The following is a 71520-nucleotide window of genomic DNA, read 5'->3' on the forward strand; positions in this document are numbered from 1 at the left end:
TCCTGGACATGGTGCTGTTTAGGGTCTTCTCTCTACCTCAAGAAGTTCATAACATTCAAGGTATGCTCCCGATGTTTCAACCTTTGACCCAGGTCTCAATGAGGGCAGTTCTAAGGCTTCTTGGCTGTCTGCATCTTGCTAGTGGACCACCCAAGGTGGCACATGCATGCTTTGCAGTGTGATCTGAAGTCTCAGTGGGCTCAGCACCAAGGGAACGTCTCAGATTCCATTCAGCTGTTGGAGGAGACTGCAACAGGTTGCATACACTTCTCCCTATCTCACCTGGAGATGATGTAATGACAGATGCATCTCTGCTCGGTTGGGAAGGTCATCTGGGTCGAGGTGTAAATCAGAGGACTCAGGTCTCCAGCAGAAACCTGCCTTCACATCACGCGGTGGAGCTGCAGGAAATTTGGTTGGCTTTAAAAGCCTTCCTCCCATCCATCTAAGGAGAATGGGTGCATGTTCTCATGGACAATACAATTACCATGTGGTACTGCAACAAGCAGGGCTGAGTTTGGTTGGGGGTCCTGTACCAGGAGTCTCTGCACCTCTGGAGCTGGCCAAGTTACAACTGGCAGGGTCAGACGAGCTTAGCAAGTGTTACCTAGTGGATCACGATTGATGGCTGCAATCCTAGTTGGCACAGGGTGTCTTCCAGCATTTGGAGGAACTCAGACTCATTCTCTTTGCCACCCATAAGAACACCCAGTGACGACACTTTTGCGTGTTGGAGTTCCCAAGGCAGTTCTCACTTGGAGATGGCTTTTCTTCAGGATTGGAGCTTAGGACTCCTGTACGCCTTTCCGCTTCTACCTCTCCTGCACAAAGTTCTGAAGAAGATCAGCAACTTCCATGCCCAAGTCATTCTAGTGGCTCCAGATTGGGCCAGGAGAGTGTGGTACCCAAAACGTCTGGGCATGATCATCTGTACTCCGATTCGGCTGCCTCTTCGGAACAGCACAGTAAAGTTCTGTATCTAAGCCTGCACCCCTTAAACCTCCAAGCGTAGAATTGAGAGGCAGAAATTGACACTTTCGATTTTCCCCCCGGAAGTACTAAATGTCATTTTGGAGGCAGGTGTCCTTCTACTAAAACCATCTATGTGAGACTCTATGAGAAATTTGTTGTTTCGTGTTCTCTCTGATATATTCAACACTCACAAGCCCAGTTGTCTGATGTCCTACTTTTCCTCTTAAAACTATCCCAGCTGGGACTTGCTGTGGCAACAGTTAAAGATTATTTGTCCGCCTTATCAGCTTTTTGATGGTTGACTAATTAGCCATCTCTGTTTAAATCACTGGTTGTCCTATGTTGTCTGAAAGGGGTGACCCATATGTTTCTACCAAAACCCCTTGAGAGGCCCCAGTTGGACTTCAATTTGGTTCTCACTTTCCTGATGTGTACCCCATTCAAGACAATGTATAGGTGCCCTTTGAGGCTGCTCACATTGAAAACAGTGTTTCTGATTGCAATAACATCAGCTTGTTTTATGAGGAAGTTACAAGCACTCTGCCCAGCAGCCATATACCACTTTCTAGTGTTAAGGACCAAGGCAGCTTTCCTCCTGGAAGTTGTAGCCCATTTCCACATTTTCTATCACTCTGCCAGCATTCTTCGCTTCACCTCACCTCATCCATCCAATTAGGAAGAAAGACTACATCCCCTAGAACCCGAAGAGAGCTTTCATCTTTTACATCGATCACACCAAAGACCACCAGGTAGACAACTGGCTATTTGTGGGGTTCTCTGGGACAACAGAAGGAACAGCTTTGCAGATGTAGACCATCTTCATATGAATCTTCCTTTGTATAAAGCCCTCTTACGGACTCGCTAAGAAACAGCCCCTGGAAGGCCTACAGGCGCATTGCACCAAAGCTGCTACCACCACGTTGGCATGCAGAGTGAGTGTTGGCATGCAGGCTGCAACACTGACGTCAGGTCACAAGTTTACGAAACGCTACTGGCTGGACAGCCTCATCTGGTGGAATGGCATTTTGCCCATTCAGTTCTGCAGGATTTCCTGGTCTGAGCCTTTTCAAAGACCCACCGCCTGAGAAGGTATTGTTCTGATATCTATTTACAAGGTGAGGAATCTGCGGTTAGAAGTATCCATCAGAAGAACAAGTTACTTACCTTTGGTAATGCTATTTCTCGTGGAAACTCTAGCTGCAAATCCTCACTGACCCACCCTCCTCCCCATTCTGTGGCATGGACACTTTTGGACCATAGTAAAAAGATTCCAAATTAGAGATCTGCACACTGGCAGAGGCTAATTACTAAGGGATCTGCGTCCGAAGTTACAGACAGATATCAGGAAGAAACTGACGTTGCTGTGTGTAGGTGTTTATATTGTGGCCCAGTGTCACTTCCTGGGTGGGATGGACCTGATGTGAAGCCACACGACGGCCATCTACAAGCTGAGAAAACACTCTGGATATGGCACCTGGGGGTATTCACAAGCCAAGTAATCTGCAATTAGATAAATTACCCACCAGAATGAGTGTTTCCGATGGTAAACTACTTATTCTTTGTACCTCAATCTTGTCCTCCTATAATGTAGCTACGAGGTGATCTATTGACATCATTACAGAAGATGATTACAGTGTTTGTGTGAGGCTCACCTGGATTTACTGCAGGGACGAAATGGATGGAAGCGATGCTAGATCCCAATTTCCCTCACATCCCTCCTTCATCCAACTAAGTCAAAGCAAAAGAGGGAAGATGGGGAAGGAGGGAACCAAAACAAGGGAAGGAAGAAGGGGTAGACGTCCACTTCTGTGGGTGGTCTCCAAGAATTCTGAAGAAGACACTAGGTAAGTACTAATCAAGAGTACAAGGAACTGACTGTATTTTAACCCCCTATTTCTAATGAGATACCTGTAAAGAAATATGCCAAGTACGTGTGAGGGAACAACTCCCATGGGCGGTAGAACACTCCCAATGCCTAAAAGGAAGGATAATGTTCAGTATGTAGAAGGACAGCGGAAGTTTGACATCTAAACAAGAGATGAACAGTAATATACAAACCTAAGTTAGAAGTTCCATAGGAGTATATAGGACCCTTTTAAAGAATAATTATCTGTTACTCCTGAATTAGGGAAAAAACAAACAACTAATTTCTTAGGTCAGGAGGGAGCATGGGAAAAATAGGGCAAAGAGGGCAGGGTCACATTAAACAAAAAACAAGTGGGTTATCTGATTCTTGTAATATAGTTTCTCTTTGCAGCTAAAAGAGATTTACCAGAAATTACGAAGACCACGAGAATCACCCGTCAAATCACATCACCGTCAGAGAAGTGTTTTTCCTACAATTCAAAAATCAGCTCTAAATACACGGAAAACGAAGATACTGTGATTCTTTACAGCCCTTGCTTTTCCTTGTCTTTCAGAGACAAGTTGCCAGGAAGCCAAGGGTTAAGGTGCTGAAGTTGCCTGGACACAATGTTGCCGGCCAGAAAGGAGCAGCATAACAACGTGCTCCGGAAGAACACCAGAGGACCCAGGAAGGAAAAAAAAACACTAGAAAAGACCAGCAAAACAAAAGCAAGTGACTACCAGCGAAAACAGCGGTCAAGGATTGCAGGTAAGCGGAGAGAAACGGTAGGTGCCCTGGTGGGATCCGTGCTGGAACGCGAAGCATGTTGCCAATGCGGACCCCTCCTATAAATATGTATCAGGGGCCGCCCTCGCCCGCTGACAGAAAACAGCAGGCGGGGCTCGCATCCCCGCATTCGAGCACGGGAAAAGGCGCCATCGCAAACAGCGCTTCCTGGGGAGCCCGACAGTTTGTGCCACTTTCTGCACAGCTTCAGTAACCAGCAGAACAATACATGTATTACAGCAGTCCTTATTACAGCCAACATCGCAAACACCAATACATCCTTTATCCAGTCTGCCAACTAATCCTGCAGTTTTACCATACACAATGGAATGAGTACCTTTCACTTCCAGGTGGGCTTTGTTTCTTCTAAATAAGCATGATACGAGCAATGAGGGACAGATATTGGATAACTCACAAGGCAACCATAAGGTTGACATTGTTGATAGTGATCAAGAGACTTATGATCTAACAGAAATGTAAAAGAATGGATTCAGACCCATCAATCACTTCGAAATAGGATTCTCTTAACATGTCAGTCAGGACTAACCCCGACACGTTTCAGAAAGATTTTCTTTTGGATGGTATTAATCATTTCCATGGCTTGGTAGAAAGGTTTTCGAAAGAATCTGTTCGCTGTTATCAGCTGTGTTAAAATTGTGTTCCCTGTATTACTTAAATGAGAAATTCCAATTTTTGTGTATACACAAAAAAAGGGCGGCCCGAGGAGATTTAAAGACCAGCGAGGGTGAACTCCCCGACTATAATCACAGCACATAATAGCCCTCGGGTCTGTCAAGAAAGAGGAAAAGACAAGAGAGGCAGGCTAATAAGAAGGCGTCCCTTTAAAGAACGGTTTCCCTCACCCACCAGAGGTGGCATGCTTCATCAATGAGAATCCTCCTCACACCATGAAGCCTAGTCATGGTGTGGGCTACAAAGCTCAGGGATGTTTTTGTGTTCAGAGGCATTCTCACTAAGACCCATTGTGAGCTAACTAAGTGTTGTGAGGGGTGCAGTGCTTATAGTGAAGTGTATTAAAACTAGCTACAAGGTTTACCACATTCTTATTATTCTGTCTACCTTGTGCTAGGATTACTAAGAAAACTCTTGAACCTAGATATGTTTAACGTCTCAACCGTTACTATACAGGTTGGAGATGCGCATGCACTTTAAGCATTCATCCTAAGGATAACTGGGGCACTGTGCCTGACATTTGCATGTCAGTGCCTTCTATGCTCAACATAGTCTCATGACATAGATTCATGGTGTCGAAGGAATCAATAGGAACTATGTTACACTAGATGTGATTGGCCATTTGTGTGGGTGTTAGTTGGGATCCCCGTGCCTTTCTAACACATATTCATAGATTAATTATTTGTGCCAGACTATGTGTTTCCTGCCTAAGACAAATTGGCTGACTCACTCTAATTTGTACACCCATTCATAACCTGCTTGGTATGTTGTTTTTTGTTCCCTTACATGTACCACTGGTGAATCCACCATCTTGTTACCACTTGCTCACTGGTTTAGTATCACATTCAATTTACCGGTATATTTGCCATTGTTGTCAATACATTTTTCTCACACTGTTTAGACATCACTCTCACGAAAGTAGCTTACTCACGGTCCTGAAGAAAGCCACAATGCTTTCTAGATCACAGGCTGAATCATGTCGATCCAAGTTGAGTATGATTTAATCTAATGGTTCCTGTCTTACATCTTGTTTTCTTTGTTGTTTTTAATCCTAGTACAAGGTAGCCAAAATTATAAGAATGTGGGAATCCTTGTAGCTAGCTTTAATTCACTTCACTATTAGCACTGCACCCCTCATAACACTTAGTTAGCTCACATTGGGTCTTAGTGAGAACCCCTCTGAACACAAAAACATCCCTCAGCTCCTCCCTCGTAGCGAGGGGGTTGTAGCCTAGGCTTCATGGTGCGAGGAGGATTCGCCTTCCTCTTAGTCAGCCTCTCTTGCCTTTTTCTCTTTCTTGACAGATCCGAGGGCTTTTGTGTGCTCTGTTTTTTTTTTTATTCCAATTTTAGACCATCCTTGAGAAAAAGTGCTAGTTAATATGAAAAATTCAACATTGTGTTGTTTCAAAAGATATATACTGGAACAAGAGTACAGAGCAACTGATATAGCCTCAGCCCATCTTTTGAATCAAATAGAGGCAGAATCTCTTATTTTAGCAGTAGCTCAACTTCCTTTTAGAAATGCTTCTGCACTCTCTTCCGTCCATCTGGACAGGGAGGGGTGCAACTTGGATCCTCTGAGCAAGAGACGGAGCACTGTGGCTGCTAATAATGTTAAGGTGGCTATTTTTTTTAAACAATTTTGCGAGATATGATAGGCAATTCTGGCATGATGATGTTCTTTTCTTTCAGGACTTAGAAGATAAGGTCGTGACCATGGCCATAATAAAGGCCGGTGAACACGCTTCTGCCTCTTTGAGAGATTTCTTGAGGGTTACTGCAACATCTCAATTTTAATGGGGATAGGTAACACTGCTGTGATGAGAAAATATGGTTGGTTGAAATTGGGTAAGCTGCAGTTAGTTATCAGGCCTCATATGTGTGGGCTGGGGTTGTGTGCTTCTGATGTCCCAGGGGCCTGGACTACAAGGGCTCTACAAACTGGGCCAAGTATAACCCCTTCAGCATTTGACTTTCAATGGTAGCAATGGCGAGCAGTCACAGGCTTTTAAGGAAGGTAGTATGAGGGTTCACAAGCTCAGAAATCCACAATCACCCAGAAGTGCAATTACTGATTGTCACACACAGTGCTTTATCTTGGGAAAATAAGATTCATTGACACACTCAAGGCACAATACTTTACAGGAACTGATAGCAGATACAATAAAAACACACTGGTGCTTGGGTTCCTGCACCTTGGATTCTGCCCACTCCATCCCCTTTCCTGAATATTCCCATTCATGTGAGTTTCGGAAGGTCCCCTTAGGGTAATGTGTCTATAGACAGGTATCAAGTGCAGATTACTCCTGTTCAGTACGTCAGAGTTCAGTTTCAATAGAGTCCCCATTGGTTCAGTGTCGCCTGCAGCATGCCTCTTTCTCTTCTAAGAGGAGACGTGCTAGCCATAGGCTCGGCCCACAATATGGGTAGACCACGGTAGACATCAGTGAGAGGCTGCTGCAGACAGGAACAGACACTGCAGGTCAGTGGAGGCTCACAACAGGACCTCTTTTGGGTCTCACAGTGACGTGCATCAGATGGGCTCCCACAGGTTTTGGGGTCACAGTGGTATAAGGGCAGCCTCAGGTGCAGTCTTCAGATGCGGTGGGAGCAACATCTGCTACTGGCACTTCCAGCAAGGAAAGCTATCAGGTGAGGACCCCTCACCTCTGGGAAGTTAGATGTCATACATACACCATCTTTGGTTGCACAGCAGTCCTCTGAGTACTCTGTGGAGCACTCCCTTCCTTATTCAAAGATAACTTGGAGCTGGAAAAACAAGGTTCTGTGGCTCCTAGTGTTATACAGTCAAATCAGACAAGAGATGTGGAGTCTCTGACTGCACTTTTAGAACTGGTTTGCGGTGCTTCTTTTTCAAGTGTCATCTCCACACACAGCCTTTTTGTAGAATGATGCTCCTCACAGCAGGGTAGTCTCCAGTCATAGGAGTAGTACAGTAGTCCAACAGGGTATTTAAGTATCCACAACAGAGGCAAGAAGAGGCATGACGGTTCTGCACCTGGGTCTCAAAAGCCACAGTGATCAGGAAAGAGACAAAAGACTACACTCTCCTAATGGGTCTCTTTTACCCTGGAACAAGAGAGACCGCGGTCCCACCCTTTACAGCCACCATCTACCAAATGGCAGGGTCACAGTAGGACTAATCAGCAGCTCCTCTCAGTTAAAGGCCTCACTTAACTTGTAAAGGAGCCTTGTCTCCTCTATGTTCACCCTCCAGCTTCAGGAATGTCAGAAGTATACTTCCTCTATCTGGGAAAAGAACCTCACTTCTATCTTGTGCACAAGAACAGGCCAGCCGCTTCCAAAATGGAACCTACAGGCCAGCTTTTCTCTGGTGCATCAATATACAAAAGGCATGTACCCCACAGGCCATGTACACAAACATGTGCATTATACTCTTAGATTTAGGGTAGTGCATAGAAGCGGAACTTTACATGTGTGGGCCTCCACTCCATTGACACAAATAAAAAGGTCTGGTCATCACTATGGATTCACAAAATGCTGTTCGCTGCCACCACTGCTCTACTTGCTAAACCCACAACAGGGAAAAAAAGCCCACTGTGAGTAAAAGGAGGGCAGGTTTTATGCGCCTCTCCAGATCACAGTACAGTCCCGGGACTTCACTCATGTCAAGGGACCGCACATGCACTAGATTGATGTTAGTCTAGGACCAAAATTAGAAACTAGGACACCAGATACTCGCAGTTGAGCAATCGGACAGGGAAACACAACTGTATACCACACAGGGGACTTTCTTTTCCCAACACGTGCCCTTTCATAGGAACAATGTGTTTGTAGCATGTGTGGCTGTAGATAAACAGGCTCTGCATACTCATACTCATAGTGTTGGCCCTTGATTTTGCAACTTGTTTTTGTTCGAAGAAGTTAGTCACAAGACCTTTTGTGGTTCTTTCTGTAGTCCACACTGCACAAGGACACAGGTTCCAACTCATGTTATTTTCTTCTGTAAGAGCTACAGTAATGATGCATCTTCGTTGACTTTTCAGGACAAACTCTTTGACATTTCAAGAGCAACAACTTGGTAAACAATGGGCAGACCTTTGTACAACCTCTTCCTCAGTCAATGACACTTGGCGCCCCGAAATCTGAATTCCAGAACCGACCAACAGTTACCAACCTCTGACGAGAATACAAATTGTATTATCGAAGAATTCCTACTGGAAGGTGCTATGGAACGTATGCCCTTCCAATTCTACCCTAAATACAACATCAATTCTTGTGGTCAGACCAGCATGATGTATGCAACCTTTGTCTCTCCCTGACCACGCTGACACAACTTGTGACTTCTGCCTATCAATTCTGGCCATCCAACAGCAGCAGGGCACGCCCAACCTGGAGACAGTCTCCCCCAACACTTCTAACGGGGAACTTGAGGGATTTAGGCTTCAGCTCTGAAAATCTCCAGTCCCCAGACCTAGACCCTGCTGAAATCTGACACCAGCACCCAAAGGCTAAGATATGAAGTCTCACCCCCAAAAGCACACCAAGGCAGAAAACCTCTCTACTGGGAGTCTGCCTTTTTTGAGATGTGGCTAGATGTTAATGATCTTTGGGTCTGGCTTCGACACCCGGCGCAGGTTGACATCAAGAGCAGCCAGCGATGCATGACAAACCACCGCCCAAGAACTTCAAGCCATGTCTCTCTTAAAGCTGAGATCGAAGCTGAATGCCCAGCCGAAATCGCCTTTGACACTGAGGTTGAACACTAATGAGGCTCCTATTCGTCCACTGCTGCCTGAGGTCCCACATTCCAAGCAAAGGACCCTCTTCATACACCCAGACACCAGCAAGATCTTCATCATGGCGCCCCCAGGGGAGTCTCCACATGGGTTTTCATGCATCCCCAAAAAGCGCAAGTTAACATTTATAGAGAAGATGGTTTTTGAGGCATGCCCACCCCATGAAACATAGCGACAGTGGCATAAGCCAATCATCTTAGCATCCTCCTGCAAATCACTCCCTTCCCCACCACTTCCACAGCCTCCTACACCCACTCAGCCACCTTTTCCTGACCCCCTCTCCAGAGGTTAGAACATACCTTCTCATACTCATGCAGCCGTTATGCGCCACTTGACCTTTATGATTAGTCCATAGCACCCAAGGAGGAGGAGGAAGACCAAGACATAACCCTCCCCCACAAAACTGTTTGACAACGCTACCATCTACCCCACCCCAGTTATTCAGATCACTGCCCAACTCCACAAAGTGGATACAGGGGCAACAACCGGAGCAAATGTAGAGGTGGCTTCCACAGGGGTGTCTCCACCTTCAAACAATGTATCACCGATGGTCGTCCTCTATCACATAACACCTACCGGAAGATACTACAAATTTTCCTCACTCCTTTGGGAGATCATCTCTGATCTAATTGGGCAAGACTACTGCCTCTAGTTACACAGCACACCCACCAACACCCACCCCAGAGCCATATCCTGATCCAACACCATCTCTGACTTTTGGAAGAAGTATAGGGACTCCTTGTGAATAGAGCCAGTGACTCCACATCAATGAGGCAAATGAGTCTACTCCCTCTACTTTCTAATTCTCAAAAAGGATGGATCTTGACCTCAGGCATCTCAGTCAACACATTCTGTCGGAGCACTTCCACATAACAACCCTACAAGAAGTCATCCTGTTTCTCCGACTAGGTCACTCAATGACAGTGTTTGACTTAAAAGAGTCCTGCTTCCAAATCTTCCTTTTGCCTGTCCCACAACCGGTACACTACTGGTTCAAAGTGCTGTTCTTCAGAGTCACTACGGCTCCACAGGTGTTTACAAAGTGAGTAGCGTTGGTGCTCGCACATTTGTGCATAGTTGACATCTACATATTTCTGTACTTAGATGACTGGTTAATAAAGAGCAGCAGAATGCAACAATGTTTAGCACATTCTTAGACAGCAGTGTCTCTACACCAAAGCCTATGGTTCATCATTTAAACTTTTTTTACATTTGACCTTGTCAGCAAAAGGTCGAACGCTCCTCTTCCAGGACTGAGTTAGAATAATGTCTTTGATGATAAGCATGTTCTTGTCACCATTAGTGGTCTAAACAATCTGTACGATTAATAGGACAGTTGGCGTACTGGACTTCATAATGAAGTTGATGTGCTCCTCTGCTGTTTTGGATTTTGAACTGTGACGATATAGTGGTACTCCTGAAAAATAATCAGCATGATTTTGGTTTTTACCCGGTTTGTGTACAATGGCACAATTCTACTCTTGCAGTCTCAAACCCCACCTCTCAATGCAAGTGGGCATCTTGGCTTTCGGATTTCAGAAGATGGTGAGTAACGCTTGGTGGGTTGTTATGATAGTGAAACCCTTTCCGTACAGTAACATATGAAAAAACAAATTGAAAATATTTGAAGGCCCACACTACAGTCTGTAGTCTCCTTCTCAGGCTGAGAATAGGCACGTTCTGTTTTAGACACGCTCCACTGACATAGGCCACGTGTCTCTGTGCAATCGTATGACCATTATGTTGAGCAAGGATTGCTCCCAGACCCAATGGGCTCTCATCCACTGTGATCTTATTCTGTAGTTTGGGGTCAAAGTAGGCCATCTATGTTGCATTCTCAATTGCATGTTTTGTTCTTTTGAAGCTTTGATCACATTCAACATACCATTGGAACTTGACATTTCGTTCTGTCAACTCTCAATGGGGCACTCACAGTAGCAAAATCATGAATGTTGCTTGAGCAAAATCTGGCCATGCCTACAAAGGATTGCAGCATGGTGATATCTTGCGGGGGCAGGTAGCTGACAGTGCTTTCACTTTATCAGGGCCAGGCGTCATTCCCCCATCAGCAAATATGTGTTCAAAGAATTTGAGTTTGGTCTTGTATGTTAAGAGTGAGACCTGCATCAGCAAGTAATTATCACACTTGTGTAAGAGCCTTATGCTCCTTTTGTGTTGCTCCAAATACCAGTATCTCATCACTGTAGTTAAAAGCATTTGTGAGACGTTGAACTATTTGACGTATAACATCCTGATATATTTCTTCAGCTGACGAAACTCCAAAACTCAACCTTTTGTATTTGAACAAATCAACAGAAGTTGAAAAAGTAGTGATGTACTTGCAGTTCTCTTTCACCTAGAGTTGATGATATCCCTTGTTCAGTCACAGTTCAGTTGCATGATCATGTCCGCTATGTGTGGACCACAATGTCTTTCTCTCTCGATTGCTTTGTTGGCCTGGTGCATATCATGCACCATGACAGATGCACATGGCATCCTCACTTTCCATTTTTTGGCATCACCACTATGAATGACACCCATGGCGTAGGACAACAGCATTTCCAGTTCTTTCTCAACAGCTTCTAACAAGTGGAAAGTGACACTGCAGTACAGCTAGGCAACAGGATGAACATCAACACTGATGGGAAGTTGCACTTTCATTGTTTTGAGCCTTCCCAGGCCGTGAAATAACGAGAGGACCTGACTCATAATTTCAGGCTAAGTGTGGAGCTTTAATTGATAGATTTCAGTCCCATGTCAGCAGCAGTGGCAAAGCTGAGTAGGCAAGCACTGAATGAAGCTCTTGGAAGAACATGAATGTGCGCTTGCACTGATACTGCTTTATGTTTCAAAGTCGCTGTGAATGACCATTGACTCTGCAAAGGTGTGGAAGCGGCCCACGAGTATACTTTCGTGTTTGACGGGTTGAGGCATGGCACAGGAGATAGGCTGTTTAACTTTTCGACTGGCATAATGTTAATTGACAAACCACTGTCTATAATAAAGGTTACAGGGCAACTATTGATCATTATTGTAATTTTGGGACAATGTACAAATGAGTTTTGTTATTTCGTTTTGTGGTTTGCCTCTGTAATTCGTTCTTCCTTGCAAGCAGCCAGACCTACATGTGCCTGTCGTTCGTTGGATAATGTCATCAGTGCACATCTATCTCCTTCGCTGGCGCTATTAACGAATCTCTGTAGGATGAACTTGATGACGATCAACTTTGTCTGATTTCTACTCATCTGAGTGAGGCTTGAATGAGAGCTGAGGCACAGTTCTTCACTTTCTCATCCTTGGGCTATGCAGCAGCCACTGTCTGTTCTAGCGTTATCTCTCCCGCACAGTGAAGTGGAAAACATAGAAATATTTCTGTGTGTACGCAAGTAACCCAGCCTCCTTGCCTTAGCAGCTGAAAGATAGGGTCAGAAAGACACAAGATGAAATCATGCCCATAAAATGCAGTTTAAATAAAGCAACTTGGATTCAATACTCACCACATGATCTCATAATATATAAATGCATGTAGCATTACAGGAGAGCAGTCTTGTTTCTTCAGGGCACGAATCCCACCCTCGTAGCCAGTTGCAGCGTACTTCTCAATCCAGGATCATGCAAATTAATATGCCACACAAAGATCTTTGGATTGTACTCCTTTATTATTCAGCATACAATCACACTCTGCTTTCTGATTACGCCATAACTGTTAATAACCTCACCTTAACACCTACCAGCAAGTTACATACTTCCTCTATTAAGTCCACCCAGAACCGCCAGGGTCATAGCGCACATACTCTGACAACACTACAGGTGAGTTAACACTGTGAGTGGCATCCTAGTCAGTGACTCTGTTGGACCTGAATGTGATACTCTTTCATCCATCACATCTCATGCCCCATACAATAATGTGTGATTATTTTGCATTGCAGGGTTGATGGACTGTGGTTTACACATCTTCTTGACCTCGGAATGGCCATTATCTTTGTCCAATTCAACCAAGTCAGTTTCTATTCTTTTCTTAATGCCTGTAGCATTCTCCCCAGCCAGGAGCATGCAAATGAATATGCCACACAAGGAGCACTGGATTGTGCATCTATATTCCTCAGCATATAATCACACTCTGCTCTCTGATTACGTCTTAACAGATAATTACCTCATCTTAACACCTCCTAGCTAGTTATGTACTTTCTCTATTAAGTACATCCAGAACCGCAAGTGTCCTTGCACACATAGTCTAACAGCACTATATCTCCCCCTTTGTTTAATAAAAATTACAAACAGTTGCATTTTATTTCTTCAATGAGTCTTCGAGGTGGTCGCACTAGTCGAACAGATCAAGTAGCATGAAGTAGCTGTGATTCACTCTCTTCATACACCAATGGTAGAGGCTCTAAAGCTTGATCTGTACTGTCATGCGGTATGGTCTCATTTGTGGGTGCAGGACTGAGGTAGTTGCTTAAAATGTGACGAGTCCCATGTGATGGACTGTCTGGGATGATCTGCAGTTACCATGTGTCTTTTGCACGTCACAACTCTCATGGGAGTGTCTGTTTTTCGCTTCGGCTTGACTAGGATTAACTCACCCTCATAGAAGACTGTCTCTTGGGATCTCCGACGCCAATTGGCACACGTCTTCATTTTGCACTTTTGAGAAGTATCATTGACATGAACTTTTCCAGCAATCAATGATTGGCCTTCTGTCTATTGTGTCAGCTTGGTTCCGATGGCTCTCCCAAATAGCAAGGTGGCTGGACTTTCATCCGTAGTGAAGTGGGGAGTTGACCAATAAGCACGGACGGCTTGACACAGGGCTTGCTTTAATTCCATCCCCTCGATTGATGCTTGTTGAATTGCTCTTTTGAGTGAACCCACAAATCGTTCCACAGCACCATTTGCTTGGGGTCACAGAGGTGTACTCTTTTGATGCTTGAATTCATTCTGCCTAGGAACTCTCTGAATTTCTTGCTGTTAAACGGTGGACCACTGTCAGATTTGAGAATAGTGCGGCAACCCCACGCTGCAAAGATGTTGCCCAGCCGCTCAATGACCTTGTCATGGGTCGTTGATGATAACTCCTCTACCAAACGGAAATGTGAATACTCATCATTGACTACCATGAGACGATGTCTGTTTCTTAGGGCCCCAATGGAATCCACTGCAATCCTTTCGCAAGCCATTGTTGGAAGGTCATACATGGTCAGTGGAAGTTGCATCACTTTGAGGGAAAGGCAGTTGCAAAGATGGCACTCTTTTAGTTCCCTCTCAACTTGTTCATCTAAGCATGGGAACCACAAACGGTCTCTAGAGGATGTTCTGGTAGTTACAATGACACAATGTCCTTCATGGGTTAGTTCAATAACCTGTTGTCTTAGGCTCTCAGGTATGACAATTCTTGAGCCTCTCAATACAACACCTTCTTTGGAAATCCTGTACATTTTTTTTTTTGATATTCATCATCATCAGCCAGAGGTCGACCACTCCATCTCCAGGATGGAGGTAGAATTATGCCTTTGATGATACGCATGTTCTTGTCAGCATTAGTGGCCTCAATAAGCTGTTTGATTGATATGGCTGCTGGCATACTGGGCTTCGCAATAAAGTTGATGTACTCCTCATCTGCATTGGATGTCGAACTGTGACGATGTAGTGCTACTCGTGAAAAAATAATCGGCTGGGTTTTGGCCTTGACCCGGTTTGTGTACAAGGCAAAATCGTACTCTAGCAGTATCAAACTCCACCTCTCAATGTGAGGGGGCATTTTGGCTTTTGGATTTCCAAAGATGGTGAGTAGTACTTGGTGATCTGTTATGGTAGTGAAACGCTTTTGATACAGAAACATATGAAAATGTTTGCAGGTCCACATTAAAGCCAGACCCTCCTCCGGCTGAGAACAGGCACATTCTTTGTCTGACAGGCTCCGACTGGCATAGGACACAGTGTGTCTCTGAGCATTTGGATGACCCTAGTGGTGGGCAAAGATTGCCCCCAGGCCCACCAGGCTCACATCCACTGTGATCTCAGTCTGTAATTTGGTGTCAAAGTAAGCCAAATCGGTTGCATTCTTGATCGCATGTTTTATTCTTTTGAACCTTTCATTACATTTCAACAGAACATTGGAACAGGACAATTCATTTTGTCAACTCTCCCAATGGGGCACTTACAGTAGCTAAATCACAAATGTACCTTGAACAATAACTGGCCATGCCTATAAAGGATCGCAGCATGGTGACATCTTGCGAGGGGCAAGTAGCTAACAGTGTTTTCACTTTTCAGGGTCAGTAGTCATTCCCCCGTCAGAAAATATGTGTCTGAAGAATTTGAGTTTAGTCTTGTGAAACCTGCACTTTGCTGTGTTCAGAGTGAGACCTGCATCAGCAAGTGATTAGCAGACTTGTGTAAGAGCCTTATCATGCTCCTTTTGTGTTGGTCCAAATACCAGTTAAAAGCATTAGTAACAGGTTGAATTATTTGACGTATAATTCCCTGAAATATTTCTGCAGCTGACAACACTACAAAACTCCACTTTTTTTTACCTGAACAAACCAACATGAGTCGAAAAAGTAGTGATGTACCTGCAATTTTCTTCCAACTCGAGTTGCTATCCCTTGTTCTGGCCATGACGGGAGAAAACTGGCACCGTTCAGTTCCATGATCATGTCCACTATGTGTGGACCAGGATGCCCTTCTCTCTCGATTGGTTTGTTGGCCTGGCGCATATAAATACAGATGTGCATGGCACCCTCACTGTCCTTTTTTGGCACCATCTCTATGGAAGACACCCATGGCGTAGGACAAGTGGAGCGCTCAATGATGTCATGCTTTAACAGCATTTCTAGTTCTTTTTCAATGGCTTCTTGCAAGTGGGTAGCAACTCTACAGTGCCTTTGGGCAACAGGGCGAACGTCCTAATTGATGTGAAATCACACTTTAATTGTTTTCAGCCTGCCCGGGCCATGAAATAATGACAGGAACTGACTCACAGCTTCAGACTTAGTGTGGAGGTTGTAATTGATAGCTATCAGTCCCATGTCAGCAGTGGTGGTAAAGCGGAGTAAGCAAGCTTTGGACAAAGTTCTTCGAAGAACATGTATTTTCGATTGCAATGATACTGCTTTATGTTTAAAAGTTGCTTTGAATGACCCTCGACTCTGCAACGGTTTAGAAGTGGCACACATGTATACTTTCATGTTTGGCGGGTACAGACATGGCACAGGAGGCAGGCTGTTGAACTTTTCAACTAGCATGATGTTAATCGACGCACCACTGTCTATAATAAAGGTTATGGGGCAACCGTGGGCCTTTATTGAAATCTTGGGTAAATGTCCAAATGAGTTTTGTTGTTTCCTTTGATGGTTTACCTTTGCTGTTCGTTCTTCTTTACAAGCAGCCAGACCTACATGTGCCTGTGGCTCGTTGATCGATACGCTCAGCGCACATCCATCTCCTTTACTGTCGCTCAATAATGACGCTAACGAGCCTCTGTAGGATGAACTTGATGACAATCGACTTTGTCTGGTTTCTACTTGTCATAACTGATGTCGCTTTTTTGCTATGTAGGCGTGGGGAGGATGCTTTTTGAACTTTCTGGCATCCATTTTCTCTTATTGCTGTGCCGTAAGTAGTTTCTCTTTCACTTTGCACACTGTTATGATGTGGTTCTCCTTACCACAGCCTTTGCACGTTTGGCCTACGGCTGGACATCTGTTTTCATGTGGAAATGAAAACCCACATTGGAAACACAACCTTTTCTTCTTTGTAGGCAGCGACTTGCATGCATCTACTCTGTTTGTTCTTACTCTTCATCGCAAACACTGATTCACTTTTTGCTATTTTAGCTTCCATGTCAGCAGCTTGTTGAGCCACTCTTTCTTCAGCCCTTGTGGCTATTAGCACTTTCTCTAAGATGTGCATCTCTCAAAATGCGTCTTCGGAAGGAGTCTGAAAGACAGCCATCGATAACTCGGAGTCGTTTGGCTTCTTCGTCATTGAATTAGCTAAACTTGCAGTGTGTGATAAGCACATCAGGTTTCCACAAACTCATACAGCGCTTCACCAGTTTGCTGTCATGTTTAATGGAAAAAGTACCTTTCCTAGTCAATGTTCAGCATCGGATTGAACTTAGCTTCCAACGCTTCCTTGATTTGACGGTATGATACTTCATCAGCTTGTGATATTTTCTTCAGCACTTCTTTTACTCCGTCACCAGCAAGGTTCCTTAGGTACTTTATAATTTTCTTATCAGCTAGTTCTTCTAGGGCATCTATGAAATCATCGAACATCTTGATTCATGAAGTCCATCTTACACCAATATTCTGCTTCTTTGTAGTGTTGAATGGTGGTGGTTGTTTTAGAAACACAGCATCATCATACATTGCACTGTTTTCTGTTGCCGTTGGCGGCTGTCCTGAGCCAGTACCTTTTGCAACCACTGGCCGTGTACTTGTAGTTGGGTCATCACACCCGATCGGAGATTGTAAGGCACCATCTTCTTTTTTGACGGTAATTGACGGTTTCGTTTCTGGGGAATGTTCGTCTTTGCTTTCAGCTTTTTTGCATCATAACTTTGTTGTGGCTGCCTGTTAGCGCTTTGCATTGATGATGGCTCTGTGTTAGGCTGTGGTGCAGTCTCTCTTCTTTTGGCTGTACAAGTTGGTTTTTGGCAGGCTTTTCCAGTGCGCTCCTCTGCAGGGCCTTAAATTTCTTCAAGGGACAGAAATGGGCTGGAGTGACGCTTTGATTTCACACGCCAACTTCGAACTGCTTCTCATTGAAAGTGGGTGCACGTGGCACACACGAAGAGTTTGCTGTAATGTTGAAAACTTCCAGGGAGAGCAGTCTAGTTTCTTTGGAGGACAAATCCCACCAACGTCGCCAGTTGAAGTGTCCTCCTCAGCTCGGGAGCATGCAAATGAATGCACCACACACGGAGCTCTGAATTGTACGTCTTTATTCCTTAACATACAGTCACACACTGCTCTCTGATTATGTCATAACCTTTAATAATCAGACATTCACACCTCCCAGCAAGTTACATACTTCCTCTATTAAGTCTGCCCAGAACCGCAAGGGTCCTAGGGCACATATTCTCATAACACTACCATGCCGAATGGCCCAGGTGGTCATTTTGGGGCTTTGAAAAGATTGAACACTAAAGAAGGACTTAGGTCCCTCAGATCAGCAGTCAATGTCAATAAAAATAGGACTTGCATGCAGCTATGAACAGCCTGTCGTAAAAAGACAAAGACTATCAATGTTCCCACTAGGGGCATCTGCCCAGTCAATCAGAAAAATAAATCATAGCTCACCCTGTAGAGCATAGGCTGCCTTTTCTTTTGTTAAGAATGATAATATACTTGTACAAGTTTCGAAACAAAATTTAGAAACTTAGATTGGATTTTCAACAAGGTAAAAGTACACACCTCACCAGAACAGCAACTGACCAACCGCAGCGGATTTCCTGTTACACCACCAGGACTTAGAAGACAACTAGCACCCTTGGCACACACCACCACTAGCCAGCTCACCTCACTAAAACTACCCCTCCCAAAAACATCACAACGTGTGCAAAATGTTTCTTTTTTTCCTATAGCAGATTCGGACCCACCCCGGATGCCCCACTATACGAGTCCTCTGTCAGGAGGAAATGATACACAGACTCACAAGGTTACAAACTACAAATCATTACTGTAATTAAAAGGCAATAACCATTATGAACCACCTCAAACTTACATAAATAGATCTCAAACCCACATAATCAACTCTTTGCAAGATGGCAGTTCTCCAGAATCTACCAGACATTTATGAATGCCCCAGACCTACCCATCAATTGAGCGTTCAGGTTAGTGCAAGGCCCCCCTTCTGTACACCATCTTCTAATTTAGACAATCACGAACGCCCCCCCACCAAACTTTCTCCATCACCTCAGAAAATTACCAACATAAGCAACAGGACAGCCAACGAGTATGCTGAAAGAACGTACAGAGTAGGCCTCATGAAAACCATAGATTGCTGGATTCAAGACAGTATAATCACCTTGAGTACCAGAAAGGGCAATGCTTACCATAGAGATGCACACCAGAGAGCGCCCAACCCAGCGAGGCTACCCTGGATTCAGCCCAAATTTAAAACAGGAACACACCTCACAGTGGCTTGATTATGTCACTCGACTGGAACACATAATTGACAATCTTTGGCACTGCTAACTACACGAGGTCTAAATAGCAATACAATACTTTAAGATACATGCGCTACAGGGACTATCACTGCTCCGTACACAGGCTCTACCACCCAGCCATGGCCAGCCATACCGATCCTTAATGTCACCAACCATCACTTGAAATCTCAGTCGGCTGTCCAGGGAAGACATTAAATCCGGCCCCTTTATTACCAACCTTTGACATACTGACTGTTGCTTCTACCAACAATTGTAGAGCTCATTTCAAACAGTAATATGTAAACCAAGAGAAACTGATTATGGTTCCTCTCATCCCTGACTACCCAAAAGGTTTCTGATCTAGGCTCTCCACAGCACGCACTCCTGAAGACACTCCGCTATTTCAGGGAACACATGCTATCATGCCGCCATAAGGAGGGATAGGGAACTTAACATTTGATCCGCATGTATTGAGCGAGCAAAGAGTCAGGATTTTGTTTCTTCTCAGTCAGAACGTTTGCTGCAATCACAGCAGTAAGATCAAGAGTGTGGTCTAAATCACAGGAGATTGTCACATTAGTCATGTGGGGCAGTGGCTCGGGTTTTGTCTGTAGGTCAATGGGCTGTGTATGTGTTACCTCTAGGGTAGAACTGACCTCACTACCAGGAACAGAAAGTAAGGAAATGTTTTGTGTTCTGCCTGGCATTTGGGGTTTTGAAAAGTGGAGGGATACATTTCAAATGTAGTGCCTAGCCCTATTTCAGCACTACAAAACAAAATGTCAGAGGAGTTAGGAAAAGCAGGATTCATACAAATACTTTCATTGACTACACTTTGTGATAAGGTGCGATGGCTGTTCTCAGTGAAATCTGGATGCTGATTCTCAGTATCATTAACACAAACAACAGACCAGCTCAGAGGTGAACGTAAAAAAGATTTCAAAGTTTCATTTTCCATTTGTAAGGAGACTAATGTAGTTGTGGAAACGTATTCTTGGACAGTGGTTTTAGATTCTCATTTGAAGTCAGGGTTATAGTATTTTAATAGTGTCTGAAATGCTTTACTCTCTTGCTATAATTCCTGAACTGTATATTTAATTATATCCTGTGAGGGCTGTCCATCTTTCTCTGTGAGAACAGTGGTAGGCTTGGCAACTTCACAACAGCCAACAGCACTAAACCTAGAAAACTGATCGCTGTTTACTTTGAATGTAATACTAACCATCGTTTTTTAGAGTAAGAGCCTATGATATTACTAGGTTACAAGACTGGGCTACATCATTTGAATGGAAGACAGAGGTTATGTAATGCATCTGTTCTTTCTTTTGCTGTTGTGTGGTTAAATGTTCTCTTGTAGAACTACTTACAGCATGCATGCAATAATCAGAACTCTTGTTCAGCAAACCGAGTAATGTATCATTCTCCTTTCGCAATGCTGACACAGTCAGAATTGGGATCAGAACAGCCGATTTTCAGAATCCTATTCAGAAGACCCTGGGGCAAGTAGGAGTTACTGGGCCCAACCATGGGGTAAAGTCCTTTTACTCCTGATGTTCCAAGGCTCAACCTACTATGGCTCCTGAGCAACTGAAGTACCCCTTCAGCGCTTGAAAATCAGAGGTAGTATCAGACTACAGGAGGTAGCCCATAAATCCTATAGAGACTAGGGCAAACATCTGTAACATACAACAATGTCTCAAAGGGTGTTAGTAAGAGGTCAATTTGTTAGTGGCACAATTTATTGCTGGGAGCAGAAGGAAAACGAAAAACCAGGGAGACAAGAACAATTATTTGGACAACATAGAATGTAGTTTAGTAAATGCATATATTTGTCATATTTAGTTTCATATAATCAAACATATGTGAAGGTAGCACTGGATTACATTAAATTGCATGTAACCTGAAAAATACTATGCACAAGTGCTTGTGAAAAATTGTGACGGCGAAAGTGACATCTAAGGAAGTATGTACAGCAAGGTGGCGCAAAAAACACGTGATAGGGGAATATGCCACTTACAAATTGACCTGAAAATCAGAGGTATAAAAGAAAGGAGGGTTACCCTATAATCCAAACACATCTGGGTGAAGCAACATATGAAAAGACAAGTAATGCGTTGGAATAGATCTGTGTCAACAATATATGGAAGAAACACTTAAATTATTCCTTCACAATGAGGTACACTCTCTGGATTCAATCATCAATTAATCAGCAACATTGACAGAAACAAATTTGATTTAGATACCAAAAGAGGTATTCTTTATGTATCTTCATGTAACAAAATATAATAAATCCATAAAACAAACAATTAAGCAAATATCAAAAACGATACAAAAGAGAAATATACCTTCTATTCCTTATTTCCCTGCTAATGATAGTGGATGCTCACACTTTTATATAGCATCATTCCATTTTGTAAGAACTAACAAACAAGTACTAGGAGGAAACAACTCGCTCCTCAAAACACATTGCCTAGTACTTTTTAAATTAATTTCCACATGATTGAAATTTATAAAGGCTTCTTCAGTTCTTATAGTCGACGCGTTTCAGCCCAACTTGCTTTGGGCCTCATCAGGACTAGGGTATATATAGGGTATCCAAACACAACACAAGGGACCTTGTGTTGTGTTTGGAGAAATTGGGTTCCCATACGATTTATTAATTAAACCAGGATCGTCCTTCGGTGTCTTCTCCGTAAAGATTTCCTTATATACCCTAGTCCTGATGAGGCCCAAAGCAATGCTGGGACTACCCCTTATGGGGAAATAAAAAGGGATATCCTAGAGAGTTTGGGTTGCGACCAGGAATATTATCGCAACCGCTTCCGTAAAGAAAAATGGACAGGCGGAGACAACCCTGTGCTCTGTACTACAGGATAAGGGACCTTGGGAATCGGTGGCTACAACTATCCACCTCTTCCATAGATGATGTAACCTAAAAGAACTATCTAGAGCAGTATCTGGAGGCCCTCCCCCTTATTACCCGCACGTGTGTTAAACAGCTTCCTCACCTGACAGTCACCATGGCCGTTGACTTGGCATGCACCTACCACAGATCCCCTGAGTTCAGAGCCCAGACGCAGCGCTTCCTTAAAGGCATACCCCGACTCCCGGTTAAGACACCCACAGTGGGTAGGACCCCTCCACCCCCGGTGAAGCTTACACCTCGACCGGCTGCAGGAACACAACCCTTACAGGGGCCCCAGTGTTTTCACTGTGCCGAGTGGGGCCATATAGCATGCCAATGTCCTTCTTGTAATCCACCCCAGGAACCCATGAAAGTGGGGTATACCAGAGGGCGTATCTACATAGCAGGGGAGCCCCACCAGAGGTATCAGAAAAAAATACTAGTAAATGGGAAGCCGGTAGAAGCCCTGTTCGATACGGGATGCCATCATACAGTCATCAGCAGAGAGCTCATACCCGAGATTCAGAACCCTGGGAGGGAGTACATTCAGGTCACTTGTGTCCATAGGGAAAATAAGTTATACCCTTTAACAGAGGTCCTATTGACCATAGACGGAGAACCCCTCCTAAGAAAAGTAGGAGTCATATCCTCACTTCCCGAAACTATTCTCTTAGGGACCGACCTTCCCCGCCTCCACGAGTATTTGTCATCCCTCTCCTCCCCTCCCCTTCAGCTACAGTGGGGTGGTTGGGGAGTGCCCCTTTTTCCGGAGTGCAATAGAGGGCCCCTCTATCAAACGGAGGAAGACACGCAGGGAAAAGAGGGAAGAACGGTCTTTGTATCGCAGGCCCTATGTTGCTCTGTCTACTCCTATCCTTGTTTCTCCAGACAAGCCACAGACACCAAACCGGAGTTTTCGAGCCGTCCAGAGGGATGATGGGACACGACAACATGCTTGGGATCAAGCCCAGGAGGAACACCCAGATAAGGTAGGCTATTTCTGTGAAAAAAAAAGTTTGTTATACAGGGTACCCTGGGAGTTCGGGCAGACTAAGGGGCAACTGTTGGTCCCAAAAGCTTTTGGAGAGCATGTGTGGATCTTGCCCATAATCAGACAGGGGGTGGCCACTATAGAAAGGAACACACATTGTAGTATTTGTTAAACAGGTTTTATTGGCCTGGAGTATATCAAGAAGTAGCCCGATATTGTGCTGCATGTGTCCGATGCCAGCTGGTAAACAACCCTGTCCTTCCCCGAGTTCCCTTACAGCCCCTGCCCATAAATGACGTACCATTCCAGCTAGTGGGTATGGATCTTGTGAGACCCCTGCTTCCCTTTGGCCAGGGACACCAGTACATATTGGTTCTGGTTGACTACACCACCAGATATCCGGAGGGGGTACCACTCACCAGCACGACTACCACTGCGGTAGCCCAGGCCATGGTCTCCTTTTTCTCCCGCGTCGTTTTCCCTCGTGAGCTCCTAACAGACCAGGGCACCCTGTTTGTATCACGACTCATGAAGCAGATATGCGACCGCTTGGGTATTAAGAAGATACGTACGGCCGTTTACCACCCTCAAATAGATGGTTTGGTCGAGAGGTACAACGAGACAATTAAAACCATGCTACCGAAAACCATAGATAAGGCCGGGAGGGACTGGGACCACCAGCTACCCTTGGTATTGTTTGCAATAAGAACACATGAACAGAGGTCTACCAGGTTTTCTCCATTCGAATTGTTGTTTGGGAGAAAACCCCGTACCCTCCTGGATATGGCAGTTGAACAGTGGGTGGAAGAAGAAGACATGAGCAAACCACTATTGCAGTACAGTGCGACGTTAAGAAACACGCTGATGTCCCTTTGGATGGAGGTGCATGCGAATATGGAGAAAGCCCACACCCAACAGAAGCAGTGGTACAATAAAAACACGAAACTGAGAGACTTTAAGGTGGGGGACCAAATCCTGATATGGTTACCTAGCATGGAAAAAAAGCTATTGGCCACATGTCAGGGGCCGTATAAGGTGTTGGACAAGGTAACTCCTGTTTTTTATCGCATAGCTGTACCTCACAAATCCCAGATTCTGCAAACCTGCCACGTCAATCTTTTAAAGCCTGGAAAGGTCCCTTATCATCAAGTTCAGGCCCGGACGTCCCTATACACCACATTTTCCTTGACCGACCCCTGGAGATCCCAACAGTTACTCCAGCTACAGAGGAGGCAGAGACAGTCCAAATAGGAAAGCAATTAACGAGAGCACAGAAGCACCAACTGCTGTATCTCTGTTCCTCGTTTTCTGATGTCCTGTCAGGAAATCCGGGGCAAACAACCGTAGTTGAACACCACATAGACACAGCAGGGGCAAGACCCATTTGTCTAAGACCATACCGCATACCCGTCGCAAGAAGACAGGCCGTAGACCAAGAGGTACAGGCCATGTTAAAGGCAGACATCATAGAACCCTCCCACAGCACCTGGTCCTCCCCTGTCGTTCTGGTCCCCAAACCTGATGGAAGCATAAGGTTTTGTATAGACTTTCGACAGTTAAATGCCATCTCCAAGTTTGATGCATACCCAATGCCATGGGTAGATGAACTCATAGACCGGTTAGGAGATGCCAAAGTGATGTCCACGATTGACCTCACGAAGGGGTACTGGCAGATCCCTTTGGCCCCAGACACCCGTGAAAAGACAGCCTTCTCCACACCCTCTGGTCTGTTCCATTTCAAAGTCCTCCCCTTGGGCCTCCACGGTGCCCCAGCAACGTTTCAGAGGCTAATGGATGTCCTATTACACGCACATCAAACATATGCCGTTGCTTATTTGGATGACATTGTCATCCACAGCCCAGATTGGGAAACACTCCTCATCCATTTAGAGAGAGTCCTACGTACGCTCAAAACAGCCAGCCTCACCATCAACCCCAAGAAAATCACCTTTGGCACAGATCACATTGAATACCTTGGGTACGACATACAAGCAGGGAAAATCAGACAAGGTAGACAAACTAGAAGCTATCACTAACATCCCACGACCTACCACACGAAAAGTGGTTCGCTAATTTCTGGGGCTTGTGGGCTACGATAGAAGATTCATCCCTCGCTTTTCCGCTGTTGCCTGCCCCCTCACTGACCTCCTCACAAAAGCCATGTCAGGGAAAACCCTCCAGTGGTCAGCTTCCCAACAACAGAGTTTCAGCTAAAAGAGGCCGTATGTAACGCCCCTGTTCTCATATATCTTGACTACCATAAAACCTTTGTTCTTCACACCGATGCCTCTGGCAGAGGACTAGGTGCTGTCCTCTCCCAGCCCAATGAGAAAGGCGATCTGCGGCCTGTCCTGTTTTTAAGTCGAAAGCTATTCCCGAGGGAGACTCAATATGCCACCATAGAACAAGAATGCCTGGCCATCAAATGGGCCATTGAGGCCCTTCAGTACTACCTATTAGGACAACAATTCCTTTTGTTGACCGATCATGCTCCCTTGACCTGGTTGTCTCAAAACAAGGACTCTAACCCTAAAGTGTTTTGATCGTTCCTTGCTTTGCAGCCCTGCTCATCCGTACCATTCATGTTCTGGGATGGTTGCATGCGAATGTGGACTTCCTTTTCCGTTGTCCCATGTCTGAATGGCCCACATGTCCATTCCTGGAAGGAAGGCAGTGTGGTGATTTCCCCCACGCAACGGAGGACAACCCCAACATATCCAACATGGCGGCCGCCAACCCAAGCAAGGTGATCGCTCCAGCGGCCCCAGCAGGAACCCACAGACGGCCTATCGAGGGGCAGATGGGAGGGGCCAAGGAGGTTATGGAGACGCTGGAGAGCAGAGACGGGGTGGAAGCGTTGAACCTACAAGAAGGAGAGATGACCGAAGACATACACGCCCGCCAGACGAGGACCAACAGAGAGGAGACCGCTCGTGGAGCAACACCATAGGGTCCAGCACTCCTACCAGAGAAGCAGAGGCTGGTACTCCCAACTCCACGGCCCGGAGGGCCGTGGGTCCAGGCAAGTGCCCAGAGCACGATTTCTTTCTTTTAAGGGTTGGTGGGCGGGGGTTATGGGTCACTTGGTGCCAAAAAACTGAATCCCCTTCATTCACTAGGCACAACATGGTGAGAACAGGTGATGGGAGCACCCCCCTCCTTAGACCAGCGCGGGTGTTCTGATTGTATCCTTTTGTTCCTTCCTCTCCGGTACCCTGCGGAGGAGCAAAGCAAGCCTGGAAAAGAACCCTGATCCTGACGGCAGCTGCCTATGGACTCAGTATCCCGTTGGTTTCCCCATCCCAGTGATTGCAATTTTTGTTTCCCTTCCACCCCTATTTGAGACTGGAAGACCTATCCGGGACCTAAAAACTGCATTTACTACAATAATTCAGGAGCTTATACCACCTATAGTGACTCTAGCGTGCCTATAAAAGGAAGGGCTGGGTTGTCCGGGGCGACCCACAGCTCACACAGGACCCCAGTCTATCTGCTTGCTCCTCAAACTGTTATGTTATGTACTTGGGTACACCCCACATTGGATACTGTCGTACCCTTGTCAGTCACTAGTATATGGTATGGTCACGATGGTCCATCCTCAGGATTGGTTTGTTGCTCAGAGGGGTCCACCTCCTGATATCCCCAAGCCTTAGTAGCCGTTATGCACAGGTCAGTGGGAGGCTCAAGTGAGGGAAGGAAAAGATGGGGACAGCAGGAAGGGAGATAACAACAATAAGTACCATAAGTCCACCCCTGAGGAACATAGACTAAACAATTTGAAACAATGGCTCTCCATTGCAAGTTCCTATACCTGTAACACAAAAGAATAACACCCTTAGGCTTAGACACTTCTACAGTAGCTACGTCGTTGCTGTAAGAGAACCTATTTCTTTGTTGTGGCTGTAGTGTGGGAAACATAGAAGAGAACAATAATACAACCAATAACACCACATGCATATGACAATGTTGGTGTATAGAATTACCCCATAACACACTTAATTAGTTTCTCAGAGCAACCTACCCTTTCTAGACTCCACTAGACATCACAGGAATAGAGCGTAGTCCTATACCACTCTGTGATACCCTTGTTAAAGAATAGAGCCAGAAGAATAACCCCAACAACATAAGACTTAATTCAGTATATGAGGTTCAATTACATAACACTGGCGTCAAAGTTTTGATCCTTAAATATGGTTTAAATATCACCATGACCATGAAGAACTCAACGTAGACAAAATACGTATGAATGGGTAAAATAAATGAAAGTATCAAGTTGAATAGTCAACAGCATGCCTTGAATCTCTTCATCACTGTTCCACAGATAGGGCAAGGTCCAAAGATCCACAAGGCAAACACATTTGGCAACAAAAAACGGCGTGACGTGTGTAAAGTCACTGCCGTGTTAGGAATCTAGGTATCCTGTCATGAAGCAATACCAGGAAACGGAAGACACGGGCACCCTCCTCCGCACGAGTGCAACGGCGCTCATCAACAGAGGATGGGAAATCGCCAAAACAAGTTTAGCCTAAAACAGCAACCTTCCTCCGCACGAGCGCGGCAGCGCTCACCAACAGAGAAAGGAACTTGGCCAGCAACAAGGGTGAAGAAGGGTCGGTGCAAGGCACCCTTACCAGACCTCCCAGGGACAAACAGGACACCAACACCACCTCCAAGGAAGAATTTCCAACGCTTTGCCTGACATCGCATCTGCTTTTACCGGTGTTCCCCGCTATGTGTCTGGAGCGCTTGGCCTCATGGGACATGTAGTACTGGGAGCGGGCGGCACACCTACGCTGCACTCGTCACATGAACGTACGGAGCCTGCTGTTGTTTTTCGGCTGCTGCAGCGCGCTCGATGCTGTGCGCTCGTAACAGGTACCCATGTACCCAGGGCATAGGTACCCCAGAGGTCTCCCATGGGCTGCAGCATGTATTGTGCCACCCATGACAGACCATTCGAAATGGAACTACAGGCCTGCCATTGCAGCCTGTGTATGTTGGTGCATGCACCACTTACAAAATATATAGGTTTACTGTATCTAAGGGTCACTGCACTTAAAACCTATAAGTCACCCCTCTAGCAGACCTTTACAATCCTGGGGGCAGGGTGCTTGGTTCTAAGTAAGAGAGTGTCCCTGCGTGAGCAGGATACCCCTGCAGCCTACGGAGTCCATTCTCCCGGGTTGTCAGTGAAGAGACACTGTATAGAGGGGCATCGCGTGACCGCACGATGACCATCTCAAAAACAGCTGTAACAAATCATATCATGTTTGGTAGCAAACATGTTGGCATCATACCCCCCACACTTGAAATCATTTGGGAGGTATGATTCCAAGCACTGGAAGAGCCCTCCGTTAGGCTCTTGGTGCCCTGTACCAGCCTTCTAGCACAAAATGGTTGCTGCCGACCAGAGACACATTTCTGCCCTCCTGCTGCTGAGCCAAGCTCGAGCAGGAGAAGGCAGAACAATAGGCATCCTGTCACAGGGAGCTGTGACCACCTCCCAGACAGGATTTAATGTATTAGGGCTGGGTGGGTGCACTTGCCAGCGCCTGAAAGTCTGCATGAAGGGCACATTTGGTGTCTCTGTGCATAGTCCAGTTCAAACCAGTCCTGGGAGCTGTTGGCTCCCGCTCTGGCGCAAAACTGGACAATGGATATGGGAGTAACCTCCCCCCTGTCCAGACCCTCCCCTTGGAGGGTCCCCTGAATCTTCCCAAACCTTTCCTTTGGATACTTAAGGGTTTACCTGGGTGTAGTTCCCTAGATTCGTTGTGGACAAGATTCAGAACTGAAACCACTGCACTTTTACCATCTGTGCATTCTGGACTTCGCTGGACTTCAATTAAGCCTGGCTTTGTCTCCCTTACAGTCAGCTGCATCGTCTGTGCCTGTGCACCCTACAGGATCCATGCAGGACCGGTGGAGCATCCAAGACACTTGAAGATAATCTCCCTTGAAGTGAAGGAGTCACTTCCCTGCATTCGGAGGCACCTCAACACTGCTGACCGGTCTACTGGTCCCAGGCTCCTGCGGACTCCGAAGGGTTCAACAACACAGGTGGTGGTTATCTACATCTCCTGAGGCCCGACCTGCCCTCTCACCAAGTCTGAGGTCAAAATTCCTTGTGAAGGCTGCCTTAACCAAACCCCTGTGCACCGCATACTTTTGCAAGTGCATATGCTTGTTGGCAACTGTGCAACAAGTACATTGGGCTCTAAGTAGCTCCAACCTCCTGCAACTTCTTCCACCAAGACCTTCAGCCACACCACCTTGTGGGCACCGTGGCCTGCTCCTGTTGGTGAGCTGCTCGAGGTCCTCTCACGACTCCTGTGCCTCCAGCCTGTGGGTCCATTTGAGGGTCCTCCTTGTTTTCCTTGGGCTCCCCTGAGTGCTATGGGTCTGCCCTGACTCCCCTTCTTGTGGTGAGTCTCCGGACCTTGCTGGTCTCAACCGTGCACCTTCTTGATTTTCTGCGTGGGTTGCATTTGCCAAGGCTTGTTGGTGCTCCCGCCAGACACCGACCCCTCAGCACTCCACATCCTTTGTGGGGCAGCTCGTTCTCGAGTCCTGGTCATCCTCAGCATCGCCTGGTCCTCGCAGCTGCGCAGTCAAGGTCACTGTCATCCTTCCTGAAGCATCTGACATCGGAGGGCATTTGTCTTCCAAGTCTCCTGGTCACCCCTGAATGACATAGACTCTGTCCCCTCTGCTTTCAGATGCTTCTCGTCAAGAATCCATGTTTGGATTCCTCCTGACACTTTCTCCTCTTCCAGCAGCAGCACTTTCCTGAAGCCCTCCATTGGGTTCGATGGCAGTTTCTGACGCCAATTCATACCTATGCACCCGGCTTCCCTGGGATAGGGAACTTGAGTACCACGGTATCCAAGGGTGGGGTGGCTATCAAACCGTCTTTTACAGGGTTTCCAGAGGGTCCACAGGGAGGAGTCCCTAATCTTTAAAATTCCAACCGTGACTTGCACATAGACTTGTACGGAGCACGCGGTCGTGTTCACACACTGCACACACTCTCTGTGCGGTCCCTATCTACTTACCTTGGGTGGTTCTGTGGGTCCCCAACAACTCTACGTCCTCTCCACATTGTCCTGACTCGAGTCGTGGTTCTTATACCACTTTCTTTGTATTTGGTTTGGTCCCTCCTGGGGCCCACTGTGTATTAGTGCTATTTACTGTGATTTCTTTGCTAGCATATTGTGTGTGTTGTGTCTATCTCCATGTAGGAGATACTGTAACGTACTAGAGAGTGTTCTATAATAAAAAGGTATTTTTATACATACTTTGTGTGGTTCTTTTTCATTTAATCTATACTATAAGATTGCATTCTGGTAAAACAAGCTGCTTTATTCTCCTTCTGGATTAAGCCTGAAGGCTGCTCTCCACAGCTACCACTTGGATAGCTTTCGAAGGTTGTTTGAGACCTCTTAAATCACCATAAGGGTTGTCTGGACTGGTGCAAGGTGCCCACTTACATTAGTGGACATCATATACCAGGCCAGCTTCTCACATACAGGTAACAAGCATTGGCAAAGCCAATAAGTCTCATATTTTGCCTTTGCCAATGCTTTCTTGCTAACTCTGTACAGCATATCTTTCCACTCATATTATTTAAATCAGACCTTGCAACAGTGTCATATATGCAACATGGGACCATAACTATGTAACTGCAGCAGCACACTCTATGCAACCTACCTCACTGTACCAAAAGACCACCTTAGCAAAACTGTACCACATGCACCTAACACTGTCCTATGATAAAATCTAGCAGCACAGATGCTTCTGAGCAGACAAATTAAAACCCTTCACCCTGTCAACTTCACAATCCTACAGTACACACAACTGCATAGTAAGTAACCCTCAAAGATCGCTGGCAGAATTGATCACATCACATGCATCTCAAAAAACCAATTACCAACTATTAATAAATGATGCACTGAAGAGATTAATCATATTAAAAGAGATACATATTTATATTCACTGAAAAAAACTACTGGTTTCTGGGATGTTATAGTTAGCAATTAGCATTTAAAAAACCTTAGAAATTCAGGGATGTTATAGTTAGTTGGATATTTCACCCGTACAAAACCAGAGAAATTCGGACGTTCTAGTTAGTTGAGCTAACTATAACTGGCCCCCATCCGACTCAAATTTATATAGAACTGGCATACAAATGTTATCAGCGCAGTCTACAACTCACCAAATACACGATCCCGTATGCCCCGACGTTACCACTAGAGGTAGAGACAAAGTGACCGAGGCAGCACTAACGACCTGGCGAGAGGCAGGTATAGAAACACTGGGAGATCTGTATGCGGAAGGCGCTTTACTAACCTTTCAAAATCTGGCAGCTGACAGTGGTATTCTGGCTGGCCAATTCCTTCTACATGCTGCCGTGACACACACCATAACCACAGCATGGGGAGACATAACAACGAGGGGGCGCGCGGACAAGATGGCCGCTAACGCGTAAGGCTCCCACAGCCTAGTGCCGTTCTCCTCTGATTTATCCTGCCAGCAGCGTGAGACTGGGTCGCGGACACCACCCGCTGCTCAGTGAAGGACTCCGGCGGCCGAGTGGGGGAAATCCGAGGCTTGGGTTGACCTGCCGCCTCCGATATCGGCTCCAGTAGCTGGCCCGGGGAACAGCACTGCACGGGCTGCAAGTGGTGGCCGGTCATGAGGGGCACTCCAGCCCGCGGCTCGCCACGAGGCAGCTGGGCCACATAGGCCGCACAACACAGGGAGGGCGCGAGCTGCCGGCGGCCCACAGAGCCAACGAGACCAGTGCAGGCGATGGCGGCATGAGGCGAAGTTGGTAGCTGATCGAGCAGCGGCGACTACACGGGGGAAGTGCTGGAGTGGCGAGAGTCGCCGAGGTGGGTCACGCCCACGGAAAGTGCAGCGGATGGCGGATTATGGCGGCGTGACTGGGTGGAGAGACTGAGGCGGTCGCTGCGGGGAGTGACGGGACACCCTGAGTGGATCAGGCCCCCCAGGTGAGGCGTACAGGACTGGTGCCCGGCGCGAGGGTGATCTCTGAGGAAGCGGCGGGAAGGTCTGGGTGGCAGAACGGGCCTCCCCGTGTGCAGAGACTAGGAGCCAGGCTCTGTGGAGCTTATTGCGGACAGCTGAAAGGGGACAGGCCGTCCCGGCGCTGTGGAGAGCAACCTCGAGGCCCAGAGACTGAGTGACTAGGGGCCGGGGGCCTGACGGACGACCATTGCCCCTGCTGTGGGGCGCAACCGCATAGGGAGTGGGGAGCCGTCCGCTTCCCGTGGCGGAGAGGAAGCCTGGAACTATCGTGTGCTCCCAGGGGAGTCATCTACCTACTGTGGGGCCTTGATTTCCTTGCATCTGCTGCAAACAGGAGGCAGCGACAGGCCCGGGGTTAGCTGGCGGAGACTGGCAGTGATTGACCGACGAGGGTCCTGTACAGGGAAGCGGCATTGTCTGATGGGGATGGAGCAGCGGTCTGGGGCATAGCTGTGGCCGGCGAGCTGCTGCGTCTGTATCAAGTAGATCGCCAGGTGGTTGGGGTCGCACTGGCTGATAGCTCATGAGTGATGTGCACCGACAACTGAGGTGGAGCGTCGATGGACCTGGCAGTTCAGAGGCACTCGCGACGGGGCTGAGGAGTAACACTTGGAGGGGGTCCTTGTCCTGCTGCGAGGCCAACGCGGGGCGGCTTTGACGGCTTCGGGTGCCTGGAGGCGCCAGGCAGAAGACACCAGGCTGGCGGCGGCTGCTGAGGAGGTCTCGCGGCCCTCTCCCTCTTCGGCGTTGGTGGTGGAGAGGGGATGCTAATCTTCCAGTGCCCTGACGTAGCGGTGCTGACGACTGAACCTGTCTGACGCGCGCTGGAGAGTGCTGCGAATGCCGTCAGCACAACAGTTGGCTATGGGGCGGTTGAGGAACAAGCCACGCGAGGGACGGCCGAGGGTAGAGGGCCCTGGCCTGGCACCGGGTCGCTCTGGAGGAGGTACGGAGCAACCGGCGTCGTCGCTTGAAGCCAAAATGGATGCCATGCTGGCGGCGGTGGACCGTCTGGGTAATACCCTAGCACAGACTAGGACCTCCCTGGAATCCCGCATTGATAAAGTTACAGTGGATTTTACCCTCCTACATGCTGATCACCGCAAGTTGGTGGACTCTGTCGCTCAGCAGAGCCAAATGCTTCAGGACGTTCAACCGGTGGTGCGCAGCCACACCGCAACCTTGCAGGACCTGATTGACCGTGTTAATACCTTGGAGGACCGTGCTGAGGATGCGGAGGGCCGCTCACGGCGCAACAATATCCGAGTGGTGGGTCTGCTGGAAGACGAGGAAGGGCGGCACCCTGAACGATTTGTCGAAGGATGGCTACGAGACATTCTACCTTCGGGGGTGCTCTCCCCACAGTTTGTGGTAGAACGGGCACACAGGGTCCCGGCGCGGAGGCCTATCCCCGGGGCGCGGCCGTGTCCCTTTCTTTTCTGACTCCTCAACTACCGTGATAGGGATGTGGTGCTTCGTGGAGCCAGGAAGTTGGACGCCATTGTGGTGGGCGGGGGGCCGGTGATGATGTTCCCGGACTACACGGCAACGGACCAGAAACGGAGGAGCAATTATTTAGTGGTGAAGCGCCGGCTGCGTGAATTACAGCTTCCGTACTCCCTGCTGTTCCCTTCGCGTCTCCGAGTGGTTGCGAAAGAGGGGACCCATTTCTTTGATGCCCCGTCCGATGTCTGGGACTGGCTGGAGGAGGCGGGCCTACACAGTGGTCAGAGGCCCTCGGATCTGGGAGCTGATGGGCAGCAGGAGAGAAGGTCACGGCGGAGGCGGCGGAGGGACACCCGCAGAGGGATGGGGTCGGCCCTTGCCGTGGCACCCAGCCCGGAAAAGATGCGCCTGGAACGCCAGGAGGCCCTGGAGGCGGTGGCGACCCTGGGGTCTGTGAGCAGCCAGGGTGACGCGATAGCTCATGAACACAGTGACTCCGAGACTAGTAGATCTTCCTCCCCGGCTGCCATACTCTCGGATGATCAAATGCTACCAGTGGTGACACCTCAAACAGCTGATATCATTGTGTGACCATCGCCGCACTGGGGCAATGGTGTGTGCAGGCGAATGGGATGGAATGAACGTGGCTGGGTGTGTGGGGAGGCTGTAGGCCCCTCTACTCCTCTGTTGGACATAGCGTGATTCCCCCGCGCTGGTGGGTGCAGTTCAGCTGGGGCGCCTTAGGTGGGTGAGGTAATGAGCGACGGGGCTTATTCCCCCCCTCCCCGGGGGGGGGACGCGCATGTTATGAGCAGTCGGAGGCGGGTGGCGGGTGCGGCCACAATATGTCTACTCGCACGGGCTGGGCATAGCTAGCAGCTTAGAAGGCACATAAGGTGATGGTGGGGGTAGCGTAGTGACATAGCAATTTGCGACTGTTGCAATCGCCCTAAGAGCCCGCTAGCCTCCATCTGGCTTAGTTTTCGATAGACATTAGGCTTGTAGTTTGGACGAATGCCCGTGCTGGGGTTTGCCCTGACAGTTACAAAGTTCTTGGGTTTTGTTAGGTTCGCCCAGCTGCACACCGTGGTTACTTTACTTGTTGTTTTATCACAGCATACCGGCATGACATCCAAAACCGAGGTCTTCCCCCTTGACCGACCCGACCCTGGCCCTGCGCTTTACATAGTCCTGCTAGTATCAGATGGCTAATACTGGGGTAATTACATGGAACATAAGAGGTATGCACACGCCGGCACGTCGTTATTCTGTTCTTGCTTATTTGCAACGACATAAGGCAGCCATCGCCCTCCTCCTGGAGACTCATATGACACAGCCGGAACTTGACAGGCTGCGAGCTCGCTGGAGGGGTCAACTTTACGGGACAACATATTCCGCACACGCCCATGGCACATTGATTTGGGTAAGGGCGGTCACCCCGTTCACATGCATAGACACAGTGGTGGACTCCTCTGGGCGGTACACCTTGGTCCAGGGGAAGCTTCAGGGACTGCACGTGCTAATTGGCTCCCTATACGCCCCGAACACCGGCCAATCGTCATTCTTGGATCACCTTTCTCCGGTGCTGGCACCGTACGTGGGTGTTCCCTGGCTACTAGGTGGGGATTTTAACGCTGTCCTTGATACGCAACTAGACAGGTCCTACCCGCCCCTCCGCAGCACGCAGGTGGTTTCGAATGCAAGGAGCGTCACTGACTGGTTGTCACACTGGGCCTTACGTGATGTGTGGCGCAGCCTGCACCCTGGCGACCGCATTTACTCGTACTACTCGGTGGTGCACGACCTTCATGTCCGACTCGACAGGGTGGTGGGCTCTCACTCTCTGACTCCCCTGATAGACCAGGCAGACTATTTGGGCCGGACCCATTCGGACCATAACCCTCTTAGTTTGCGTCTGTGTTGGGACCCCGGGCGGCCCCCTGTCCCAACGTGGCGGTTACAGTCGGCAGCGCTGGAGGATGCTGAGTTCCGCGCGTCCCTGGGCACGGCGGTTGAGCAGTTTTTCGACCTGAATGAGGGGATGGCAGGTAGTGAACTGACGGAGTGGGACGCGCACAAATCCACCATACGGGGACACTGTCTAGGGGCAATATGGAATATCCGTAGGCGGCTTGCACTGTCGCTCGCTGCCTTGGAGTCTCGCCTTCTGTCGTGTGAACGCCACGGTGAGGGAGGAGGTCGGGACTCGATCCGACTGGCGTGGCTCCGGGCGCGTCATGCTGAACTACTTGAGCGGCTGCGATGCCACAACTATGCGGCTCATTCGGCTCGGGTGCGGATCTTGTGGAGGGTAATCTGGGCAAGGCGGTAACAGCGGTCAGGGCTCAGATGCGATTCTGGGGCACCCTTCCTCTCGCGGTTACGGGGCGAATCGCCTTAATCAAAATGGTGATTCTACCCAGGCTACTCTACTATTTCGCTAATCTACCCGTTTACATACCGGCGTCCTTCTTTGCAGCCCTGGAACGCTCGCTTCGAGACTTTGGGGAAACGCACGCCACAGAGTTGCGTTGCCCAAGCTATGCCTCCCCTCTGGCCAGGGGGGACTCGCGATGCCGTGCTTTGCACATTACTATCTGGCGGCACAGCTGCAGTGGGTGGCTCGGTGGCTGGCGGACAGAGAGCGCGATGACACGGCGACCGCGGCGCCCCCCATCTCCTTGGCTGGTGTCACTGAGATGTTCCACCCGGCTGCAAAGAGGTTGAGGCCGGTGCCCCTTCTCGTCAGGGTGGCCTACCAGTGCTATTGGCGTGCTCTCTACTTGACCCGGAACCGTACTCCATACGCCCCAGCCATACCGATAGAGGGTTCTCCAAGTGGACAGAGGGTATTGTGTGCTGCTGAGCTTGCAGACTGGCATGCTGCGGACATTCACACATTGGGGGACCTTTACCGGGATGGTGTTCTTCTATCATTCGCCTTGCTGGTGGAGGAGTCGGGGTTACCACCTGGCCACTTTCTTCGTCACCGCTCACTGGTGGCGACGCTGACGAGCCGGTGGGGCGATCTCGGCGTGGAACCGGAGCAGCATCTCACGATGCAATACCTACATGTCATGGGGCGCGGGAGGCACATGATCCGGTGGTTCGCAGCCTCTTTGCGTACACACGCCTTGATTAGTCTAGCCCCACTGCGCCGTAAGTGGGAAACGGATTTAGCCCAGCCCATGGCAGACAAGGAGTGGGACAGGGTGCTGCAGGGCCCGACGAAGATCCCCAGAAACATGCGATTCCGCCAAATACAGTACTTTATTCTACATAGAGCGTATCTCACACCCGACTCTGTCAATCGGTATTTCCACCATGCGGGCTGTCCTTGCTGAGGGGAACTGGATGCTGGGCTGGTTCACATGTTGTGGAGTTGCCCTGCGCTGGATTTGTACTGGCGGACGGTTCATGCAGCGCTCAATGCATGTACGGGCCGTCGACTCCCATTCGAATGGCCGGTTTACTTGTTGCACCTCTTTCACAGAGCCCCCTCCATGAGGGTTGCCTCCAGGTTTACTGACCTGGGACTGGTGGTGGCGAAGCGACTGCTCACCAAGCGCTGGAAGGCGGCGGAACCGCCTCACGCGCGAGCATGGAGGGGTTCGTTGCTGGTGTGGGCGAGGGCGGAGGTCGCGGCCCTCCTGCGGGAGGAGGCACTAGGCCTCAGACAAACACCAATAGCGAGTCAATGGGAGGCACTCCTACAGGCCATGATGCGACTTGAGGGGGACTCTTGGTGGGTTGACGGGGGTGAGATGGGGGCGCCCCTGGTGTGGGGCGGGGTGACACTCAGGCTGGGGGTGGGTCATGAAGTGTTGTATCAGGGGCCTGGTTGCTTAGGTGAGGCACAAGGGAAAGGAGATAGTGTTGCTCACACAGCCTGTATAGAGGTCGCGGGGTTGGTGGGTGGGGGGGCCGGACCAGGGGACAGAATAAGGGGTTGCTGGAACGAAGGCCGGATTCTGCTGTTGTTGTTTTATCTGGGTGTCTGTTGTTCTGCCCCATTTCCTTATGGTTAGTCAACTGTTTATGGAAGCACGTAGGGGTTGAGCGGGTGAAATATTGGAGGCTTACCTTGGTGAGGTCCCTCAGCGACATGATTTCAAAGGGGACGTTGTGTTAGTATTTTAGTCATGAGGCCCGCTATGTTATTCTTTATTAAAGATTAGGTGATGAGCCCGCTCCCATTAGTTCATACATACATGGTCAGAGATGCACTATTGAGGCTATTTCAAATGTAAGTCATCCGGATCTCAAAATGTAATGTGTATTTTGTTTAAAAACACTAAGAAATGCCAATAAACAGATTTACAAATAAACATGGGAGACATAACAACGGAGCCTCCAACGCACCTACTCATACAATACCTACATGTTATGGGTGAAGGCTCGCATGTGATACACTGGTTGGTAGAGGCTCTGCTTACACATACACTAAAGCCGTTATCGAGTCTCCGTACACGTTGGACTGATGACAGAGGTCAACCTTGGACGGACAAGGAATGGAGCCAAATCCTTGCTGGTTCCACGTACATACCACAGAGCTCCAATTTTAAACTTATACAAACGTACATAATTCACAGAGCATAACTCTCATCGGACAATATAAATAAATATTTTAACATAAATACTTCTATGTGCCCACGATGTCAAGTCAACAACGCTGACCTCCTCCACAAGTTGTGGTCTTGCACCCTGCTCCAGCCGTACTGAAACACAGTTGTGGAGATGCTCGCAAAATGCACCAAATTCCAGATGCCCTGCACTTGGGAAATCTGTATTTTAGGGATGTACTCCTGCATGAAGAAAAACGAAGTAGAATCCAGATTTAGAGATTTGGGCCTCATAACTGCAAAGAGACTGATCACCAGACCGTGGAAACATAATGACCCCCCCCCCCCCAACGATGACTAGTTAGACGAAGTCCCTAGCTATCTGGGCGCAAGCGGAGAGCACAATCCTACACAGGGAGGAAACGGTGGGATTGCGTAAACCCACTGGCGCAGTCATGGGATGACATCCTCAAATCGCACACACACCCTGACGATGTGGCACACACGACATCCACGCAGACAGATGACGATGACACTGGTGCTTCCACCTAGTGACACTCCCCCTGCCATATGAGTATGTGCTAACCGGCTCCTCTGTCGACACCTGACCTATACTTACATATTTGGGTACCCATCCGCAGTAAAGACCTCCATAACACGCTCTCGAATCTTTACTTGGTAAGACACATGACGTTAGATACAACACACGCAACACACGTATAACCCAGATCAAAACTAGTAAGCTCCAAATGACGATCACTATTGCATCTCTATCCCCCCAATTTGTGTTTTCATCGTCCCTCTCTCTTAATATTTTTTCAATTTTTAGATCACTTCCCTCTATCCCATTAGCTTTCGTTTTTACCCCAGTTAGTAATTATCAATAAAAGACAAAATATGTATTATTATTACAATTGTTCATAGATAAGAGGAGAACACATATTTCGGGAAGGTTCCGATACAGAATATTTAAACAATGCACGCTTACAGGATAGTTGATGTCCTCTGAAATTCATATACACAGGCACAAGCAGGCAACTGTAAGGCGTGAAAGCCATTTACTCAAAGAGGTGATGGTAGACGTATGGAGATAGAGTAAGCAAATGCCTATATTGCTATGATGATATACATGCCATTAATGTATACATAGTTACAACTAGATGATGGGTATCTCTACTTCAGAACCAATGGCTATGTAAATGCAACGCTTTTACATTGAATGGCAAATGCAAAATTGTATGTTTGTAAATGTAAAAAAATGAAACTTCAATAAAGATATTTAAAAAATAAAAAATAAAAAATAACTCGCGCCCCTGCAATGCACTGCTGATGATGTCGCATATTACATAATTCATGACATGGTCAGTGACATCACTGATGACATCACTGATGATGTCACTGATTATATCACTGATGACATCTCAAAAGTCATCACTGATGACTTCATCCAGTGAATGTGTGTTTCTGTAAAGTTTAAATATGTTTTATATATATAAATGCTAAGGTGTATTGAAGAATGAGTGGGTGTATACGTGTCTGAATGGATGACTTAGTAGGTGCGTGACTGACTGTATAAGTGAGTGATATAATCGTGTCTTACTGAATGCATGGGTTAGTGACTAAACGTGCGAATGTCTGTATTAATCTGTCAGTCGGTGTGTAAGCGGCTGCATGGATTGGTGAGTAGCTACATGAGTGTCTATATGGGTTATTGATTGGTTGTCTGAGTATCTGTATGGGTGCCCAAGTGTCTGTGTGGATGGGTGGGGGGTGTGTGGCTCTGTGCATAGATGGGTGAGTGGGTAATTCACTGGGTGTATGGGTTCAAGAGTGCATCTGTGAAGGGCTGTGTGGGTGAGTGTGTGTATAGGCGTGTTGGTGAGTGAATGGATGTCTCAGTGGTACATGTGTGACTAACTACATATGTGAAAGACAGTATATGTGAACGTTGGAGTATATAAATGACTATATGTGAGAGTAGCTGTATGGGAGTAAGTATGTGCTAGTATCTGTAAGAATAAGTGAAGTGGTGTGTATATAACTGTATAGGTGAGTAAATTGGGAGTGTGATTGATTCTTTGCATGATTGACTAGGTGTGTGCATATGATAGTGATGTATTGATTTGTGACTGCATGTATGAGTAACTGTATGGATGAATGAGTAGACATGTGTGTAGACCTAGGAATATGTGAGTGGGTATGCAGCAACTGGTATTGGTGTGTCTCTGGGTTCGAAAATGGTAGTCTGCATTTTAGAGTGGGTGAATCAAAGGTTATATTAGGGTGTGAGGAGGTGCATCAGATTATCACGTGGATAATGTTATCAGTGATGTCATCAGTGATGTCACTGACCATGTCATGAATGATGTAATATGTGACATCATAGCAGTGCATTGTAGGGGGCTCGAGTTAAAGTTAGCTCAACTAACTATAACATCTGTATCTGTCTGGTTTTGTACAAGTGAAATGTCCAACTAACTATAACGTCCCTGAAACCTATGTTTTTTCAGTGAATTTCTAAGGTTTTTTAAATGCTAATTTCTAACTATAACATCCCTGAAAAATTGGTTTTTTTTCAGTGAATTTTAAAGGTGTTTTAAATGCTAATTTCTAACTATAACGTCCCTAAAACCTGTGGTTTGTTCAGTAAATTTCAAAGGTTTTTGAAATGAAAATTTCTAACTATAACGTCCCTGAAACCTATGTTTTTTTCATTGAATTTCAAAGGTTTTTTAAATAATATTTTGTAAGTATAATGTCTAAAAAATATGTCTTTAGATTTTAAGATCTTATAGAAATATTATGTTTAAAAAATTTCAAATTACAAATATACATTTAAAAAAAATGAATTTGCGCACCCATCGTGTTTCTATCACGAAGCATGCGCGAATCTAAGTATTTCGCCGCCATATTGTTTAAGTCGTGTAGAGTGCGCGTTTCATCAGCGACTGGTGCGCGATTCCGGCCCCGCGTAACTTCATGTACGTGGCTCCGAATTACGCACCGGGTGCGCGACTCCACCACAAATCTTTAACTTTTAAAACTATATGTATATACCATTATAAAATACACTTTACAAAGACATGATTTAATATAATTGTATGTATTATGTAACTGTAACTGGAATAAAGATATATTACTGTTAAATGTATTTTTCGGAAATCTTGCTGGGCTCAATTACGATGCGCGCCTCGTGCGCGAACCCCATGTGACTTTAAAAGAAAGATTTTCATTGGTTTAGAGCCTTTTCATTCTAGAACTTGAAGGACCCCACCCAGTTTGTTTCACTCTTTCTGGAGGATCTAAGGAGACAGACCTGTTTTTAGAGCTCTATTTTACATCTGTTTGGTGGTTTTTTTTTTACTTAGCAGAAATGGCAGCTGGACCACCACCACCACAGCAGCTCGCACCAGAGGATGAGGAAGATCTTAAAGAGCCCAGGAAGAAGAGATTTGAAAGTGTTGTCTGCGGATTTTTTTACCTTTCCACCTGGTGAGAAAAAGGTTAATGCCAGGAAGGTTACCTGCACAATCTGTGACACTGTATTATCACGTGGATCAGAAAAAAAATACTCTTGTGGAACGTCATCGATGCTAAAGCATCTGCAAACCAAACACCCTCGACGGCTCGCAAGAGAGCAACTACGATGCCAGCAGGAAAAGGATGCTGCTGATAATACAAGTGATGGACCCAGTATCTCTTCTTGTGGAACAACAACTTCTGTCAACGTCCATCCACTTTTGTCTCGTGTGAAGCAGTGCTGCTTGAAGTGTGATCAACCATTGTGTGTAGGGGAGCAGTCAGTTAATGCAATCCTCATTGTAATTGACAACCACAAGTGTTTCTTTTTTTTTCTTTATGCAATGAGTTTTAATTGCATAATTTTTTCATTGTTTTACCTGTTGCTTCTGTTTAAAAAAAAAAAATTAACAAAAGAAACACCAAAAAAATGTAAAAAAGACTTTTAAAAATACAAAAAAATTATAAAACAAAAAAAGAAGAAAATAAATAGTTATTTTCAGAACTACCTATTTCGTTTAAAAAAGAAGAAATTGTAGTGTTATATGAATTGTAGTAAGTGTAATATATGGATATGTGTATGATTAGTGCATGGGTACTGCCTGACTGATTAAAGGAATGCAAGCATAGTGCATGGTGAATTTATAAGTGCTTGGGAATCGGATGAGTTAGGTACATGGTACTGGATGGGTGATTGGAGGAGTGCATGGGGTAGTGCACGGGTGATTGGAGCAGGGCATGGTTAGTGTCTGGGTTATTGTGTAAGTGTAGTGCCTGGGTGATAGCAGGAGTACATGTGTAGTGCCTGCATGATTTCTAAGTGCATGGGTATTGCTTGGTTGATTTTACAAGTGCATTCTTAATACCTAGGCTGTTACATGACTTTATAGGTAATGTCTAGATGATTGCTTGAATACATGCTTAGTGCCTGAGTCATTCCATGAGTACATGAGTACTGCATGGGTGATTAGAGGACTGCAAGGATAGTATATTATGATTTTATAAGTGTCTTGGCAGAATGATTCGATAAGTGCATCGCTAGTGGTTGGGGGATTAGATGAGTGCATGGGTAGTGCATGGGTATTCGAAAGAGAATGAGTAGTGTCTAGATGACTACAGAACTGCACTGGTAGTTGATACATGATTGAAACAGTGCATGGGTAATGTCTGAGTTATTGCATGAGTGGATAACTAGTGCCTGTGTGATTGCAGGAGTACATCAGTTGTGCCTGAGTAATTTTGTAAGTGCACGGGTATTACTTGGGTGATTACAGAGCTGTTCAGGTACTACCACAGTGAACAAAGCTGTATATTGGTAATGCATAGGTGATTTTGTAACTACAGAGGTTATAGTTCAGAGATTGAAGAAGACTATAGGTTCTCATAAAGTAATTTGATGAGTGAGATAATTCACTTTAAAAAAATTAATGACTGCAATAAAAAGTGACTCTAAATATAAATTCATAACATTATGCTTATTACATTACTTTATCTTACCTTCTTTATTGGAGAAGATATGAAACTCATTTAAAACAAAAGTTTTTTATTATAATCTAATTTTAAAATATTTTATAACTTTAGAATTAGTTTCTGTAAAAGAGAAGAAATAATATTGTTGTTGCACATAATATTATAGTTTTAAGAACACAACATAATTTTAGAATTACATAACATATTCAGTTTGCCTTCTTTGCTATTGAATTTCACCATACACAGTGATTGTGATGTTGATCATCATGTAACAGGGGGCAAAAAAATACAATCAATAAGATTGTTAAAAAAAATTAATCTGTGTTCAAAATATTTACAACAAACTCTCTGTTTTCATTTTCAAAAATAAACACTCTCATTTACATTGCATATATTACAATGATCAAATATATGAACTACTTTTTTCAACCACATTTTTCCAAATACAATATCAAAGAACAGAAACGATGTTTGAAACAGTAATTGTTGACATCTTCCCTATAGGCCGAATGATGTTACCGAATTCGCTTGTATTGAAAATATCCCAAATAAACTCATTAATTCATGTTGACATCTTCCCTATAGGCCGAATGATGTTTTCAGAACTTTGGCATCAAAAATATTAAATATGAATTTGGTCATTCATGAGGCAACCGACATTTGAATTCTAAATGGGCGTCATTACAATGTGTCCATCCTTTATTGCATCTTAAATATACAGTATAGTGTCCAGATGTTGTACTAGGTGCATCATAGAAAATAATAGCCACTGCTTTAAAAGTTCTTCCTGAAATTGACACTTGACTTGCCATAAAAATGTTGTTCCATCTGCTCTACAACGTTGCAGCATTAAAATTACATATTGTCCAAATCTTTCTATAAATAATGTTGACAACATTTCTGATTTGCAGTGAGTACATTTCATATCTTGATTAGCTGTTTTTACTAATTTGTTAAAAGACACTGTTTTGCAATCTGGTATTGTCAAATATATGAATCGTTCAGTGTCTATTTCAGTGATAGAAGAAAAAGAACAGCTATCACATTTATGATCCCATTTGTAGCGTAGTCCGAACAGATTTTCAATTTGTATTCCTTCATCTTCTAATATGGAAGAGGTGTGGCGCTGCGGCCAGGGCGACTGACTCCGGAATCTGGGGATCACGGTTCGAGCCCCGGCTCCGGTGGCAGATTAGCCCAGCACCATGTGACTCTGGGCAATAGCTTGCTTAATCCGCCTGACGGCCCCCCGCGCCTAGAGACCCTTACGGGTGATTGTTCATGCTTTACAAATGTGGATTATTATATCATACTGCAAGCATAAACGTAAGAAATTCTTGAGCATTTTGTTGTACATTAAGTGTAAATTGTGAAGAACCAGAAAATATGCCCAAAAGATGCCGAATGCCAGAAGCAGTTTGGATTTTAGTTTTATCAGTTGTCAACTTTTCAAAAATATTATGCAATAAAGAACAAAATCTTTTTTTCTCGATTCTCCATAATTTGATGATGTACATTTTCTAGAAAAAACAGGACGTTCAGAATTACATTAGCATAGCAGTTGATACCTGAACTATTTTCTAACTGGTATCCTACAATATCATCAACAGTGTCCATTTTCATTTTCTTTGGAGCCTCACCATTCTATTTTTCTTCTTTCCAACCTCACTACAGTGTTTCTCATATGTTCGTTTTGGACATACTACACGTTTTTCATATACAGGATATTCACCTAAATTGGGAGCATATAGTCTTCTTAACCGTTTATACTCTCTTACACAATTTGCATCTGCACTAATCTTTCTCTCATCAAAATCAATCAAATACAGTCCAGATAATGTTTTTACTCGAGACAATGCAACATATGCCATTCCCTCTTTCAACACTGTACTTCCAATATTTACTAAAGCATTATCTACACTTAAACCTTGAGATTTATGAATGGTCACCGCATATGCCAAAGACAGAGGAAACTGTTTTCTACAAACATACAAGTCCTTAACAAGCAAAAAACGAACAGCACAACCTCCAATCAGTTTTACCTTTTCAATCTGATCAAATTTAATCTTCAAAAATTCAATTGCATCTCTATTTGGATAACTAACAAAACTTTCCCCATTGCTCTATTTACTAAACCTTTTTCTACATTCAAATTAAGCCGTAAAATTACCCGACAGTTTTCACATACATATAAATTCTTTTCTAAACCAGCATTCTTAGATATAGACTTTTCCAAAGAATCCAATTTTGTTTTCAATTTTTCTGACAATATAATAGTAATTCCTTCGTGTTCTATTTTATCAATGGCTTCCATTTTTATTATTTGCTGTTTTGCTAGCTTTAAAAGTTCTTAATTGAATGTAGAACACTCTTGCAGTGTTGGCATTAGGCAAATTATAGATGTATTTTCTCCAATTGTTTTATATATTAATTCAGGAGCAACATTTTTATTTGGAAACAAGTTCTAAGTAGTCGACTTTGCAAAGCTTCTTTACCATGTTTCGACAAAACACCAATTCTTATATCTTGAAGAATGCTTCCATAAGGCTCATCACTTGCTTGTCTCATATTCTTAGTAAGTTCTTTATATTCAAAATAATTCCAAATGTTGACATTTCCAATACTCCCTAATGATTTCCTGGTGTCTTCATGCACAAGTGTATTAAAAACTGGTTGTCCTTTCACAGGAGTAAGTTGTAGTAGGTCGCCGAATACAATTAGATGTTTTCCTCCAAATAAAACATCATAATCTGTTTTTAAAATCTGCTGCATTCTTAAATGTACAAAGGCAAGCATTACGTTTGAGACCATGCTCACCTCATCAATGATCATAAGTTTCATTTTCTTTAGTACTCTTGAAACTTCATAACAAGCTTCTCCAGATAGCTTGTGATATTCCAACTTGTTTTCATGTTCAACAGGTAGCATCAGTAAACGATGTAATGTAATCCCTTTAATGTTGTGTGCTGCTAACCCAGTTCGAGCGGTTACAACACAAGATAAATGTGATTCAGTGGTTTTCTGTAGATAACTGGTCAAAACTTTAATTAAGAAACTTTTTCCTGTACCAGCTTGACCACTGATATACATTCAAATAGCTTTAAATGATGTGCAGTTGCATTCTTTTGTTTCATGAAGTAAACCATAGTCTATGTGTTGTGTAACTTGCTGATATATTTCTTTCTGTTCAATATTTAGTTGTTCTTCCAAGTTTCCCAACTCCATAATATCCTGTTGAGCTTGATGCATTGCCGTTTCTACTTCACTTATGGTGATTGCTGCTTCATTTTCAAGAATTGGTTCTCCTAGTGGATCTTGACTCAGTGGAGCAGAACTTTGACTATCTTTAGAACTGTCTCTAGCAATTTCAGCTGCAATAGTAGCTTCTTGTTGAATCTCTTCATTCAACATTTGTAGATAATTTGGAAAAACTGTGCATTCAATGCAATCTTTACATGCATTAAAAGAATCTTCATAGCAGTGAAAATCTCCAAGTAATTCCATTGCAGTACGCCAAGTCTTGAACAGTTGCAGAAGTGCTGAATAGTAATATTCCCTTTTATCTGGAGTTTCGCAACTGAGTTTCCTGTGATTAATGAAATTTTCTTTGGTATGTTTCACCAAACATCCATCACAGCCAATGACTTCACATTTTTCTTCATTTATGTTCTCTGTAATATTTCTCTTAAAGCTGTAATATTGCAGTATTTCATAGAGACATATATTTTCAAGATGTGGACTTCTTTTAGGATAGTACGTATTCAACATATTTGTTTTAACAATATCTGTACTTTTCCGGCTCATTCAGTGCTAAGTATTCTATTTCTTGTACAGATTTAAATACTCGATTTCATGTTGCAGCAAGACCTAGACTTACCCAAATTATTCCTCTTGAATTTGAATATAAACTTGTAGATGTCAACCGATCTGAACATTCAAAGGATCCAGTCTCTCGATGGGAAAGCATCTTCAAACTAAAGCTGTACAATTTGTTACTAAGAGTCTTCTCTTGTGAAATTTCTTCCCACATTTCTTTCAACTCAGTCTTTTCAGATTTTGTTATGTATGACGCAACATAGCGAGCAACAGCAAATTTGAGTTCAAAATTCTTGTATTCATCTCAAAGATGTCTGCGAGACGATCCATAGAGAGGATTCTCCACAGCCGGGCATGCCACATCAACGTAGCTGGTGTATCTTTCTTTCTCCATGTGGCTGCATTTGGCAGTTTCGCCGCCCCCAGACATGCCCCCATAATCGCCTTGTCGGCTTTTGTTTGGTGCTCCAATGCCGGGTCTCTAATGCCCAGTAGGGCCCCCTCAATGGTGGTCGGAATGGGGTACCCCAGCATATCCTTGAGATGTGAAAGTATTTTCTCCCAAAAAGGCCGAATACCCGGGCAATCCCACCAGATGTGGCGGAAGTCTCCCCGTAGACCGCATCCCCGCCAGCAGAGATCTGAGGTGTCAGGGAAGATCCGCCTAAGCTTAGTGGGGTAAAGGTACCAATCTAGTAGAGTCTAATAGTGTACCTCCCTCAAAGCCACAGACTGATTGTGTCTAGTGGTATGACCCCAAACATGTTTCCACTCCTTGTCAGTGACATCGCGCCCTAGGACCTCTTCCCAAAAGGACATGTAACGTGCCCGGGGAGCGTGTAGTGTAGTCAATAACATAGCGAAGAGTGAGGAAATTGCACCCTTCATGGAGCCTGCCTTGTGAACTACTAGTCTTTCCATAGCTGTAAGCTCTCTAGTAGCGGTTTCTTTTATGTGTGGTAGTGAGACCCAGTGTTTGAGCTGGAGGTAGCGGTAGTGCTTGCTGTGTGGCACCAAAAACTCTCTTTTGTAGCTTTCGAAGGTCAGGACATCGTAGTTATGAAATAAGTCAGACAGCTTTAGGCAACCCCCCTCCCTCCAACAGTCAAAGGGACCTTCACGCATTGCTGGTGTAAATGCTGGATTGAAGTTGATTGGGGTGTATGGGGAAGAAAATGAGGTCCAACCCTCCCTCCTCGTGACTTGATCCCATAATGTCAAAGTAGTGCGTGTGTGAGTGCTTAAGTAGGCTTTCCATGGCCGGTCTTTCTTCGGTTCCCACAGCACATCCCAAATGAAGCGCCCCACAATCGACCTGTCCACATGGAGCCAGTGATTGTCGGACTCCCTCGCCGACCATTCTGTCACCACCCGCAGTTGTGCCGCTTGATAGTATAGTGTAAAATCCGGTAATGCTACCCCCCCTTCGTTCCTAGGGCATCTCAGCACGTGAAATGGGATATGAGCCCTCCCTCATTGCCAAATGAATGTAGTGACCTGTGAGCGCAGGCGCAATGCAGGACTTTTTACATAGTAAAATCTTCTTACTAACTTCCGCATTGCAGAGTGATGTACAGCTAACATTCTCAAATGATGAAAAACACTTTTACGCACTTTTCTAGAAATACAAGCAAGAGAATGACCTTGCAAGCAAGTATTTTTTCTCACTTTACAAGGATCTAGTCCTTGCAACATCTCAATCTTTTGTTTAATACTTTTTTTAGTATTTTCTCGTAAGAAATTTCGTAAAATATCAATAGACTCCTGTCGTATACTACAAATACTACTACAATCCCACATATACACTGGAGCTTACACTCCGCACAAACATGCCAAAACTTCTGCAGTGGTACGGCCAACCAGGAACAACAGGTACAATCAACTATAAGAAAATAAAATTCAGCCAAGCAATGCAATGAAATGTTCTACAAACTGCAACACTCTTATTCGAAACACGAGAGGGTGGCAATGAGATAGAGAAATGGCTGAACTATACAAATACATTGGCAAAATCCTTCGCTTAAATCGAGAGCACAGCTGAGCCACAGTGGCACAACCAACTTCAAGAAAACGCAAACAAATATGATAAGATCAATAAAAAATAAAATTAACCGCACACTGCGGCACCTGTGGCGGAATCCAACCGACATCACAATTTTAACAGTATTACGACAGTAGAAAAATCAGCTGAAGCAAAAACTTTGGGCAGCCGAAAGAGATTCTGAGGACTCTCTATTGGCAAATTTGAATGCCGACATTAAGCAGAATAACAGCGCATGGTTCTGGGGGACAATAAACCGACTAATTCGACCTAGACATGAGAGATTGTCATCTGATATATCTGAGGATGATTGGGCAACATACCTTGAAAATCACTTTCATCAAGAAGGCACTACAGAGCCTACAGGCACTGTGTCGGAGACAACTCCGAGAACTATCACTATCGTGCATCGACCGAGCGGGGGAAGTACAACAGCACTGGAGGGGGATGAGAGCTATACCCCCAAGAGATTACCTCAAAGCAATCAAACGCCACATAAAGAAGGGAAGAAAAGAAGGGGCACCGGGCCCCAATGGAATACCGCCAGCGCTCTACAAAGAAGACGCTGATTACTGGGCAAAAGCACTTATTCCACTTTTCACTGAGATAAGGCAGACAGGCCTAGTACCCCCGTCCTGACGGACATCGATAATATCGTCAGGTGACAAGACTCAGCCCCAAAACTACCGGTTGGTTGTGCTATTAGATAATGAGGCAAAAAAAATTGCGGACACGTTACTAGACGAAATACAAGAATGGGCCGAAGATAGCACGATAATCTCTTTGAATCAGACGGCTTACCTAAATCAGTCGGAACAGCAACAAACATAACAGCTATGGCTCTGCTTATCGATAAGGCTAAGAAAACAAAAAAGCTGCTATACCTATGCTTTATTGATTGCAGGGCCGCCTTCGATCATGTGAATTGCAGCAAACTGTTGACAAAAGTGGCCAAGTGGGGTATATCACAAGCTTTTCTCAATCTATTAATCAATCTACACACCGAGACCTGGATTCAAGTAAAATTGCGGGATGGGTCAACTCTTTCGAGACGGATACCAACAACAAAAGGTCTCAAACAAGGATGTGTTTTGGCCCTGACCCTTTTTAACCTGTTCCTAGCAGATCTTATCCCGCTTCTAAATACCAGCAACTCTCATTCTCCAAGATTAGGGAACCTAGCTTTATAATGTCTACTTTACGCGGATGGCTTAGTTATAATTAATCAAACAAAGGTGGTGTAGTGACTTGTCCCTGCATGGACTAGTCAGAGGCAGAGATGGATGCAGGGACAAGTCACTACAGGTGGGCTTACAGCATCTTCTTAATACCACTTTCGAATACTCCGAGGCAAACAAATTAAACTTCAACTTCGAGAAAAGCAAAACCATGACAATCAACAAGCACTCGAAGAAAACACCCATCTGGTTTTGGGGTCATACCCGCATCAATTCAGCAACAGAATATAAATATTTTGGGGTGGTCATCGACAAAGGAGGGCATTTTACAGCCCAAAGGGACTCAATCAGGAGGAGGGGAACAGCCCTGGCAGTTTTGCTAAGAAAGTTTAATTCCAAGCTGAGCCGCCCCTCACTTGCTCCACTAGCTGAAGTAATACAGGCAAAACTCCTACCCACAATAGCTTATGGGAGTGAGGCACAGAGGGGCAGGGATTCCAAACTCCTAGATGATACGGTTGCAAAAGCGTATGGAATAATCTTTGGCCTACCAAAAAGAGTCTCCCCAGCACAGATCAGGCTCGAGTTCAGCATTCAGAAACAGACCATCGCAAGACAAGGTGCAATAGCCATCTTCTGGGACAAAGTACGGAAATCAAACCCAGGAACCCTCAATTGGTGCCTGTGGTCAGAACTACAATATAATATGTCATTGCTTGCTGCAAATTATCTACAGTATAAGAAAAACTGGTCCCAGTACATAACAAAATATACAATTAACATTAATAAACATTTAGACAGAAGCTGAAGAAAGTTCCAGTGGTATTTTAATCACACTGAACAAGCATAGACATGTAGCTAATACAAAACTTTAGATACAATTCTTAGCAAAGAATACTGAGTGTGCCCCGAAGTGGGGAGGAAAGAAGGGGAGGGGGGGGAAGAGAGTTCTTGGTGAGGTTAGTGATTAGATGTGGACTTTCAGGGAAGAAGTGAGAACGATAGTATATCCACTTAAACACAATCAAATTGGTTGGCATTATTCAATTAATACCATATATTACATGTAGAATCCATCATAAGATACAATGTAAACACAATTTGAACAACGCCATGTACAACAAGAAATCACAGTGCACCATGTACTAGTGATGGTACTGGCAGTGTTGTGATGTCGACGTTTCGACCCCTTGATAGGTGTAGATGTACGTTTGGACCTTACAAAGTGGGGTCTCAAACAAGGATGTGTTTTGGCCCTGACCCTTTTTAACCTGTTCCTAGCAGATCTTATCCCGCTTCTAAATACCAGCAACTCTCATTCTCCAAGATTAGGGAACCTAGCTTTATAATGTCTACTTTACGCGGATGGCTTAGTTATAATTAATCAAACAAAGGTGGTGTAGTGACTTGTCCCTGCATGGACTAGTCAGAGGCAGAGATGGATGCAGGGACAAGTCACTACAGGTGGGCTTACAGCATCTTCTTAATACCACTTTCGAATACTCCGAGGCAAACAAATTAAACATCAACTTCGAGAAAAGCAAAACCATGACAATCAACAAGCACTCGAAGAAAACACCCATCTGGTTTTGGGGTCATACCCGCATCAATTCAGCAACAGAATATAAATATTTTGGGGTGGTCATCGACAAAGGAGGGCATTTTACAGCCCAAAGGGACTCAATCAGGAGGAGGGGAACAGCCCTGGCAGTTTTGCTAAGAAAGTTTAATTCCAAGCTGAGCCGCCCCTCACTTGCTCCACTAGCTGAAGTAATACAGGCAAAACTCCTACCCACAATAGCTTATGGGAGTGAGGCACAGAGGGGCAGGGATTCCAAACTCCTAGATGATACGGTTGCAAAAGCGTATGGAATAATCTTTGGCCTACCAAAAAGAGTCTCCCCAGCACAGATCAGGCTCGAGTTCAGCATTCAGAAACAGACCATCGCAAGACAAGGTGCAATAGCCATCTTCTGGGACAAAGTACGGAAATCAAACCCAGGAACCCTCAATTGGTGCCTGTGGTCAGAACTACAATATAATATGTCATTGCTTGCTGCAAATTATCTACAGTATAAGAAAAAATGGTCCCAGTACATAACAAAATATACAATTAACATTAATAAATATTTAGACAGAAGCTGAAGAAAGTTCCAGTGGTATTTTAATCACACTGAACAAGCATAGACATGTAGCTAATACAAAACTTTAGATACAATTCTTAGCAAAGAATACTGAGTGTGCCCCGAAGTGGGGAGGAAAGAAGGGGAGGGGGGGGAAGAGAGTTCTTGGTGAGGTTAGTGATTAGATGTGGACTTTCAGGGAAGAAGTGATAACGATAGTATATCCACTTAAACACAATCAAATTGGTTGGCATTATTCAATTAATACCATATATTACATGTAGAATCCATCATAAGATACAATGTAAACACAATTTGAACGACGCCATGTACAACAAGAAATCACAGTGCACCATGTACTAGTGATGGTACTGGCAGTGTTGTGATGTCGACGTTTCGACCCCTTGATAGGTGTAGATGTACGTTTGGACCTTACAAAGTGGGGTCTTCCTCAGGACTAGAGTGTAAGTGGTAGGGCGGGAGGAAAAAAGGGCACCTACAGAGGAAACCAAATAAAACGAGTGTAAGGATAGTTAAACTCAATTTATGGGGACATAATAAATTCAAAGGTTCAAAAAGATTACCGTATCAAACAGCAGGGTTCTGTGGCGCAATGAGTCGTCAAAGAACAGGGGTAAGAAATCTCCCAACGGTAGATGCGTCAGAGAGTGAAAGTCACCTAAAAGAATTATGGTGATCATTATTTTAGCAGTCTCCCGGAGCTAAGAGAACAGTAAAATTAGTGTAATGAATTACTAAAAACTTACTATATGTCAAAGACACGAATCCATTATCATGTGATCCGAAAAGCTGTGCCAATATAGCCTGGATGAAACCGTGGCCGCTAATCCACGTGTTGGGGTACAAAAAAACGGGGCAGTGCCTCCACTAATTATCCACCAGAGGATGAATCTAGACACAAGAGAAGAGAAATCAAAGCTACGGACCCTGCAGCCAAATTAAAAGGTCACGGGAGGGTAGTGGGAAAATGACAGTAAAAAATTCTAGTGCGTTCTACCCTTTTTAGGAACGAATTCAAATTGTAAGTGAATAGTCACAAAATAGCATTATAGTTAAAGTCTGAATAGGAAACTAGCGTGACCCCAATTAAAAGTAAACCTGATCGTAGAGCAAAAAATGGGCTGTATCAGTACCAAAATCTCGCTCCGGTAAGGGTCCCGGTGCCAAAGCAATACATTAAAAGCTTCTTAAGACTTAGCGAAAGAAAACTAGAATGCGGTATTGCGGAGGAGCGGTACTCACCCCGCAAATTATCTACAAGCAAGTCTGACCACCCTGTGGCTCACCGAGCTCTGGGAAACACCTACTAGTCACTGTCTCTTAAAAAAACAGTAAAGAAAACTGTAAAGTGCCAATCCTGGGTCGAGGACAAAGCATCGTCATCTAAGCGGTCACATGGCTGGATGACTTTGCGCACCTATTCCTCCCCCGCTGCCCAAAAATACTTAGCCCTGGGATTTGCCAGACCTATTAAAATTAAATTCTTAAAATACCGGCTCGGCCTGCTACCATGCACAGAGCACTTTCCCCACTGGCTGAAAACCAAGTCGATTCCATCTGCCGCTTGTGCGGTAAAACGCATAAAGATTTGCTGCATCTGCTTTGCATCTGTAAAGAAATGACACAAGAACGAACACAGCTTTTAAAACCACTTTTTAATTACAGCGGCATCCGAACACGGAGACAAGCGGTGCTGGCGTGTTTTGCACCCGAGGACATACAGCAGAACTGTCGCTTGGTAAAGTTTTTGAGGCTAGTAGAGAAGAAAATGGCACATCAGCGATAGGCATGCCTCAGCACTAAATCAGACAATGCAACATTACTGCCTAAATGTAAAAAGGTTAAATGCCGCTAAGCTGTTGAACTAATTACAAAATCTTGCATTTCTAACATGACAGATCATCTGACTTAATTGATTTGAACTGATCTATTTAATTTTATCATGTTAAAATTGTAATTTATAATGCAAACTTTTATAATACATTTTTTAGCAAGGGTTTTAAGTAAGTGCTCTAAATAAAATAAAACTTGAAAACTTGTGTACGTCTCCCTTAAACTTCAATTGCGTCAACTAATGTATTGTTTTGAAAATAGCTCTCTTCATTAAAAAAAGGTTCTGAACTAGAAGTATGCTTCCATTCACCCAATTTTGTTTTACAAAAGTTAGTTCTGTTGATTAGTCTTTTCCTTTTAGTTTTGTTCTTCATAGAATGCATTAGTTTATCTAATGTTCGTATTCTCTTTAAAACTAAAATGAACAATCCTCTTTTCAATTCAAAAGCCTTTTCGACTATACTTTCAATCTTTTTTTCTTTTTATAAAATGCAGATCTTCTTTTATATTTCTTGCCATGTTTCAACATATTTAGTAGTACTCTACTTTTATACATACGTTACCTAATATCATAAAATTGTTTCATCCTGCTTTCAACATAGATGTTTTTCTCATTTCCTGAATTTCTATTAATTTGTCCTTTTTTCATTTAATTCTTTTTCATTCTACAAGTATTCTTTCTATTTTCATCACTTCCAAAATCCTTTCCTCTTCTTGAAATCTTTTAATAAATTATTTTGTTCTCTTACCAGAAGACTTTTTCTTTTTTGCCACATGTTGTAGTTCATCTAATTCCTGCGTTTCTTTCTGCTTTAAATAGTACTGTTTTTTTGTTGTTCTTTCTTTTGGGCTTTTTTTGTCATGATTATTCTTTCTTAATAATAATGTAGAATATCCGGAAAAAAAATATTTTAAAAATTATTTAATATTATTAAAATAATTATATACATATCTACTTATCTATTACTAAAGAAACACTTTCTATTTTAAAAGCTACAAAGAAATGCATATATAGTTTTCTGAATATGGTAACAATTACACATGAGCTGCACAATAAGTGAAAAGAGGTGCAGAAAAAATACAACAGTAATATATGAATGATTACAGCATTACATATCTAGTGCATGCATCATTGTAAGACTGCATGGCGACTACTTTGATGTTTTTATAACTGTATGAGAGGGGTGCAGTAATTTGCAAGAGAGGTGATAGAAAGAAGCTACAGTAGTGCAAAAGAATCAACAGAGGTGCAAAAAGAGGCAAATAAGATACAGACAGAAAGAAGTAACAGGCGAGCTGAGTAAGGCAAGAGAGGTGTAGAAAGAGGGAAGAGGGGTGCAAAAAAGGCAACAGAGATGAAGAAATTTAAAACAGGTGCAGGAAGAAGGCAGATCAGTGCAGAAAGAACCAACAGAGGTGCAGAAAGAGGCAAGAGAGTTGTAGAAACAGGCAAAAGATGTACAGAAAGGAGGAACAGCTGGGCCGAGTGAGGCAAGAGAGGTACAGAAAGAGGGAAGACAGGTGCAGGAAAAAGAACTGAAGAAATTTGGAACAGAAGTGCAGGAAGAAGATAGAGCAGTGCAGAAAGAACCAACATAGGTGCACAAACAGGCAAGAGCGGTATAGAAAAAGGCAAGTGAAGAGCAGACTGAAGCAAAAGAGGTGCAGAAAGAAGCATCAGAGGTGGAAAATAGGTAACAGCACTACAGAAAGGGGTAGGAGAGGTGCAGAAAAAGACAAGACAGTTACAGAAAGAGGCAAGTGAAGTGCAGAAGGATACAAGAGAACTGTAGAAACAGGCAAGATACGTGGACAAGAGGCATGTGAGGGACTGCATGGTGAGTATTTGGGTGTTTTTATAACTGCATGAGAGTTGGGCCTAGTCAAAAATGAAGCAGCACACTATTACATAACTCAACTATAAGTGTCTCCAAATTGTTAAAAGAACGCAGACATATCTCTCTATGTTATCAAACCATGATGATATGTGAAATAAATATGTATACAATATTTCTGAAACATGTTGAAACCTAGAAACTAAGACACGTAATAGACCTCACTAAGTAATTCCAATACTCAAAAGGTAGTCTGTGTGTAATTGTATGACTGCAAAGGTACTCTCTTGGTAAGTACAGGACAAGATGAAAAGTAATTGGCTAATTTTATGAGTGCAAACATACACATTCAGTGCATAGATAAGTGTATAAATAGCAGTTGAAGGGATTCATCAGTCATTGAGTACTGCCTACGTGAATACATGAATGCAACAGAAAGGCATGGGTGATTTGACGACAGCAAGGGTAGTGTGTAGGTGCACAGCAACTGCCTGCATGATTGCATAACTGAAGGAGTAGTAAGTAACTAGACCCCGAGTGATTCCTTGCCCTCAAGGGTAATATCTGGGGGATTACTGAAGTAGATAGCAAGTGAGTGGGTGATTTTATAAGTTCATCAGTATCGCCTGGGTGATTACCGAATTAGTAAAATACTGCCTGAGTGATTACTGGTGTGGAAAGGTAGTGACTGGGTGATTTTAAAACTACATGACTAGTGGTTGAGTGATTAAATAAGTACAAGAAAAGTTCATATGTGGTTGAAAGAGTACAAGGGGATTAAAGGACTACATGGGTAACACGTCAGCGATTTCATGACTGCAGGGATAATGTCTGGAGATTTACATGATTACATAGCAAGTGACTGGGTGATTTTATAAGTGCATGGGTACTTCTTGGGTGATTGCAGGACTACTGAGGTAGAGCCTGAGTAAATAAAAGACTGCAAAAGTGCTGCCTGGATGATTTCATAACAGCATGACTACTGGCTGAGAGGATTACAAGAGTAGAAAGGTGGTGCCTCCGTGATTCAAGGAGTGCAACAGTAGTGCCTGGGTGATTATATAACTACATGAGCTATACCTTAGTGATTGCATACGTGCATAGATAGTGCATAGATGATTGCATCAGTGCTGAAGTAATGCCTGAGTGATTACAGCACTGCATATGTAGCGCCTGCATCATTGTAAGATTGCATGGTGAGTATTTTGGTGTTTTTATAAGTGCATGACAGTTCGGCCTACCCAACAATAAAGCAGCACACTATTACATAACTCAACTATAAGTCTCTCCATATTGTTAAAAGCACGCATACATATGTGGCTACCTTTCCAAATCATCATGCTCTCTAAATCAAATATGTATACAATATTTCTGAAATATAGTAAAAGCTAGAAACTGACACAAGTACTAGATCTGCATGAGTGATTCCAAAACTCTCTGTGAGTAGTGCTAGGGTGATTGTCTGAGTGCAAGGGTAGTCACTGGATGATTGCAGGAGAAGATGAATAGTGACTAGCTAATTACATGAGTGCAAACATACACATTCACAGCATGCATAAGTGTATAAATAGCATCTGATTGGATCGATAAGTCATGAGTACTGCCTAGGTGAATAGATGAATACAAGAGAAGGGCATGGGTGATTCTACGACTGCAAGGGTAGTGTGTAGGTTATTACATGACTGCATAGGTCCAGCCTCCATGATTGCATGACTGTAGGGACAGAATATAACTAGACCCTGGATGATTACATGCCTGCAAGGGTAATATCTGGGGGATTACTGAAGTAGATAGCAAGAGAGTGGGTGATTTTATAAGTTCATCAGTACCGCCTGGGTGATTACCAAACTAGTAAGATACTGCCTGAGTGATTACTTGTGTGGAAAGGTAGTGACTGGGTGATTTTAAAACTACATAACTAGTGGCTGAGTGATTACATAAGTACAAGAAAAGTGCGTATGTGGTTGAAAGAGTACAAGGGGATTAAAGGACTACATGGGTAACACATCGGCGATTTCATGACTGCAGGGTTAATGTCTGGAGATTTACATGACTACATACCAAGTGACTGGGTGATTTTATAAGTGCATGTGTACTTCTTGCATGATTGCAGGGCTACTGAGGTACAATATACCCAAACACAAATAAGGAATTTTTCCCATATCTTTAGTAAAAGTTTCACCATCCTACTAAAAGCATACATAAATATATCTGTATCATAACAGAATCCAAACCTTAAAAATTAAAAGAACAAACTTACAATTTCAACCAAACATCTAAAAATATGCGGCATCATTAAACTATACCTGGTAACAGACTAAAAAAAAAGACGCATAATTAATAACACTTTATATGAGCATCTTTGAAACCACACTTGTATACAGCATCTTCACCTTTCTATCTAAAATTATGTGGCATCATTCAACTATGCTTTTGTACAGAGTAGAAAAAAGAAGCTTAATTAATAACACCGTATATGATCATCTTTGAAACCACACATTTGTGCTTCATCTTCACAAATCTATCTAAAATTATGCGGCATCATTCAACTATACCTTTCTACAGACTAGAAAAAAGAAGCCTAATTAATAACACCTTATATGACCATGTTTGAAACCACACTTTTTGTGCTGCATCTTCACCTTTCTATCTTAAATTATGCTGCATTATTCAACTATACCTTTGTACAGACTTGAAAAAAAGCTTAATTAATAACACCTTATGTGACCATCTTTCAAAGCACACATTTGTGCAACATCTTCACCATTCTATCTCAAATTATGCGGCATCATTCAACTATACCTTTGTACAAACTAGAAAAAAGAAGCCTAATTAATAATAACTTATGTGAGCATCCTTCAAAGCACAGTTTTGTGCTGCATCTTCACCGTTCTACTAGTACTCACGCTCTTGACCCTACCACATAAAAAGCAACAACAGCTTTTTCTTATACATCATGCACCATAACATGTATAAGACATATGAAAATACATATACAAGTAGAAACATACATGAGACAGAGCTCCATGCCCCCCTTAATATTTGACAGAGCCCACCTCCAAGCTTGAAGGCACAGCTAAACTTATGCGGTATACTACAAATATACATATCCACACACTAAAAAAAACTATTATAATCAGTAATCCATATTCCAATATACACATAATACTATACAAAATCTATTTCAAACAACATTTACCTACCTACAGCAAACTATAATAAACATCTCTACATTTAAAAATATATTTCAAACATGAAAGTTCATGAATAATATTTTTACCTTTAAAAATAAAGGTAACCGATAATAAACCTCACAAATGTATAACTCACCTTCCAAATTAATTTGTAGAATATGACATATCAGAAACTCAGAATGGATTTTCTTATGCACACAATTAATGTAATGCACTGCTCTCAGCAAGGAAAAACCAGTGATGGCAAAGTTTCCATCTCTTTCTCCACACATATACATGTAAGTAACAAATCACATTGCTTCCCAGATTATTTAAAATTCTAAAACACATTTCTATTGGTTAGACATATCAACCCTTACCAACTGACTTCTAAAAGTACCCAATCTGCTTCTGGAATGTTTTTGGAGTCGTGACTCCACCGTGCAGCAAAGCGATGGAACCGTGAATCTATATGGAAGTTCAAAAATATATTACACATAAATTTACCACTATTTTTTAATAATACACCACTTTTAAAGATAGCATTGACTTGGGAAATATCACTGTAATAACATATTACTTTTATATAAATTACAAATTCACATTTTAATGCCACAGTTAACTTTTAACCCTACCCCCATTCTGCTTAATGCCAGTTTCCATAGTAACAGTTCATGGAACACTCAACTGAACTGGCAAGTCACAAGTTCACCATATTTTTAAGTTCACCACACAATGTTGCAAATTCAAACAGCAGGTGTGGTTGACATTACCAAAATATGAGTTTATCCTATCTACTGTACCTTTCCAACTTTTTTTACAAACCAATAAGAAATATGCTTTAAAAAAAGTTAAATGCACCCTATTTTTGAATGTACAATGTTCTTAAACACCCAATCAATTATCTACTTTAAAAAAAACAGCATCTTGTCCACCATTGTACATACCTCTCATTCTACCAACTGACTACCTCAGCTACAGACATCTTTTCATTACTTCCACACCCCTTCAAGATGCTTTTAGTGTGGATTGTTGGACATAGCTATGTTTTCTGGTGCAAAAGGTATGCAGAATGCAGAGGTATTGACAAAGACCTAGCTTTGCAAAATGTGGACATTAAATGGATTGCACAGAGAGGATTAAAGTGGCACCAATTGATGCCTTTGGTTAAAACCTTTTTGCATCTCCAACCTCCTGACCTCATGATTGCGCACTATGGTGGCAATGACCTAGGCACATTGACTGGGGTAGGTCTGGAAATGCTAATGAAGGACACCTTTGCCCAATTGATGTTGCTTTTACCTCAAACTGTCTTTATATACTCTAACACAGGGGTACTCACAAACTTTCTCTCGGGGGCCAAATTTACAGTGTAGTTTGTGGCCGAGGGCCGCACCTGTGGGGGCGGGGTCAGTGGTGGAGGGGGCGGGGCTAGAGCAACTAAAAAAAACTGACTATGAGGTTGAACTCAGACCCCTGCAGCGGACGCATTCGTCCACTGAGCCACCAGACCCAGCATACACACACACACATATGTATACAGTTCATTGGGGATTTGTCCATCAGAAGAACCGCACTTGAACACAAGCTGCTTTTCCCCACAAGCTTTTATTAGGTATGGTTCGTCGCGCTTGCCTGTAATTATTCACACCTGACTGAGCCCGACGCGTTTGGATGACTCTCTTCCTCAGAGGCTCACACAGTCAGTAGTATTCGAATGAAAGTTCCCCGAGTCCTTGTTTGGCAGTATATCGTACGCAACGTGCTGTCTCATATAGAGCAGCCCATTTGGTCATACGACATACTGCCAAACAGGGACTCTCTCTCTCCCGGTCTCACTCTCTCTCTCCCGGTCTCCCTCTCGCTCTCTGTCTCCCTCTGTCTGTGTCCCTTTGTCTCCCTCCCTCTCTGTCTCCCTCCCTCCCTGTCTCACTCCCTCACTCTCTGTCTCCCTCTCTGTCTCCCCCTCTCTCTGTCTCCCCCTCTCTCTGTCTCCCCCTCCCTCTGTCTCCCTCCCTTTGTCTCCCTCTGTCTCCCTCCATCTCCCTCTGTCTCCCTCCCTTTGTCTCCCTCTCTCTCTCCCTGTTTCCCTCTCTCTCTCCCTGTGTCCCTCTCTCTCTCCCTCTCTCTCTCCCTGTCTCCCTCCCTCTCTCCCTGTCTCCCTCTCTCTCTCCCTGTCTCCCTCTCTGTCTCCCTGTCTCCCTCTTTCTGTCACCCTGTCTCCCTCTGTGTCCCTCTGTCTCCCTCCCCCTCTCTCTCCCTCCCTCTCTCCCTCCCTCTGCCTCCCTCCCTCTCGGTCTCTCTCTCTGTCTCCCTCCCTCTCGCTGTCTCCCTCCCTCTCTCTCCCTCTGTTCCCTTTCTCTGTCGAGGCTCGTGGGCCCTGGTGAGAGGCATAAGAGAGGCCTACGGTGGTGTGCGGCCCGCAGAGGAGAGACTGCTGAAAAAGCAGGTCCTTGCGTTGCTGTTCACTCGTCTTATCTCCCGTCGAGTTTTAAGGGCAGAGGATCTGCGAGAGGTTGCTTGGGTAACACAGGCCATCAGGCGCGCAACACCCATTGGACTCAAAGGGCTTCAGCCCCCCCTCCCACCCCCGTCGCGTGTGGCAGCCCGGGATGAGACAGCCTCGCTGCGCACACACAGCCGCACCCGAGCACTTCACAGGTCTTTAAAAGACCATTTGCATGTTAATGAGGCCTCGCTGTTTCACCCCTTCTAAGAGGCCCTGCAGCGCCACTCTGCCTATTGCTTAAAGATTCAGGCCCCCCACCCTCCCCCGAAATCAGCTCCACTCTGCCTAAAGCTTAAAGATTCAAGCCCTCCCCCCCTTCCCCCCGCCGCCGAAATTTAGCTCTAGTTGCGCCTCTGCTTGCGAGGCACTGGTTTTGCGGATGCTTCTTTACCCAGTGAATGCGGCCCCCGAGGAATAACAACAGGCGGAATTGCAGTTGATTGCCAACTGTCTGTTGTTTTACACGAGGGCCGCATGGAAAGGGCTGGCGGGCCGCAACTGGCCCGCGGGCCGTACTTTGAGTACCGCTGCTCTAACATATGCCAAAGACAGAAATAGAAGTGGTCAAATCAATTCTGTCCACAGATTGAGATAGCTAAAAAAAATATCAATAAAGCTGTTTCTGCTTATCTTAGAGACCATAGAATGGGCTCCATATATAACAACAATCTAAGTTTTCAAATGGAGGGCATCTACAGGAGTGACGGAGTGTACTTTACAGATGACGGAAACTGAGTCTTTCTCAGCAATCTAAAGCTCTGCATCCGCACTTACATGTAGCTATAACAAACTCATAATAAACACAAGGGCTCTGTTTAGAGCCACCCTATAACCCAACAGTGAATCTTACGTATTAAAAACATACATATTCTTTTTTGTACAACTTTGCTTGGAGTCGCGAACCCATCGCTTTTACACTGGGGGGACGCACTGGACGTGATGGAATCGTGACTCCAAGCGCTCGAACGAAAAGAAAATGCCCTCTATTCCATATTGTTTCATTCTGCCCCGGGGACCCCATCCCCCGAGGCATACCCTTGGGTACCGTGGGGGGAGCCCCAATGCCCCCACGGTCACAGCCAGCTCCCCGCCTCCTGTGGGAAGCAAAGCAGTGTTTGCAATGCCAGGGCGGGAGCGTGTGGCTCCAGCCCTGTCATTGCAAACAGGAATGTCCAGGGGGTGGGCACCCAGGACCTTGCAGGAGCCAGCCCTGGGGGGTGGCGGTTCTCAGGGCCATCAAGGGCTCCACGAGGGGGGCCGCACGGCCCCCCTCACTTCATTTACATAGCCCCGGGGAGGTGGTGGTCCCTGGGGCTTGGGGGGCCTGCGAGGCCCCCCACATTTTCTAATAAAGCCCCGGGGAGGTGGTAGTCCCCGGAGCTTGGGGGGGGCAGCGAGCCCCCCCTTTCTATTACAAATGCCCCGGGGAGGTGGCAGTCCCCGGGGCTGCGGGGGCCCCCTCTGGCCCCCACAAATTAAAAACTGATTTGCCCCGGGACCTGGCCCACCCGGGGGTTTATAGAAAACAAAGCCCTCCTTTTCTTTTTATTTTCTCGTCTGAATTCATGAACCCTTCACTTTTACACTGGGGGCCGTGCTGGACGAGATGGAATCGCGACTCCAAGTACACGAAAGAAAAAAAATGCCCTCTATTCTATATTGTTTAATTCTGCCTCGGGGACCCCATCCCCCGAGGCATACCCTTGGGTACCGTGAGGGGAGCCTTAATGTCTCCACGGTCCCAGCATGCTCCCCGCCTCCTGCGGGAGCCGGCATTGCTTTTGCGCAAGGGGAGCTGCTAACATGCAGCTCCCCTTGCCCAAAAGCAATACTGCTTTGCTTCTTGGAAGCTTGCTTCCAAGAAGCAAAGCAGTGTTCGCAATGACAGGGCGGGAGCCACACGGCTCCCGCCCTGTCATTGCAAACAGCAATGTCCCGGGGGTGGGCACCCTGGGACCTTGCAGGAGCTGACCCTGGGGGGTGGCAGTCACCAGGGCCATCGAGGCTCCACGAGGGGGGCCACGCACCCCCCTCACTTGATTTACATAGCCCCGGGGAGGTGGTGGTCCCCGGGGTTAGGGGGGCCCACGAGGCCCCCTCATTATTTAATAAAGCCCCGGTGAGGTGGTGGTCCCCGGGGTTTGGGAAGCCAGCGAGCCCCCCCTTTCTATTACAAATGTCCCGGGGAGGTGGCGGTCCCCAGGGCTGCGGAGGGACCAGCGGGCCCCCACAAATTATAAACTGATTTCCCCCGGGACCTGGCCCACCTGGGGGTTTATGAAAAACGTAGCACTTTGTTTTTTGTTTTTTTTTTCTTCTCTGGATTCACGAACCCAGCGCGACTTCTGCCGTTTAAAAAATAATTTTTTGGTCCTGGGGGTAAACATAGGGGGTCAGGATGTTTCTACCATGCCCCCTTTTCTTGTTTTTTAATGTTTTTTTCACTGTTTTCTTGTCACTCGGTTACCGAGTCACAAGATGACTGCCAACACATTCTGGTTTGGAGTGTTGGCAGCCACTCAGAGTGAACCTCGGTGCTAAGATATCGATATTTTTATTTTTTTAATTTCTCAGGAACTACTGAACAGATTTACACCATTTAAAGAAAAGGTCGCTTTCTGAACCAAGGGCTGCCTTTTTGGCAATTTTGGCAATTTTGTTGTAATTCTGTTCAGCAGTTCGGGCTGTAGCTGTGTCTAAAATTGCCACTGGAAATTAACATGAGGAAAATGCGTTTTGGGACCCCCCTTTTTTCTCGGCCCCCGCTTCACAAATCACCCCGAAAATTTCAAGACAAGAGCTGACCGGAGCGCCCCATTAGTTTTGAAAATTTCAAAACGATTCGTCAAACTACGCTAAAGATATTGGCAAAAGAAAAAACGCTTTTTGAATAGAAACGAGGTCCTAACTATAACTACCTACTGGCGACCGCCAGTACGTAATATATTTATATCTATATACATTTAGATGTATATATTATATATCTATATAGATATATATATATAGCTATATATGTATATATATATATATATGCCTTGCAAGGATGAAAAACTGAGGTGGACCTGTTGAGATTCAAATTTGTGACCTGCCTGCAGCGGACACTTTTACCCACCAACCATCTGAATAGTTTTAGTATGGGAATTCTCCAAAACGCTCCAGCGTTTTGCTACCAATTTAAGAGACGTTGTGGTTTAGCAGCAAGAGCTGCCGAACCAGGTTCAAATCCCAGCCGTGGCTCAACCCCCTGTGATTTCGGGAAATTCACTTAACCTTCCACTGCCTAAAAAAAGTGCAATGTATTATGTAAACCACTATAATTCCCTTGGGCCAAGTTTACACTTTATAAAACTGAACTAATAAAGATAATAACAGTACTTTCACATCACACAATACTACAGCAGCACTATACAGCACAGTTCTCTGAAAAATGTAAAACGTGTTCAACCAACCTGCAACCATCCCTCAATTGCAACCAAGGGATTTTAAAGACATCAGTGAGCTACTTTATAAGAAGGAATATCTCCAATGCTAACTGATTTGGCCAGCAGACTTCATCTCAAAATAGGCATTGCTATTAAAGGAAGGCACTTTCAAAGTCTGGGAGCAGCAGCTGCAATCTTTGACGGTGATGCCTGTGCGTCTTTCAATAAGCTTGCAACACTTTTCATCTAAGAGAACCGTCACTTCACAGCCTGACTACAATACCTGTAACAGGCAAAGGTGTGCTCTTCTTGGCCAGGCTTCGAAGCGTTTAACAGACAGCCCTAGCACTTTTTAACCACGAGACAGTACTAAAATACTGCCACTCCGAAGACGGCTTGCTAATTGCAAGAATTTGGTACCAAAGTATCCACTCATACTTAGCAGACAAGTTTCTGATAATAGCATTGTTACTTGTCAACCAGATTGCCATAGTTACATACAGGCCACTGACACGTTTAAGTTAGGGCATGCCTCACTTATAGTTTTCAATCCTTTTACGTGAGAGTACAAGCACTTGTCTCCATTTTCAGCCGAGTTGCAATATTAATATACAAAAATGGCACGTCGGATCTGGGTTGTAATGTTCCTTATATGATAATATCGACCCTGTTATACTTTTAGATGAGTGCGGGTATTTGTCAGCCAGTTTCTAATAGCATTTCATGGCACAGTTGTAATACTGATATGTTACACAGTGCAGACACTTCTCGCAGATGCCTGTTAAGCAGTTATGTACTGTAATAAAATATGACTTTACTGCAGAATATCCTCTCAGGCATCCCACTAGCCCAGAAAACTTTCTTCCCCAGCAGTTCAGTGTCACCAGGTGGCATCATGCAGCTTCAAACCCAACTGCCCGCTGGAAATGGTGGCTTCGGCAAATAATAGGCACTAACCAGCGTGCTGACATCTGTACTGGTCAGTCCCAAGTTCTCTCTTGGTGTTTCCCCAGCAACAGTTCCTCCGTTGTGACTACGTAAAATGTCTCCTCCTAAGGTTTATGGAGTTACGTCCTGTTGTAAGTGCCACAAGCGGATGTCTCTAGCGGGTCCTCACCACATGCAATTTGTCCTCTATGATGCACTCGAAGACCACGGTGAAGTGGGAGACCAAGGTAGTTTTGGCCAAGAACATTCCAAAGCATACCCCTTAGGAGCTTCTTGGCAGCACATTACTGGGCGCTGTGACGTGGGTCTTCCTTGCCGTCAGGTCCTTAGCATTGGGACCCATATGTGTTTCTTGCATGTTGCAATTAGTTCAGAGGGAAGGCGGCAAAATTACAGTTCCAGAACGCGGCATGGCATGCAGAATGTCAAACTTGGGACTACTTTGCGATAGAGCAACACCAGGATGGAAGTCGGCTAAGTAAAATCTGTTTCCAAGATGGTGTTCTGTCCACTGCGTGTTGTATCCAAGACATGTAGGAGTTCTTCCTGTGAGATTAGTTCCTGTTTCAAGCATATGATAGGTAGATCTTGGAAAAGCATTGGGCTTCAATTTGTCATCTTGCTCTGCACCCACCCGCTGATTTTTGTCAATCATTTTTTTTCTTGACAGTTTGGATTTTTCCTTTGTTGATTATCCTTCTTTGATGTCATTCTCTGCTTTGTGTTTCTACCCTCATAATATTTTTCTCAAGCAGAGGAAGGTCATTGTGATATGTAATTTGGCTTGGGGTGTGGCTACACCAGACTTAAGGTATGTCTGAGGGCATGTGAGGATGCCAGGAATGGACTATCGCTGGAGATGGCAGTGTACTAGGCAGCAGTGTGCGTAGAGGATTTGGGGAGGGGTCAGCAGGCCATGGATGGTGTTTGAGAAGGGGATAAGGCACTAGATTTGCAGTATGTGTTTGGGGAAGTATCCCAGGTATGTCTGAGAATAGGGAAGCGGGCAGGACATATGTTTGGGGTATGCGTAATGGGTGTACGCTGGACACCAGATAGGTGTCTGTAGGGAGAGTGAGAGGCACGATGCCATGTATGTGTGGTTTGGGATGGATGAGGTGGCGAATGTTTTGCCAGGTTACTTCTTGTTATCAGGATCCCACTTTTCCAAATCAGGGCTTATGTTTAAGAAACCAATACAATCTGGTAGCTTTATGCTGGGTTCACTTGAATCTAAAGCTTAGTTACAAGATACTTGATATCCTGTGACGTAGAGCTATATAGTAATCCTAGATTACATGTGATTAGTGGGGATAATTAAAACACTCAAAATACAGCAAAATATGTGTTTTTGTGCCACAAAATGTGGCAATCCATCTCCAAGTGCCCGAGGATGTCTGATTAAACTAGTACTTTCAGGTGTATTTAAATATCAGTTAAAAGATTTGCAAATGATAATACAAGACTGCGTTTTTTAGACACTTTAAATGGCCATAGGCATGGTTGTGTCGATGGCAGCTATTGCTCCAGATGATAAAAGAACTGCACATTGTGCCATGGGAATTTTGTGCAAACAGTACTAGAATGGGTCACAATCACTTCTTTGTATGGATTCACAAGTTGTGGCTAGGTTGTAAATTGCGCAAAATCAAAATAGAGTATATCACAGATCAATGGTCATGGAAAGAGTGCTCAAGGGAACAGGGGGAAGCAACCACAAAGAGTCCCCAGATCTTCAATTAAACAGATTAATTGACGATAAACATGTAAAAAACGTGGTTTGTTCCCGAGCATAGGCAAAGTCAAAATGTCCAGTGTAGTTGAAACAATTGACAAAATCAAGTTCAATCCTTTTGTGTGAGGATTTATCTTTTCTTTATTTTCTCAGTTGTCCTGATCACATATTCCACAGCATCACGTCAGAGGTGCATGCGGCCAACACGTGTTTCGTCTCGGGGTAATACAACCCCCACGACTTCCTCAGGGCTACAAACAAAGATAGAAAACCTTTTTTCAAATAAAGAGAAATAATCATACATCGATAGAGTTACACATTAGTGATAGAACAAAGGAACGACCTTAAGAACCCAAAACTCCTCAGTGAGAACTCACTACAGGATGTTTTTAAGTGAGTTGAGAAAATCCCATCACATAGGAGTTATGGAGAGAAGTGAAAATACGAGATGTGAATCTAAGCATAGAGCAGAAACCAGAGAAGGAAAACAGAAAGAGAACACCCTGATATGAGGAGTGAAAAGGGTTGAGACGGTCTCACCCTAGATGTATCTATAGCTATAAATACTCAGTACAGTATGGTGTAGGAAGCAGTGACCCTGAAATGTATCATGAAAAAGTGAAAGAGAATCCCTCGTTAAAAACCGAAGCAGTAACCCCAAATTCCGCGTAGGGGTACCTTGAATAAAAGCCCGATGGGCAGTTTATATAATGTATAAAACACTCACCCTATAAATATAATGATCAGTCACAAGCAACGAGTACGATGCAAATATCAATCAGCAAAGGAATACTATTAGTGCGTTACCGGAACCTAGAAAGTAAAATATATGTATTATCTATCTAGGCGGGGACTGGAATCCACCCGAAATTAGGGAGTATTCTCAACATCTAGACCAATATCTACACAGCAGTGTGCATATCAAAAAACGGTCATTGAGTAAAGTCCTCTATGTCTTAAACTAACCCCTATTTAAAATATCAAATAGAAACAATAAATTATCAAATAATCTAATAAATCCACACAGGTCGCCGTCGAGGCAAGAGAAAGAATAAAGCTAAATCAAGACAACCCTGTTAAATACTCCAAATCTATTTGTCACAATCCAAACATCAGTGTCTATACAAAATTACCTCCGTTATAATACGAACAGCACAGTTCCAAGGAGAAAGTGTCACTCGGCAAATATTTTTCTGAAAAGTACAAAGTTATAATTATTGACTCTAAAAGCAGTACGCAAAAGAAATTGTAACTTAAAAGAGTGTGAAAGGCTGAGTACAATTCAAAACTCGACAAGAATTCAATTTGGAACCGATACCCAGCTCCACATGCAATCGGCAAATCACAGGGTCTATCTAGTGTGGCTGGTATTATGAAATCTACAAACGTACCTACGAAGGAGAGTACTCCGTCAATATCTGGGGTCCTGGTGTGTATCGAAGCAAGCGAACGCCACATAACCCTCAATATATGCGACGCACGAGCGTCCCTGAGAGTTACAATAGAGAGAGGACTGAAAGAAAAGTGAGAGAGTAGCAGCGCCATCATGGTTAACGATCTGACAAGATTAACTAGTAAAGGACAGCGCCATCTTGGACGATCAAAATATCATCCTGAGTGCCTACAATGGCGAGCAGTAATAGCCATTGAGAGGCGAAGATGAAAGAAGAGAATTTAGGCTCATGTACTTAATTTCATATTATAGAGAACCAGAATGCAGACAGAAACTCATATTAAACTCTTAGCAAGAGTCGCACAATATGAGTGAAATTAATAATCATAGTTAGTGTCTGCTCAGTTATCTCCTCGACGAACCCTGTACAAAGATCCCATATTTAGGGGAAAATGAGGTCTAGGCATCGCCATCAATGCGATGTCACAGATGCCTGAAGTTTATAGAGGCTAATTATTAGTTACCAAATCAAAAACTATCAATACTGAGTGTCATATAGGTTAAGACCCGAAAAAAACAACCCAATGCCACTGTCATTGATGTCATCTCAAGATGTGAGTATTGATAACAGTGTAATCGGTAATAATCAAGCGCGCCCTACATCAAAAGTACGTACATACGGACTCGAAAGACTGTAAGGGTATCCAAAAACTACATCTCTTCTTTAGATTAAGTCTGGATAAAGGATATTAAGTTCAGAGAGATTCATAAGAATTTAGAATATTATACGGAGAAATCCGTAGGAGGAGACTAGTAGGGAGAAGGAGAGTCAGTATAATATAAAAACATATATTAAAGTAAACAGAGCACACGTCCCAGTGAGATCACCAAAATGAGTATCGGAAAATGTGACAGAATATGGAGAACACCATAGTCTATAGTAACATAGATCATAGCAAAATGTCACCTGATATCATATTAAACCTCCAAGGTAACGAGAAATCAGCATATCAATGACCAACAGGGCAGTTGTAATACATTAGTTCATACGTTAACAGTAATGCTCTTATGGCGAGGCCCATACATTTGGAGAATAATATTACAGTCTAAAAGACTCATCAACACAACAATCACAGTAGTATAAACATTGATGTTTCGAATACTTATCAATCATAGATACAGAAAAAAGCAGTTAAACGGAGTCAGGTTAGATAACAAGATAACATGACAAACTAAACATCAAACAGATCGGAAGTGGAACCCCAATCATGTAGGTAGAAAATAATGTAGTTCATGGTCCACATTTATTCCGAGTTCAACCGCATGTAATTTCAAGATCCATCGTGCCTCGCACTGTCTAAGCCTCAGTTCCCTGTTGCCACCCCTAGAGTTTTTTTTAACAATTTCAATGCCATGGAACTGGAATCCCAAAGAGGCAGTTTGCTTTGAGCATGTAGATGCATGACTACCTATGGGGTATCTAATGTCAAGATTTTTTAAAGCTCGAAAATGTTCTGTCATACGTTCCTTGAGAGGACGTATAGTGCTCCCCACGTATATCATGTTACACTTACATTCGATCACATAGACAACATATTTTGTTAAGCAATCAATATGGTCATGGATCTGAAAATTACGTGATCCGTTGTAAGCGAATTCTTTTATTCCTCTCTTGGTAAACCTACACATGCTACAATTGCCACACGCGTAGGAACCCAAATTGAGTGAATCAAGCCATGTACTCCTAGTCTGAGTTTGTTTGGGGTAACTCGGGCTGATAATGCTCTGAATAGTTTGACCTCTCCTATAGGTTATACTAGGAGATGTCGAGATGTATTGTTGTAATGTTTTATCTGCTCCAAGTAATGGCCAGTTATTTTTAAGGATGGTATAAACTTTATGTGACCATGGATGATAGTTGGTCACAAGTCTGACCAAAGGTTTGGTGTTTTTCTTATCTTTGCCTGATATATTTTTTAGAGTTTCAGATCTCTTGAGTCGTAAGGCTCTCTTTTTAGCTTTTCCAATGATCTGTTCTGAATAGCCTCTGGCATAAAATCTGCGTTCGATGTTATTTATTTGAGCAAGGAAATCCTCATCTATGCTACAATTTCTACGTGCTCTAACCATTTCACCAAAAGGTATGGCATTAATCTGGCTCTTGGGATGGGCACTATCAGCGTGGAGAAGGGAGTTGCATGCTGTAGTTTTGCGATGCATTTTACTGTGTATTTTCCCTTCTTTGTGAAAAAGAACAAGATCAAGGAAGATAATACTTGACGGATCTGATGTCATCGTGAATGTCATGTTGTAAG

General features: G+C 44.5%; 1 long non-coding RNA gene across 1 annotated transcript; it reads left to right on the top strand.

Moving 5' to 3' along the window:
• Positions 1 to 3451: 3451 nt before the first annotated feature.
• On the top strand, positions 3452 to 44659 carry LOC146858896 (uncharacterized). The gene is made up of 3 exons (XR_014980039.1): positions 3452 to 3586; positions 23028 to 23128; positions 41558 to 44659. It is a non-coding gene; the product is annotated as an uncharacterized LOC146858896 (long non-coding RNA).
• The last annotated feature ends 26861 nt before the right edge of the window (positions 44660 to 71520 follow it).

The sequence above is a fragment of the Triturus cristatus genome, chromosome 3_2, assembly GCF_964204655.1.
Source record: "Triturus cristatus chromosome 3_2, aTriCri1.1, whole genome shotgun sequence".
Taxonomy (NCBI): Eukaryota; Metazoa; Chordata; class Amphibia; order Caudata; family Salamandridae; genus Triturus; species Triturus cristatus.